This window comes from Mus caroli, unplaced genomic scaffold (genome assembly GCF_978045245.1).
Source record: "Mus caroli unplaced genomic scaffold, Mus_caroli_1 scaffold_1, whole genome shotgun sequence".
Taxonomy (NCBI): domain Eukaryota; kingdom Metazoa; phylum Chordata; class Mammalia; order Rodentia; family Muridae; genus Mus; species Mus caroli.
In genome coordinates this window covers 169,860,431-169,923,107 of record NW_028227256.1, presented here as the reverse complement: position 1 = coordinate 169,923,107, position 62,677 = coordinate 169,860,431, and the positions used below count along the sequence as shown (strand labels likewise).

At 41.7% G+C, this 62,677-nt stretch overlaps 1 protein-coding gene across 2 annotated transcripts; it reads right to left on the bottom strand.

Annotated features, from left to right (window-relative positions):
- Positions 1-23,344: 23,344 nt before the first annotated feature.
- Cd84 (CD84 molecule) lies at positions 23,345-58,704 on the bottom strand. Of its 2 annotated transcripts, none has more exons than XM_021167596.3 (8): positions 58,647-58,704; positions 57,734-57,857; positions 46,936-47,268; positions 33,293-33,544; positions 32,802-32,936; positions 27,920-28,014; positions 25,532-25,594; positions 23,345-25,036 (listed from the first exon to the last, which is right to left on the bottom strand). In XM_021167596.3, the coding sequence occupies exons 2-8, from the start codon at positions 57,777-57,779 to the stop codon at positions 24,971-24,973; spliced, it is 990 nt and encodes a 329-aa protein (XP_021023255.1). In that variant the 5' UTR covers positions 57,780-57,857; positions 58,647-58,704; the 3' UTR covers positions 23,345-24,970. The 2 variants fall into 2 exon arrangements, with proteins under 2 accessions (XP_021023255.1, XP_021023261.1); XM_021167602.3 differs by having other exon boundaries at positions 27,920-28,011.
- Positions 58,705-62,677: the final 3,973 nt, after the last annotated feature.

Here is a 62,677-nt window from a genome sequence, read left to right as displayed (position 1 = left end):
CACAAAACCTTCTACTTATGATTTGTCTTGCCAGCAAGATGTGCTGGGGTAAAGGTGACACAGAAATTGTGGGAGTGGCCAATCAGTGACTGGTCCATCTTAAGACCTATGCCAGGATGGGGAGCCCACCCCTGATAATGTGTGGAGAGCCATGAAGCAGAGGCTGGATAGCCCAGAGACACAACACAACAAACAAACAAACAAACAAACAAACAAACCATAGCAAAACAAATCTGCTATACTTGCAGAGAGGAGCCTAGTCCAGTTGTCATCAGAGAGGCTTTACCCAGCAACTGATGGAAACAGATGCAGAGATCCAGAGTCAAACATCCCGTGGAGCTTGGGGAATCTTGCAGAAGAGGTGGAGGAAGGATTGTTGGAGCCAAAGGGGTTAAGGATACCTCAAGAAAACCTACAGAATCAATTAGCCTGGGTTCATGGGGTGCTCACAGAGACTGAAGTGGCAACCAGGGACCCTGCACTGTTCTGACCTAGGTGCCCTGTATATATATTATGATTACGTAGCTTGATCTTCTAGTAGGACTTCCAACAGTGGGAGAAGGGGCTGTCTCTGACTCTTGCCTGATTTTGGGAACTCTTCCTCCTACTGGGTTGCCTAGTCCTTATAAGGGGAGGTACCTAGTTTTATTGCAACTGGATATGCCTTGTTTGGTTAATATCCCTGAGATATTTGCTCTTTTCTGGAGCGAAAAGGAAGAGAACTGGATGGAGGGGGCTGTGTGTGGGGGTGTTGGGGAAAGTAAGGGGGGAGGGGAAAGACTGGGAGGGAGGAGAGAGGGAAACTGCTGTCAGGGATGTAATATATGAGAGAAGAATAGATTGAAAAAGAAAGGAAATACCTTGAATAATTTTAACTTAGAAATTTTTAGAGAGACTTAAATTGTGTCCTATCTATGCACTTGAGAAAATGTTCACCTCGTCTGTGCCATCTTCTGTAATGCCTGTCAGATCTTACTCGTTTATAATGTGGCTCAGTTGTTTTTTTTTCCCCCACTCCCTGTGGTTCTGACCTCAGAAGATTCAGAATGCTGGAGGCTTGGTCTCCAGTATGTTGATGCAGATGTGGTGGCAACTTTGAGAAGGTCTAAGTAGAAAACTATTAGGTCATTGATGGTGCTCTGAGCGTGGGCTGTCAGGTATGCAAATGCCTTTGAACCAACCCCACGCCTACAGAAAACCCCTCATCCGTGCACCTGTCAGTAACCCCAAAGAACTAATCCGGACTTGTGAGGGCTGTTTCTTTGTTTTGTTCTCAGTCCTATCTGAGGTGATTAGAGATACGTGCTCAAATCTCCCCAGGGGGAAAAAAAAAGTCACAATTGGTGCCTGAACTGGGAGAAACAAAACAAAGTTGAGTCTGAGAGGAGGGGTCACATGACCCTCTGCTATATGTGAGACACAGGCTACAGTGCATGATCCAACCGAAGGTGGAACATCCATTCGGCAATCCGTATATGATTACTCTTCTTTGGTTATATGGGAACTTGTGCCTCCTTGCTGTAGTGCCAGTTGTGTGTCTGATATGAGTAAGACATGCAACGGAAGCCGACGGACATCTTGCAGGGGAAACCCAGGATGGCTGTCTTCCTCTATGGTATATGGTTGCATATCCCCTTTATGAATGTGGCCTGTGAATCAAGTACAGGAAAGCCCCGAAGGAGGCTGATGAACTAGAGAATATGTTGTAATTTCTGAAAGTGGCAATATGGCATGTGATTATAAGCAGGTCACAGAAATGGTCTCTGCTGGATGCCATAAGAGATGTAACCGAGGCTGAGATTTCTGCCCAGAATGAATTGCCAGCAAGAGGGAGGAATTGTAATAGAATAGACACACAGATGCTATCCTCCATATTATCTTCTGATTTGGCAGAAAACGGAGGGAAAAGGAGGATGGTGGCTTCCCTTCCCCCTCTCCCTTCCCTCCCCCCATCCTTCCCCTCCCCCTCCCTCTCCTCCCCTTTTCTTTTAGTCCTCTGCTAGGGAGCCCTTCCTAGAACTCAAAAATCTTCGCCCTTGAGGAGAATCAGACAGGGAGGAGTGAGGAGACAGGAAAATGTTAGAAGATATGGAAATGTTAGAAGACAGCCCTCAGGTCTGACATTTAGTACATAAAAAGAAAAAAAAAAGTGATTCGGTATGGAGAGAAAAGCCTTAGTAATTTCTCAGTACAGGAAACTATGCTAGTCAGGGGATATTTTGCCCCTAAATTGCCTCAATTGGGAGAGACTTTTAAATAAGCAACAGAAGAACTTCTCAAAACCTGGCTTAGGAGGCCATGGGACCTGAGTGGAGGCAGATAGGATCAGCTTGACCTTGTGGAAGGGGAGAAATTGAGCGATATCACTGATTTTTTTTCTCTCTCTCTCTCAGACAGGCTGCATAGCTTGAGGCAATGTAAGGGAGACCATTCCCAATGAACTGGCTTCTATGAATGATTAGAGATGCCTTACTACCACTGGCTGTAATCGATGACTTCTATGAACAATTAGCGATGTACTATCACCATGTCCTTGACTAAAAGAGCCTCCGGGAATTAGAAGACAATAAAGGAATGGCAGACATTGTCAAGAGAACTGTGTGTGCAAGACAAGGCGTTTGATGCCCAGGTTAGCAGGCCAGATGGGACTCTGTTCACAGGAGAGATAAAAACATTGACTCAGCTGGCATTCTGGGATGGTATAGGGCAAGTGGTTTTGGTAAGCCTGACATTGCATCATGATCTTCACAAAATTTGATATGTCATAATGGACCTGACTACAAATTGTGTCTATATGGTGCTAAGAAATTTAGGAGGAGATTAGAAAAAGGGAAACCTGGGCTGGTGAGATGGTCCAGTGGGTAACGATGCAAGCCTGAGGACCTGAGTCCCATTCCTGGTACCCACACGGTAGAAGGGCAGAAATGACTGCTGGCTTACACATGGACACACTGTCACAGCATGCACCCACCCCCAAAGAAAGAAAGAAAGAAAGAAAGAAAGAAAGAAAGATAAATTAAATGAGAGAGAGAGGAAAACAGATAATAGGGCCTATTGTCCCAAAGCAAATTTGGACAAATTCTGTGCTTAAAGCCTGAGTGACAGTTCACAGAAAGGGTGAAAGGAGGAGTGATTGACAGGTCAGTAAAAGTGGAAAAGTTTGTGCTAGGACTGGGCAGTTATTCTCCAGTATCCTGTGTCCATTTCTCTCCTGCAGGAAAGGGTACTGGGACTAGAGATTGTTCAGGACAGAGTTCTTTTAGAAATCAGGGGTGATTATGGAGGTGGTGGCCAAGGAAGCAGTCTGAAACCTGTCTGGTAGAGGGAACTGGCTCAGGTCAGCTTGGGCCTGCTTTCCCTTGTCCAGGGCAGGGCATCACAGACCAGCCCCATGGAGCTATCAGGGTTGGGGATGGTGGATGAGGGTACTGAATGACGTATGGATTATAATGATCATTGATTGTAAAGATACCAATAAGGTCTTAACCCCATCCTCATAGCTAAGTTGCATTCTGGAAAAACAGTTGCCACAAGTGATGGGTTATGTTTCATGCTTTATCACTAACGTTAAAAATATCCCTTTAGATTGAATCCCAAGACCAATTAGCATTTGCTTAGAGGAGACAGCAATGGACCTTCAGAGGCCCTGCCCTCTCTCTGTAAAAGGTTGTATTATGTAACGGTAAACTTTGTGTGTTGTACAGATTTGGAAAAGCGTCTGGAAGAACAGTAAAAATAGAAGTTGAAAAGCTCGAAGGAGTGGGTGGGAAGAGGCACCCCGAGGAACACAAAGCTGTTGAGTTAAACAAATACGAGTGTCAGGAGTAGATTGCCTCTCAAACAATTCCTGGCCAGGGAGGCCCATGAAGACCCTATACAATCTAAGTGATTGCCATTGCTACATGTCAGAACTAAATGCCAAGTTTCTCCAACTGAAAACACAGTATGCTTTGGTTGCAAGAGGCTAAGAAATCAAATTCAGATTAAGCGGAAAGCTAATTTTTCATGGGCTAGCTTTTGCAGTGCTTGAAGGAATTATGTAGGATTGTGGAGGAGAATTGGGACCAATGATGCTGCTTGGCTATGGACCTTATGTGGTATACTATTGACATGCCAGTCAAAAATGTGCCATCGCTCAATAGTGGCATGGCTGTTGTAGGCACAACCAACTGCTTTCTGCTTGGATTTGAGGCCCACTTCACAGGATAGAACTCTTATTTGGTACTGTAAACCAGGGTAAAATCTGTGTCTGGGAGATTATAGGATTGAGGGGGGTTACTGTTTCTGTTTTTCCTTCTAAATATGCGTATACCCACATATTACTGCAGACTTTTTCCCCCTGTAGATAGTGATTCCTGCAGAAGTTGATAATCAGTCAAAATACTGAGAGTAAGTAACTTTTGCTGTGGAACAGTGCCACAGTACTGAGCCTTAAGTAGAAGAGAATATTCAGAAATCATTATCACCCCCTCAAGAAACTCTGTAGAAGAGAGGATAGAAAGAATGTAACAGCTGGAGGAAGGGGCAGAGTTGTTGCACATCTGTAAGGAAACTCATCAAGATCACTTAACTTACAAGGGTTAGGAAGCCCATGAAACCTTGTAAGACCCAGGAAACTCATCACCATGTTGATAGAAGCAGCAAACACGTGAGGTAGGAGAGGAGACTTTTCAGAGGAGCTTCCTGCAACTTGTTCAGGGCACTGCAATGATGCAGCTTTTGTGAGTTATCGACCATGTCTGGGTGGGCTTTCCAGTGACACAGCCATCTTCCTCTGAGTCACCTATGTTACTGTAAGCAATCCATCACTTGTGTGAAGTGGAAACGTAAGGGTTCTTTGGAAAATAATTGTGCCGGATGGTGTTTTGTTGGGGCAAACACATGAAGGAGTGTTTTCCTGAGGAAGATATACATGAAAGGACTGTTTGCTAAAGCAGACACGTGAAGGAATGTTTCACCGAAGCAGACACAGGTGATAGGATATTCTGCTAAAGCAAGCACATGAAAGGACATGTGATGAAGGATTCTTTGCTAATGACATGCATGTATTGGTCCACCTTACATTGTGTAGTTGAGTTCTGCTTGTTGGAACTCCACAGAGAGAAACGCACCAAAACATTTCTGGTGGCGATGTGGCTTCTTGCCACCCAGACCTGGGCTGATTGGCAGAGTGCTGACAAGACAAGACCCATGAATTACCTGTGATGAGAGAGTATAAACAGAACTCAACAGATTGTGACAGAAGCTGAGTTTGGCTTGTTTATAGAGCTAGCTGTGCAATACTTGTAGGTCTCGAGTCTTCTCTGATCTTCTCTTTGCTGAGAGAGGTACGGCTGAAAACTTTTCCTGGTTTCCCTCCTGGTCCCTCCTGCTGACTCATGACAATGTGGCAGAGGCCTGGCTGTCTCTGCTAGGCAGTGCCACCACTGCTACTTCATGTTTGCTGCCCTGAATTTATAGAACTGGACTACTGGTGTATCTGTGAAGTGTCTGCAAGTGGATCGAGCTGCTGCTGCTGACCTGTGAACCGAACTGCTGATTTCCAGACAACACAGACATGAGTTGCTCCAAAGAACCTTTTTAAAACAGATCCACTTTCCCCATATCCTTTCTTTTCCATGAGCTCTGGTGGGTGGTGGGCTAGAAAGGAGGTTAAAATGTTTAAGAATCATCATTGAAAATAGGCTTTGAAAAAAATTCAAGTTACACTTGTACACCTGAAAGTAATTCCAAGAATTCATTGTCTCACAAGATAAACTTGGATGAGGAGGTTTTTGTTGTTGTTTTTGTTGTGTGTATGTGTGTGTGTGTGTGTGTGTTTGGCTTATTTATCATTATCTTATTCATTATCTGGTAGAAATGGATGTTTTTACATATCTCCTCAAGAAGTCACACTACCATTGGATAGTGTATAAGTATACTCACTGAGTTGATCTATTTCAGTGAATGAATGTTGTAGCTGGCCTTTGCTACTTTGTGGGTTTTTCTTTTTCCCACCCTATATCCCCCTGGTTTCACCCCCTATCATTAGATAGGAGAGATAAAAGGATAGAGAAGAGAGAGAGAGGGAGAGGGGAGAGGGGAGAGGGGAGAGGGGAGAGGGGAGAGGGGAGAGGGGAGAGGGGAGAGGGGAGAGGGGAGAGGGGAGAGGGGAGAGGGGAGAGGGGAGAGGGGAGAGGGAATTTGTGAATCTAATTTCTTTCCTCTTGCTTCTTCTTTGCTTCTAGCTGGTCTTTGCTACTTTGTGTGTTCTTTTTGTCCCAACCCGAATCTAACTTGTTTCTTCTTTGAGCATTTTGTTTCTAGCAAACCACAACCTTCCCCCTGAATGATCAATAGTCACCAAACCCGCCTCTTGGGGCCCTAGTACTTAACATACCTTCTGAAAAGTTTTGCAGCTGGTAAAATCACACCTTAGCTAGAGCATGAGGCAAATCATAGTTAGATACTGCAAAGAAGCCCCATATCCCCACACTTAAGATTAAAATGAAGACATATTCTTATAACATTTCTGTGTTTTTAAAACAGAAATCAAAATTCCAGAATTGTCTCTACAGTATGTAGAGCAAAATCAGCCCAGGCAAATAGATACAAGTGCTAAGTGCTGACAAGAGGGCTCAGCTGGGAAAGGCATTTGTTATCAGCCTGAGGACTTAAGCTTGATCCCTGGGGGTGCATAAGGTGAAGGGAGAGAACTGACCCCCATGATTTCCATATGCACTGTGGCATTTGTGTGCCTCCCTTATACAATAAATAAAATGTAATAAATACAAAAGCAAAAAGAGAGGGACAGGGACAAAGCCACTTCCTGCTCAGAGCTCACAACACATCCTCAGGTCCTGAAGTTATTGTGGATATTACAGCCCCATTATCTTTGTCTAAAATCTTAGTACCTTAGTTTCTTTCTTTCAAGTGGTATTATGGATTGCAATTGCCCCGTTCCCTAGTCTCAGATTCTAAGTGTTTTGGGGATTCAGGCAGCACAGGGTTTGTACTATGTTGACAGCCTTTTGCTCTTTCAGCTAGTTCATTTCTTTTTTCCCTGGGTTTAAAAAAAAAAAAGACAGACAAATGAAAAGATGTGTAGTGTGTAGTTTCTTTTTTCTTATTTATTTATTTTTATTTATTTACATGTCAAGTGTTATCCCCCTACTTGGTTTCATACTCTCCCAGAAATTCCCTATCCCATCCCTCTCTACTTTTATGAGGGTGTTCCTCTACCAAACTACCCACTCCTGCCTTCTTGCCCTTGATTCTCTTACACTGGAGAATCTATGGAGCCTTCATAGGACCAAGGACCTCTCCTCCCATTGATAAGGCCCTCCTCTGCTACATATATAGCTGGAGCCTTGGGTCCCTCCATGTGTACTCCTTGGTTGGTGGCTTAGTCTCTGGCAGCTCTGGGAGGGTCTGGTTGGTGATATTGTTGTTCTTCCTATGGGGCTGCAAACCCCTTCAACTCCTTCAGTCTTTTCTCTGACTCCTCCATTGGGGACCCCACACTCAGTGCAATGGTTGGCTGTGAGGACCTGACTCTGCATTCACAAGGCTCTGGCAGGGCATCTCAGGAGACAGCCATATCAGGCTCCTGTCAGCAAGCATTTCTTAGCATCCACAATAATGTTGGAGTTTGGTGACTGTATATGGGATGAATCCCCAGGTGGGACAGTCCGGATGGCCTTTCCTTCAGTCTCTGCTCTGCACTTTGTCTCCATCTTTACTCCCGTGAGTATTTTGTTCCCCTTTCTAAGAAGGACTGAAGCACTCACACTTTGGTCTTCCTTTTTATTGAACTTCATGTGGTCTGTGAATTGTATCTTGGGTATTCTGAGCTTTTGGGTTTATATCCACTTATCAGTGAGTGCATACAATGTGTGTTCTTTTGTGGTGATTGGGTTACCACACTCAGGATGATATTTTTTAGGTCCATCCATTTGCCTAAGAATTTCATGAATTCATCGTTTTTAATAGCTGAGTAGTATACCATTGTGTAAATGTACCACATTTTCTGTATCCATTACTCTGTTGAAGGATATCTGGGTTCTTTCCAGCTTCTGGCTATTAGAAATAAGGCTGCTATGAACTTAGCAGAACATGTGTCCTTGTTATGTGTTGGAGAATCTTTTGTGGATATGCCCAGGAGTAGTATATCTGGGTCCTCATGTAATACTATGTCCAATTTTCTGAGGAACTGCCAGACTGATTTCCAGAGTCGTTGTACCAGCTTGCAATCCCACAAACAATGGAAGAGTGTTCCTCTTTCTCCACATCCTCGCCAGCATCTGCTGCCACCTGAGTTTTTGATCTTAGCCATTCTGACTGGTGTGAGGTGGAATCTCAGGGTTGTTTTCATTTGCATTTCCCTGATGACTAAGGATGTTGAACATTTCTTTAGGTGCTTCTCAGCCCATCTGTGGATTAAAATGGTGTCTGGCATCCTGTCCACTACAGGGCTAGGGGCACTCATGGAGGTGGGATGTGGGAAGTTTGACTGTGTGCACATCATACCACTGACGGCTGGCAGGCTGTGAGAAGCCACAGGGCCCCATTCCAGGGATGGGGAGGTGCAGTCTTGATTCCCAGTAGAACTGCCAGGAGCTGACTCTGGCCCAGGGCAGAAGGGAAAAGGGCAGGAGGAAAGCTCCGGCTGGTTCTGATGGGGACAAAAGAGTCCTTAGCTTGCTCAGTGGGCAGCTTGGCTTGGTGAAAACCATAGCTGGGAATGCAGAGACTTCCCAAGGGAGATCAGGCTCTTTAGAGGATAACCTGCTCCATTGCACCAGCATGGCAGATCCTGATGAGAAGAGGCAGTCCATGGTTTTAAGGTGTTTCTTGGAGAGTTGTGATGAATGAAACCTTACATCCTTTCTCAGGGCAGACCTGAGGTTAAATACATTTTGCAGGAAGGAGTGTCTGGGAAGGGGAGCTAAGAGGGTAGTAGAGGCAGAGAAAGGCAGAGAGAGGGAGAGAGTAGAGCAGTAGAGGCTGGTCTTGGCCACATGGGGAGAGGGGGAAGGGAATGCAGGGGGGGGGAGCAAGAGGGCAAGAGAGAGAGAGAGAGAGAGAGAGAGAGAGAGAGAGAGAGAGAGAGAGAGAAGACTAAGAGAGTATAAGAGGGAGGAGGGGGCAAGTAGCCCCTTTTATAGTGGGTCAAGCTTACCTGGTTATTGCCAGGTAACTGTGAGGGTGGAGTCCAGACAGAATACCAGGGGCTTGGGGTGTTGCCCTATATGACTGATGGCCGTAGAATTATGGAGCTGAGGTCTCATGTCAGGAGCCTTGTGTTGGGGGCATGGCACACACTTTCCATACCTTGCAGGAACACCTGCTGGGTCTCCAGGGTTTAAACCTAGCTCAACCAAAAAACAGGCTGCTTTTTTACAGTCCCATACCCTTCGAGTTTCCTTAGTTGAGAATTCCCTGTTTAGCTATGTTCACCATTTTTAGGGTTATTTGGTTCTCTGGAGTCTAACTTATTGAGTTCTTTGTATATGTTGGATATTAGCCCTCTATTGGATGTAGAATTGGTGAAGATCTTTCCCCAGTCTGTTGGTTGGCGTTTTGTCCTATTGACAGTATCCTTTGCCTTACAGAAGCTTTTCAATTTTATGAGGTCCCATTTGTCAATTCTTGATCTTAGAGCATAAGCCATTGGTGTTCTGTTCAGGAACTTTTCTCCTGTGTCCATGTGTTCGAAACTTTCCTCCACTTTCTCTTCTATTAGATTCAGTGTATCTGGTTTAATATGGAGGTCCTTGATCCACTTGGACTTGAGCTTTGTACAGGGAGATAAGAATGGATCAATTTGCATTCTTCTACATGTTAACTGCAAGTTGAACCAGCACCATTTGTTGACAATGCTGTCTTTTTTCCACTGAATGGTTTTAGCTTCTTTGTCAGAGATCAAGTGACTGTAGCTGTGTGGGTTCATTTCTGGGTTTTCAATTATATTCCATTGATCTACCTGCCTGTAATGTAAAAATATCACTATTTCCATATGATATGATAGTATACTTAACTGACCCCAAAAACTCCACCAGAGAACTCCTACAACTGATAAACAACTTCAGTAAAGTGGCTGAATATAAAATAACTCAAACAAATCAGTAGCCTTCCTATACTCAAAGGATAAACAGGCTATGAAAGAAATTAGGGAAATGATACCCGTTACAATAGCCACAAACAAATATAAAATATCTTGGTCTGACTCTAACCAAACAAGTGAAAGAGCTGCATGACCAGAACTTCCTGAATTTCTCCGGGTGGATTATTCTATCAGTCACTGTTCTGGTTCCCTTTGATCCACGGATGAAAGACACACACACACACACACACACACACACACACACACACACACACACACATACACACACACACACACACACAGACATTATCTTATTTTTAATATGCTTTTTAGCTTAGTGACCAGGTACTTCTAAGCCTCCTGACGCTAACGTGGCCTTACTTTCACTCCCAGCTCAGCACCTCTAAGTCTTCCCTCAACTTAGTTGCCCGGTTACCTTCTCCTTGCTCAGCATCCTACATCTGCACTGAGCTTATTTGCATTTCTAATCTTCAGTCTGCCACCCCAGGCCCAGGGCAAGCAGCCAATGGTCATTCTACCTGAGATCTCACATGGCTGGTGGATCTCTCTTCCCCTGAAGTATGTCAAATCTCCTAGCTTGACTGTGGGAACCTGGAAATCCCACCTCTTCTTCCCATCCATTGGCTGCTAGCATCTTTATTGATTGATCAAGAACCAATTGGGGAACAGGACCTTCAGCGTTCACACACAGATTCCCAATCAGAACCACTCCCTACAAAGATGCATTATAAAACAATATTTATTATGTTTACCTGATAAAGTGAAGCCTGTATCCCAATGTCTTAAATACTTACAAAATAAAATTTATAGATAAGGAAATTTGCAAATGTGTAAAATAAAGGATGACATGAGAGAAGATAAGACTGTGTTACTAACTTCTGAGACGGGTTTAGTAGCATTGCTTATTATCCTTAAGTATAATCTTGTTCATAACGAACTAATCTCATGAAAATCATTTTGAGAATTTAATAATTAAGCCTGGAGAACTGAAAAATTGGGTAAGATAAGTTCCTGACCATAAGCAATTCACTCAATAGTCAGAGACTATTGAGAAAATATAACTGCTATATAATCACCACAGGATGTGGTGATTGCTGCCACTATGCACGTAGGTATGAAATGCTGTACAAGTGAAAATACAATGATATATAATTAGTTTTGGTTGGAGAATTTGTAAGAGATAACAAAGATATTTAGTTTGACTCTGAACACAGACATGATATGGGCAAAAGTATGTGTGTATGTGGGGTGAATGTGCACGTGTAGGCACACATTGCAGGGAGGTTATGGGAATGATTTGGCAGTTCATGGATCCATGATAATTACGTGTGACTGTGTAAGCTGCCAGCGGCAATGGGTTACTGTGTTCCTGAAAGGAAAAATGGGGTTTGGATGGGAGAGGCAGAGAGAGAAATAATGAAACCAAGACAAGTTTCTGATCAAGGCCTGATGTTTACTTATGAGTCTGAGCTTATAAAGGGGGGGTGGAGGGCCCATCCCCCACCATGCCAGGATGTTGTTGCTTTGTCAGGATCATGTCAGGAAAACAGGTTCAGCCTCTGGGAAGGTAGTGGTATCATGGAGGAAACAGCAGGTGTGGCAGGACAATAGACTTTACCTAGGTTGGAAGACCTAGGTGAGCTAGCAACTGTGGCAAACAGGTCTGAGCTAGTCTGCTCTAAGGCTGAGGGGAGGGCACAGGTCCTCCCTTTTTATTTATTAAAAAATAGCTGGGCTGGGGCATAAAATTCACTTAGGTTCCATGGTCCTGCTTGGGAATTATGGTGGCTGGCGGCTGCACCTGGCTTGAGTTTGAATGTCTATACTCCAGACCCATCCCAGAGAACACAGCATTTTAGTGTTTATTATGAGCAAACACAGCCTTTTGGCACATGCCTCTGTCTTAGGTTGATAAAAGTCATAGAATCATCCATGGCCTGTCTTTGGCTGCCAGCCCTCATTGTACACCTTTTTTTCCATTCAGACCAAAGCTACAATATGCACTCAATGAATCTCTTCATAGTGATGAATTACTGCCATATCTGAGCTTTGCTGAGGGCAAGCCTGTATGGAGGTTACAGACCTGCTTGAAATACAAAGTCAAAAGTTGAAAGGAACAGGATTAAGGTTGTCTGTGGGGATGTCCCAGGCACTCAATCCAGTTGCAAATTAGCAGCGATCAGACCCAAGTCTGACCTTCCAGAGTAGGGGAGGTGTCTTTGAGAATCAACAGAAAAACTGTTACTTCTCATGTAAAGAGTGGAGGTTGTGCTCCAAGTTAACTCTGCTGGCTGATGAAGATTTTTAGCTATCTTCATAATAGGAATCTCCAATATTGGATTTATTTCTAGATCAGTCCATGATAGAGTCAGAATAACGGTCACAATAAACACAATAAAGGAAAGAGAAGAGTCATTATAAGTCCTCTTGATTAATTTTTCTAAATCAGTTTCCACAGTCTCTATGTTCTCTGTCCCACAAGGTTTAAAAGCTTGAAGCAAGGAGTTTAGCTTGTCTAATCTGGGACATAGGCAACCAAAGGTGGGCCAAGAACACATACCCAATACAGCTTTCCTGTCACCACCGTCAGGGCACTCAGCAAGCCTACGGGTCAGAATGTCACACAAATCATTCTGGCAGCTGGCATGCTCCTGCAGCATTCTGTTGAAAAAATACAAACATGTCCTCTTCCCCGTATTAAATACCTGATCAGGATCATACCATATGCCAATAAGTGGATCCTTCCATCTCACCTAGACATGAGTATGCCTAATTGTAGAATGCTATAGACACTCAGCAAAGAGTTCTTTGGCATCCAAATTAAAAAAATTTAAAAATAAAAAGTGTAATTTAAATAACGTGCATGGGAAGTTAATCCCCCCTTTTTTTTTTTTTAAGAAAATATTGTTTTAAAGTTCCACAATACTTTGTCCTTGGGAATTATAAAAAATCTCAGTAGCATGGGTAACATTAAATTGTTGGCAAAACATCTCAAATGCTTGACTATAATAGCCCGTTCCAATAGCTGTTTTAATCTGACTTGGAACACCAAGCATAAAAAAAAATTAACATAGGCAATGATTAATTACATTTTTAGTTGCTTCTCTTGTTAGAGCAGTTACAACTAGAAAGCCTGAAAAGGTATCAATAGTCACATATGCGTATTTTATTTTTCTAAAATCAGAAATATGAGTATCCATTTGCAATAATTGATTAAGTATAAGTCCTTGAGGATTAACACCATTATGTGGAACAGGTAGACCCTGAGGACACTGAGAACAAGTCTTTACAATTTGACATGCACATTCTCTAAAAATACCAAATTATCATCTCAAGCCATTACTATTTTGATGATGTAAAGAATGAGATTATGTGGCCAATTGTTCTTGTGTATACATCTCGGGTGGCACCACCTTAAGAGGCCTTGTCCAGGCAATCCAGGATGAGTTCTTAACTGTCTAAAGACTGTCTCCAGGCAATCCAGGATGAGTTCTTAACTGTCTAAAGACGGTCCTTTAAAGGAACAGTACTTTCTCTTAACTTGAGTTGTGTGTGCATAAACAATTGCAAAATTTGAGGATTAGCAGTATCTAAAAAGGGAACAATTTCAAGCAATTGTAAGCCTTTGTGTATATGTTAATTAGCCTCTCCCTTCCAGAGGGGCATGACCTTCCCAAAGTTCCTTCTCACAGTCAATGGAACACCAACAATTTTAACCGTAATTTTCAAGTTTCTTTTGCAATATTAGAATATATCCATAACTTTTGGAAAGTAAAACCCAATTTTAAACAATCTATTCTCTTTAAAATCAATAACAAAATCATCACTTTCACGTTACAAAGCTTGTCTGCCAATTCTTATATATGAATGCATGACAGTGCAACTTTTAATGCTTCGTTAAAGAGGCATTGTTTTAAATCTTATCCTTTATAAGTCTAGTTTCCAGGATAAGAATTATACAAAATATTATCCAAATTTAGAAGTATCTTTAGAGGCCTGGTTTCCTGAGCTGGTTCATGCCACGTGCTGTTTAAAATGACTCCAACCCTGAGTTACCCGTTTTAAGCTAACTTTCTTGTTACCAGTGTTACACCTTTTTAATCATGCCCAATAACTTATAATCTAATACTCTATGACCAAGACATGCAGAGCATATTTATACCTTTAAGACCAAGTCAGAAACCAAATGAAGCGGTTACATGAATCTTATAAATTTAGACCAAAGAATTTTTATTTTTTCTAGCTATAATTTCAAGAGGAAAAAATATTTTGTCATTTGCTGAACCCAATAATCATAACTGCAGAGATTTTTCTAGGGAAAAAAAACCCTATCATCTTATTTGCCTTAGAACTAAGAAGTTGCAGACCCCCTTTAAAAGCAGCTTTTCAGCAGGGCCTCTCCTGCTGTGCTTGACTCCTGTGCTGGGCAACTTTAATCAGCCTCTGCTGTGCAAACTGAGACTGAATCAAGAGATGGATAGCCAGCAGATAAAGTTTTAACCATTTTTTTCTTTTCAACATGAAACATAGAACAACAGTCATTCAGACAACAAAACAAAAACAGACACAAACTGACACGTGGGTAGATTGGTGCACCAAACACAGACAATACAGAGAGGATAGAGAACTTGATGTAACCAGAACTAAGAGTGTCTCCTGTAGGGGCCAGAGAGAAAGCAGGAAGTCTCCCTATTTCCTTCTGTCCCTGGGAGAGCTCAGAAATCCATTTTCCTTCTCTCTCTCTCTCTCTCTCTCTCTCTCTCTCTCTCTCTCTCTCTCTCTCTCTCTCTCTCATGTCATTTCTATATCTAGCACCTTCCCCTTTTTTGTTGTTGCTTTTTGCTTTTTACTATTTTATTTTATTTTATTATTATTTTAAGCCCTACTCCTCCTGCCTGATGCAGTTCTTGACTGTGGACAAATGCCTGTTTAGAACTCTCCAGGCCCATTTTCCACTGTCAATCCCTAGCTGATATCAGTGTTGGGCCAACGCTGACTCAGTCTAGCCTGTATCCTTTTTGTAACCTTGCAATCAACAGCCTTCAAAAGATGAAATTTGTAGCGCGAACATTAATGTTGTATGTTGCTTACCATGCAGGGATACATCTTCTTCTGTTTTCTGTGGAGCCCCACCAAGACAGTGTACCCCCAGTTCTTTTTTCTGCTTTCAGGCCACTTGTCGGGCGCTACCTGTAGCTACCAGTGGCCACGGGTTACTGGGTTCCTAAAAGGAAAGATGGGGTTTGGATGGGAAAGGCGACGATAGAAATAATGACACCAAGACAAGTTTCTTTCTTTTTTTTTTTTTTTAATTAGGTAATTTCCTCAATTACATTTCCAAGGCTATCCAAAAAGTCCCCAATACACTCCCCACCCCCAGTCCCCCACCCCCCCACCCCCACCCCTTGGCCCTGGCATTCCCCTGTACTGTGGCATATAAAGTTGGCAAGTCCAATGGGCCTCTCTTTCCAGTGATGGCCTACTAGGCCATCTTTTGATACAAATGCAGCTAGAGACAAGAGCTCTGGGGTACTGGTTAGTTCGTAATAATGATCCACCTATGGGGTTGCAGTTCCCTTTAGCTCCTTGGGTACTTTCTCTAGCTCCTCCATTGGGGGCCCTGTGATCCATCCAATAGCTGACTGTGAGCATCCACTTCTGTGTTTGCTAGGCCCCGGCATTGTCTCACAAGAGACAGCTATATCTGGGTCCTTTCAGCAAAATCTTGCTAGTGTATGCAATGGTGTCAGCGTTTGGAAGCTGATTATGGGATGGATCCCTGGATATGGCAGTCTTTAGATGGTCCATCCTTTCTTCACAGCTCCAAACTCTTTTTTTTTTTCCAAGACAAGTTTCTGATGAAGGCTGGATGTTTACTTATGAGTCTGAGCTGCTAAAGGAGGGGAACCCATCCCCCACCACTCCAGGATCTCCTTGCATTGTCAGGATCACTGCTTTGTCAGGAAAACAGGCTCAGCCTCTCAGCAGATAGTGGTGTCTTGGAGGAAACCACAGATGTGGCAGGACAATAGACTTTACCTAGGTTGGAAGACTCCACCCTAGGTGAGTAGCAACTGTGGCAAACCAGGTCTGAGCCAGCCTGCTCTCAGGCTGCGGGGAGGGCACATGATTGGAACCAGGAAGCAATAGAACTCTACTCTTTTGGGGAGAAAATTCCAGAAAGAAAAGAGGAAATTAAGTTATAGCTTTTAATGTGTGACAGTTCTGGTAGCATATGACAAGGCCAGCAGGCATGTAGAGGAGCTATGCCTGAGAATTAGGTATATTAAGAGGGTGAGTTTGAGAGGAGCCACATGGAGGAATTGGGATTGACAAAGAAGGGATCAGACAAGAAGGGAAACTGTGGTGGTAGGAAGAAGGAAGGGTGGAGATTTTGCATATTCTGTTACGTGGGCATTTAGACAGTGAACCTCAGCTTCTTAACCCATGACACAGGATGATCTTTCTCCTTCAGAAAACAGATGGGTGTTGTTGTTTCTTAAGAGCTTTAAGTGGGTTATGTGCAAAAAATCACAGGGAGTGGCACATGACATGCACTGAATCAAGGTTAGTTTTTATGCTAAGTGCACCATTACCTAATTCAGGGGAAGCAGGAGAGAAAGGTGGGGTAGTTGTGAAGGACTCAGTTCAATTTGGGGCATAGTAAGTTAGAGATGACTTGACATCTACAATAAGATCACACATGGAGATAAACAAAAATGGAAGGGTGGCAACTGGCACATGCTTAAGAAATAGTCTAGACAATGACTTATAAGAAAAAGGTATCTCAATTTCTCATTTTCAAAGACATGGCCATGGTTAGGTCAGAGAGTTGACCCACCTACACCCAGAGAGTCATCCAAGGCTGTCCAGAATGGATGGGACCATCAGCCAGTCAAAGTTCACTACCATTATGAATTGTTTCATGTATTCTTGAAGTAGACATCTCAAGGTCTGAAGTCTCTAGATGATATTCTGATCTTTATTTTGCTTTCTTGGGTTAGAGGTCAAGACTTCTAATATCTATTATTTGTTAAAACATCTTAACACTTTAATATATTTTGAAAAATTGCAATGGTGTCTTATATTAGCAAGCATTAAGAACTTCAGTACAAACCTCCAAATCTGTACCTCTTCTGTTCCTGTTATTTTTATGATGCTAATGTTGGGAACACACACTGTTCCCCGCATTTTGGAAAAGCTTACCAGAAACATACATGACAATGATCCCTTGTGTGATCTGAAAGTATCTAGCTGCAACCAGAGCTATCCAAGTTTCTTTAGTTTGATGGCCATTGCCAACAGAGAAGTTGTGCTTTGAAATAATAGGTCTATGCCAGTATCCATTTAATAGATGTTTGGTGATGTATCTGTTATGTAAAATTGTCAGGTGGGTGCTGTGTCTGAGGCCAAGTGTCAGGTGTTGGGGATCTGCAGCAGGTAAGTGGAGGTTGTGTGTGTCAGGGTGCAACTATACACAGTCTCACATTCAACTCCTGTCTTCCTCGCTTCCTGATTTTGCCAACATTTTTATCCTCTTAATCTTAATGCAAACTAGAAGAATTAATTTCTACTTTTACAGGACTGTTATATTGACAACAATATACATTCACGAAAAATGAGCTCTCTGTGAATTGTTACAAAATTCTTGCCTTCCAAGATCTCTCCATTTTATTTTAATTATTATTTAGATATAGCCCCTGCCCTGTCTATTTGAGGTTACAGGTATAGTAGCGAATATGTAGACTGTATATGCAGATGACAGAAGGAAAAGATGGGGTCTGTAACAAAACAGCCTTAGTTACAAGGACTGAGTTAAAAGTGTTCAGGATTTTACTGTTCTCCGGCATATTCTTGTAGACACACCTCACTTAATGGTCACAGCAACCCTTTGGGGTAGGTACTATTAACTATTTCCATTTTACAGATGAGCAACCCAAGGAACAGGAGGTTCAAGTTACTCCCTCTAAGGCACTAAAAGTAGGTTTTAGATTTAGGTATTCCGGTGTCAGAGCCCACATTTCTTTTTCTTTCTTTCTTCCTTTCTTTCTTTCTTTCTTTCTCTCTCTCTCTCTCTCTCTCTCTCTCTCTCTCTCTCTCTCTTTCTTTCCTTCCTTCCTTCCTTCTTTCCTTCCTTCCTTCCTTCCTTCCTAGATATTTTCTTTATTTGCATTTCAAATGTTATCCCTTTTCCTAGTTTTCCCTCCAAAAATCCCCTATCCTCTCCCCTCTCCCCCTGCTCCCCAACCCACCCACTCCCATTCTTGGTCCTGGCATTCCCCTATACTGGGGCATAGAACCTTCACAGGACCTAGGGCCTCTCCTCCCATTGATGACCAACTAGGTCATCCTCTGCTACATATATAGTTAGAGCCACAAGTTCCACCATGTGTTTTCTTTGATTGGTAGTATAGTTCCAAGGAGCTCTAGGGGTACTGGTTAGTACATATTGATGTTCCTCCTATGGGGCTTCAGTCCCCTCCAGCTCCTTGGGTATTTCTCTAGCTCCTTCACTGGGGACCTTGTGCTCCATCCAATGGATGACTCTGAGCATCCACTTCTGTATTTGACAGGCACTGGCAGAGCCTCACAGGAGACAGCTATATCAGGCTCCTGTCAGCAGACTCTAGTTGGCATCTGCCTAGTGACTGGGTTTGGTGGTTGTTTATGGGGTGGATCCCCAAGTGGGGCAGTCTCTGGATGGCCATTCCTTCAGGTGGAGTCCACATTTCTAATCACTCATAGTTTCTTCTGTTTGATTTTGTTTTCAAAGCTTCATTTATACCAGGTAGACACTATCACCATTCTTGAGAAAATTATACAAGTCAAGGGAAATTCAGGAAAAAGTCAAACAGAGGAATAGGTATAAAATTTGGAAGAAACTCTAGCTCCATCATTTCTGCTCACCAAGATTTAGGTAGACTGCTTTCTGTTGTCCTAGGCCAGACCACATGGGCAGAATCTTCATGTCTGTAGCCATTTCCCAAGGAGGTTCAGCCAAGCTCTTCTCTTGTGGGCTGTTTAGTTTATGGAATTTCTTCTAGGTTAAAATATCTTAAATAAGTTCAATTTCCCCATTCTTTGGGGAGCATAAGTTGCAACTTTTCATTCACTTGGTTGAGTCTCTGATGAACCTTGAATTTGTAGAGGGATCATCCTGCATCACCAGCACTTTCCACTAGAGGGCACTGTGTTAGACGTCTTTGTAGGCTAGTAAGAGATACTGTTCTATTGAAAGTATACTTTGGAACTTCACATAAAACCAGAGACACTGAAACTTATAGAGGAGAAAGTGGGGGAAAGCCTCGAAGATATGGGCACAGGGGAAAAATTCCTGAATAGAACAGCAATGGTTTGTGCTGTAAGATCGAGGATTGACAAATGGGACCTCATGAAACTGCAAAGCTTCTGCAAGGCTAAAGACACCATCAATAAGACAAAAAAACCACCAACAGATTGGGAAAGGATCTTCACCTATCTTAAATCAGATAGGGGACTAATATCCAATATATATAAAGAACTCAAGAGGGTGGACTCCAGAAAATCAAATAACCCCATTAAAAAATGGGGCTCAGAGCTAAACAAAGAATTCTCACCTGAGGAATACCGAATGGCTGAGAAACACCTGAGAAAATGTTCAACATCCTTAATCATCAGAGAAATGCAAATCAAAACAACCCTAAGATTCCATCTCACACCAGTCAGAATGGCTAAGATAAAAAATTCAGGTGACAGCAGATGCTGGCGAGGAGATGTGGAGAAAGAGGAACACTCCTCCATTGTTGGTGGGATTGCAAGCTTGTACAACCACTCTGGAAATCAGTCTGGTGGTTCCTCAGAAAATTGGACATAGTACTACCGGAGGATTCCACAATACCTCTCCTGGGCATATATCCAGAAGATGTCCCAACCGGTAAGAAGGACACATGCTCCACTATGTTCATAGCAGCCTTATTTATAATAGCCAGAAGCTGGAAAGAACCCAGATGCCCCTCAACAGAGGAATGGATACAAAAAATGTGGTACATTTACACAATGGAGTACTACTCAGCTATTAAAAGGAACAAATTTATGAAATTCCTAGGCAAATGGTTGGACCTGGAGGGCATCACCCTGAGTGAGGTAACACAATCACAAAAGAACTCAAATGATATGTACTCACTAATAAGTGGATATTAGCCCAGAAACTTAGTATACCCGAGATATAAGAGACAATTTGTAAAACACATGAAACTGAAGAAGAACGAAGACCAAAGTGTGGACACTTTGCCCCTTCTTAGAATTGGAAACAATCACCCATGGAAGGAGTTACAGAGACAAAGTTTGGAGCTGAGATAAAAGGATGGACCATCTAGAGACTGCCATATCCAGGGATCCATCCCATAATTAGCCTCCAAACGATGACACCATTGCATACACTAGCAAGCGTTTGCTGAAAGAACCCTGATATAGCTGTCTCTTGTGAGACTAGGCCGGGGCCTAGAAAACACAGAAGTGGATGCTCACAGTCAGCTATTAGATGGATCACAGGGCCCCTAATGGAGGAGCTAGAGAAAGTATCCAAGGAGCTAAAGAGATCTGCAACCCTGTAGGTGCAACAACATTATGAACTAACCAGTACCCCGGAGCTCTTGACTCTAGCTGCATATGTATCAAAAGATGGCCTAGTTGGCCATCAGTGGAAAGAGAGGCCCATTGGACACGCAAACTTTATATGCCAGGGCCAAAAAATGGGAATGGGTGGGTAGGGAAGTAGGGGGGAGGGTATGGAGGACTTTTGGGATAGCATTGGAAATGTAATTGAGGAAAATACGTAATAAAAATGTTTATAAAAAAAAAAGAAAGTATACTTTGGTACTGGACTCAGCAGGTAAGAGCACTGACTGCTCTTCCTTAGGTCCTGAGTTCAATTCCCAGCAACCACATGGTGGCTCACAATCATCTGTACAGCTAGAGTGCACTCATATACATAAAACTAAATAAATACATCTTTAAAAAAGGAGTGAGCCAACTGTGTTTGTTTCCTTTGAAAGAGAGAAAGAAAGAGAGAAGGAAAGAGAGAAAGAAAGAGAGAAAAAAGAGAGAAAGAAAGAGAGAAAGAGAGAAAGAAAGAAAGAAAGAGAGAAAGAAAGAAAGAGAGAAAGAAAGAGAGAAAGAAAGAGAGAAAGAAAGAAAGAAAGAGAGAAGGAAAGAGAGAAAGAAAGAGAGAAAGAAAGAGAGAAAGAAAGAGAGAAAGAAAGAGAAAGAAAGAAAGAGAAAGAAAGAGAGAAAGAAAGAGAGAAGGAAAGAGAGAAGGAAAGAGAGAAGGAAAGAGAGAAGGAAAGAGAGAAGGAAAGAGAGAAGGAAAGAGAGAAAGAAAGAGAGAAAGAAAGAGAGAAAGAGAAAGAGAGAAAGAGAGAAAGAAAGAGAGAAAGAAAGAGAGAAAGAAAGAGAGAAAGAAAGAAAGAAAGAGAGAAAGAAAGAGAGAGAGAGAGAAAGAAAGAAAGAAAGAAAGAAAGAAAGAAAGAAAGAAAGAGAGAAAGAAAGAAAGAAGTATACTTTGATTTTTATGGACCTATTGGTCACAATTTAGATAATTTAGAAAGACTAAAATGGGGAAATTGTTGGGATGCAGACAAATGGCTGAGGTTCATATTTTACATACCAAAGTGGACCTGGCCTTCAGGTTCTCACAGCATCCTCAGTTATCAGGCATGACTAGCACACTTCCCTCTCTGCCCTGGACTTTCAGCCCACTCAAGAAGCTCTCCTTTTATAATCCAGCCATTTTGGTCTCCCTCTCTCTTGCTCTCTCCCCTTCTGCATCTTCTCCCACTTCTCCCCCACCCCCATGAATGCATACTTTCATTCTCTTCCCTCTCCCCATGGCACTTTTCCTGGCCTTGCTCTTTGGGTTCAGTGAACCTGCTCGAGTGGAGCTTCCCAATAAACCTGCCTTTATATACTTTAGTTTGGCTTGAATTGAATCATTCACTAGTGGAGAATAACTTATCCAAAACAGTATAACTATAATTTTTTTTCCCAAAAGAATCTGAGAACTGAGTCCTAAAAAGGGTGAATAGCATATATCTTCATATATCATAAGGTTCCTAGAAAAGAATGTAGGCTGCTCCTGAGCCTATAGACCAACTTAAGAATTCCCCCCCCAAAACCAACCAACCAAAAAATCAAAACAAACAAACAAACAAAAAACCCCAAAAGCCGGCAGTGGTGGCACATGCCTTTAATCCCAGCAGTGGGAGGCAGAGGCAGGTGGATTTCTGAGTTCGAGGCCAGCCTGCTCTACAAAGTGAGTTCCAGGACAGCCAGGGCTATACAGAGAAACCCTGTCTCAAAAAAACAAAACAAAACAAAACAAAACAAAACAAAACAAAACAAAAAAAGAGATATTAAAGAAAAAACAAAGAAACAAACAAACAAAACAAAAAAAAGAGATAGGAGTCTCATGTAACCCAGGCTGGCTTTGAACTGGTTGTGTAGTGGAAGCTGGCCTTGAACCTTCTTCCTTCTTCTTGCCTTTGCCTCTTTGGTGCTGCAATTATAAGCATATATCACCATGCCTGGCTACAGCTGGCCACTTAGTTGATCTGTTGGAAAGTCTTCCCCTGCAAATACCATTACATTAAGCCTATAGCTAATCTTTACATCTATATGATTAACGTTTACTGTGATGTGGTTCTCCTATGTCCATTGGTTTCTATGTATCTTTACTTTCAATGCATGCCTTCTTTTAAGCTGGCTGGTCACTTTGAATTCTAGTCAACAGCACTTATTACTCTCGCATAGGCTACAATGTATTATGTTGGGTGGCAGCAAATACAATTGGAAATTACTAAATAATTGCTTCTTCTGTAAGTCAAAATGAAATGAGTTAAAGTGAAAGAAGGACCAACATGTATTGGGAATTGGTTCTAATGCTTCATCTTTTTTGGTTCCCAAAAGCCTTGCATTCAGATGCTGGACCCCTGCATCGAGTGGCAATGAAGAATTGCTATACAGCTAATGGCTGGGCAGGGAGACAGAGGTGGGACTTTTAGGTTGCACAGGCAAGGGGGAGGAGAGAGAGAGAGAGAGAGAGAGAGAGAGAGAGAGAGAGAGAGAGAGAGAGAGAGAGAGAGAGAGAGAGAGAGAGAGAGAGAGAGAGAGAGAGAAGAAGAAGAAGAAGAAGAAGAAGAAGAAGAAGAAGAAGAAGAAGAAGAAGAAGAAGAAGAAGAAGAAGGAAGAAGAAGAAGGAGGAGGAGGAGGAGGACGACGACGACGACGACGACGACGACGAAGACGAGAGAATCGCCATGACTCAGAGGGAGAGGGATCAGATAAGAGCTGCATGAGAAAAATCATCCTGCACTATAGGTGGAAAGGGAAAGTAGTCCTATTGGGGTGTGTGTGTGTGTGTGTATGTCTTTCATTCATGGGGTGGGGTTTGAGCAAGAGAGGAAGAGAAGGGAAGGCTAAGAGGACCAAGAGAGTGAGAGGAACCAAGATAGGGCATGGACAAAATGGCTGGGTTAATAGGAATCAGAAGCTGAGGGAAGGGAAATTCTTGGTATGAGAGGGTTAGAAGAGGGTGCTGGGGTGAGGAGAGCAGACAGGAGCTGCATGTGCTAAGTGAGCCTGTGCTATTTGATATGATAGTAGATGTCCCAGTTAGCCCTTTGCCCCTGGTTTCTTTGGGACCTGACAGGTATCAATAGATTATGAAAACAGAATGAATACAGTTCTGGGCATGATCTGTATTCATGTTCATGGGCATTTAGGATTTCCCTGGTGAGGACTGTTAACATAAAAGACAAACATGTCCTTGAATGATCACATGCTGCCCTGTCCAGCTAGAGGATTCTTCTTCATGGCTTGCCAACTGATATTGACTTTGTGAGGATGTCGGAGTGAAGGAACTCAACCTTAGATTGAACCCTATGCTTCTCAGATCTAAAACACAGGAACTGGAATGAACCTGGTTACACCATCTGCACCGTCAGCTCCCAAGTTCCCTCTTAGGAATGCAAATGACTCTGCATTCTTCAAGATCTCTTATTTTGATGGCTCAGTCCCAACCACTTCCCTCAAAGTGTCAAAAATGGAGCTGGCCAATTCTCTTTTGGAGAGTGAGGCTCTTGGGCAATGTGTGTCTTCCTGCTGACTAAAGTAAAACATAGGGACAGAAAGCTTGGCCAGAAAGGAAATCCTGTGAGGCTGCTCAAGATCTCTAGCACTGTAGTCTGCTCAGAAAGAGCATATTTTCGTGCCACAGTAAGAGAATGTATCTACCTGGCTTAGGGCCACAGCCCACAGCTTTCCAAGTAGCATGGCCATCTATATTTGGGCTAAGAGTGGCAGTTGTGTCCTCCTTGGTGGTTCCTGAACTGAGGAATGGGTAGGGGTTGCCATGTAGCCTACACTTGGCTAGCCATGCCATGCATTCAAGTCAGGGATAACATATACCCTAAAGATGCCACTTCCTGCCATTCCTAAGTTGCTTAAGGTACTGTAGCGACTGGTGGTGGAGGCCTTGCATCAGGGTTCCTTACACAAGCTGAATCTGCACAGAACATCTAGCTGGTATGTCATGGCGTGTTACAGGTATTCACAATATTGATTGATTTCTTCCCACAACTCTTGGACAGTGATGTTACATATTGACATGAGAATCTTCCATCTATCGTCAGTCTTCTATAGACACGAACAGCCTTCATGATTTCATCCTTTGTGTCAAAGCTCAATGTTTGGACAAAAAGTATTCGAAAGGATTTGATGACTTAGGGAGTGTGTTCATAAGCCCACATGGGTACAAGGAATGTCCAGCAACAGATGGTCTCCTGCTCTGCTTGTAACTCAGTTTCCAGAGGGAGAGTGCTGCATGCTCACCTAGACAACAATTTCATTACCCAAAGCCTTAGGCAGACTTCTGTCCTTCATGTTGGTTTCCCTCATCTGTGTAAGAGAGGGAAATACGAAGATATGTTAGCTGAAATGTGCAGCTGGGGAATGCTGTACAAGGAGCGTCAGGAAAATGGCACATGGTGATGTACATGTGAGTTAGAAAGGCCATTTCTTTTGATGAGTTCTTTACCTTTGCTCCAGCAACCTCATTTGGGAGCCCCAGGGTACTTCTTAGCTCAGAAGATACATAGAAAGGAATAAGGGTGTTTGACATTGGTTTTGATTGTTAGACTTCAATCAACATCCAGGATGCAGTATTTGTTTCTACTTCACCCTTAGCTCTTTCTCATCTCCACATTGAGTCAAATGACTGCTGGGGACTAGTCACTACTAGTGTCTCACATAATCTAGTACTTAGGATGCTGTGAACAACTTTCCCATTGGCTCGAGGAGACTTGGGCTTTTAATTAAATACTGATGGATGGGATAGAGCAGGTGGATAGAACACAAGGGAAAGGAGAGATTAAAAGGCCACACAGGATTTACCTTCTCAGAAAGCTGTACTGAGGAATAAATGGTGGTCACCGGATCTTCCTTACAGGACAGCATCTGGAAAAGAGATTCTTTCTCCTCAGCCAGAGTGCAGAAGAGGAAACCCTGAGAGTCACTCTTCCTAATTCCAGTGTCTCCATCACACATTCCTGATATAACTTTACTGTGCAGCCTTCTTTTCAGGCATCAGCTCTTGTTCCGTCCAACTTTGGATTAGGCTAAGGTGATGATAAAGACAAATGGGTGGTAGTTGGACATAGCTTTGTAGCAAAAGGCCTCTAGGAGCTAAGAGAACTTGGGTGTTTAGTTTTCTATGAGTCAAGTGAATCTCTAACTCATCCCCATCAGTTCCAGTGCAGTGTCAGAGTAAAACCTGAGTGTCTCCCTTCAGTCCTTGCACTCCAAGGAAGCAGGCTTGTGTAGACACAGAAGATGATCTTTGGTGGATATGACCCAGAGGAAAGCAGATGAAAGGCAGAAGGTGTGGGACAGAGTGGTTAAGAATCTGAGAAAACGAGGTGCTGCTAGACCACCTGGTGTAGTTCAGGGCTGTCCATCTTTCATTCTGTGTCTTTGGGACAATGTTAGCAATGATGTTGCCCTGTTGGTGACCCCATAGCGTTTCTTATCTCACAATAAGGGCTCTTTCATTGTTCCATCTCTCGAGGGAGTTCTTCTTAGACACAAACCATTTCTAACCCACAGCTCGGCCTGCATGTGAAGCTCAGGTTCTTGTACCCTGGGCACTGTTATAAGGAGACAGTATACTATGCTTTGTTTTCATGGGGATCAATTCCTTAGCATGGTGTTTCTTTGTTGGTCTATCCAAATTCTCGGCTGTACACTCTTTCTTTTTTTTTTTTTTTTTTTTTTTTTTTTTTTTTAATATTTTTATTACATAATTTCCTCAATTACATTTCCAATACTATCCCAAAAGTCCCCCATAGCGCCCCCCACTTCCCTACCCACCCATTCCCATTCTTTTGGCCCTGGCATTCCCCTATATTGGGGCATATAAAGTTTGCAAGTCCAATGGGCCTCTCTTTCCATTGATGGCCGACTAGGCCATCTTTCGATACATATGCAGCTAGAGACAAGAGCTCCAGGGTTCCGGTTAGTACATCATGTTGTTCCAACAATAGGGTTGCAGATCCCTTTAGCTCCTTGGGTACTTTCTCTAGCTTCTCCATTGGGAGCCCTGTGATACATCCAATAGCTGACTGTGAACATCCACTCCTGTGTTTGCTAGGCCCCGGCATCGTCTCACAAGAGACAGCTATATTTGGGTCCTTTCAGCAAGATCTTGCTAGTGTATGCAATGGTGTCAGCGTTTAGAAGCTGATTATGGGACGGATCCCTGGATACAGCAGTCTCTAAATGGTCCATCCTTTCATCACAGCTACGAACTTTGTCTCTGTAGCTCCTTCCCTGGGTGTTTTGTTCCCAATTCTAAGAAGGTGCACAGTGTCCACACTTTGGTCTTCATTCTTCTTGAGTTTCATGCGTTTAGCAAATTGTATCTTATATCTTGGGTATCCTAAGTTTTGGGCTAATATCCACTTATCAATGAATACATATTGTGTGAGTTCTTTTGTGATTGTGTTACTTCACTCAGGATGATGCCCTCCAGGTCCATCCATTTGGCTAGGAATTTCATAAATTCATTCTTTTTAATAGCTGAGTAGTACTCCATTGTGTAAATGTACCATAATTTCTGTATCCATTCCTCTGTTGAGGGACATCTGGGTTCTTTCCAGCTTCTGGCTATTATAAATAGGGCTGCTATGAACATAGTGGAGCATGTGTCCTTTTTACCGGTTGGGACATCTTCTGGATATATGCCCAGGAGAGGTATTGCTGGATCCTCCGGTAGTACTATGTCCAATTTTCTGAGGAACCGCCAGACTGATTTCCAGAGTGGTTGTACAAGCTTGCAATCCCACCAACAATGGAGGAGTGTTCCTCTTTCTCCACATCCTCGCCAGCATCTGCTGTCACCTGAATTTTTGATCTTAGCCATTCTGACTGGTGTGAGGTGGAATCTCAGGGTTGTTTTGATTTGCATTTCCCTGATGATTAAGGATGTTGAACATTTTTTCAGGTGCTTCTCTGCCATTCGGTATTCCTCAGGTGAGAATTCTTTGTTCAGTTCTGAGCCCCATTTTTTAATGGGGTTATTTGACTTTCTGGAGTCCACCTTCTTGAGTTCTTTATATATATTGGATATTAGTCCCTTATCTGATTTAGGATAGGTGAAGATCCTTTCCCAATCTGTTGGTGGCACTCTTTCTATACAATGGCCATCAGAGGGTAATTGTTGCCCAAGCCTCCTATTCTAGTGGTCTGAGTGGTAGGGTGTATGTATGAATAGCATCAGCTTACCTTGGACTGAGGGATTTCATCATAGATTCTGGACTCTGTGGGTTGAGCATTTCTTGAAACTACAGCATATACTGTTTTCTTTGAGACATCATCTGCTACAAATAAACATAGAACCACAGTCTGTGAAAGGTAGATGGGTTTTTAGAGACTGCCTAGTCATATTTTATCTTTCTGTGATAAAGAAATAAAATCCACAGGTTAAATGGCCCCTACCCTGTGGAAAAGGATGTTTGTATACTCAGGTGCTCCTTCCATCCGAAGGATTACAGGTGTGATAGGGCACATCTTATTCAAATCTCACCTGAAGCACATTGGGAATTCTTTTTTATTCCTGAGGCCCAGTTTAACATAAAGAGAATCTTCCTAGACCCTGTATGAAATTCAAAGATATCTCTGGAGTTGATGACCTTGCATGGTTAGATTTTCCCTGTCAGGGTTTTAGTTTAATTTGATTGATTCTAGTTATACTTGGTACTTTATCATCCTGGTACATACCTGACTATAACCACAAACATTCACGTAGCTGTTAAGTATTTGTTAAGCGCCTACTTTGTGCCAGGTTCCATACGAGGTCCCAGAAAAACAAAGAAAGGATATATAGATCTTTGCTTTAAATTTTTTTGAGCTAAATGAGGTATTAATCTTAAAACATGCTTTTACTATAGTATTAACACAAGATTTTAGGGTCAAGTTGCAAAGTGATAGCCAGAATTTTGTGCCTTTTTTGGGGGGGGGTTGAGACAGGGTTTTTCTGTGTAGCCCTGACTGTCCTGAAACTTACTCTGTAGACCAGGCTGGCCTGGAACTCAGAAATCCACCTATTTCTGCGTCCCAAGTGCTGGGATTAAAGGCGTGCACACCACTGCCCGGCTTGTGCCTTCTTATAGGACACAAAACCATCTACAAATAATGGATCTAAACCAAGATCATCATAGACTTCAGCAATTCAGAGCTAGTCTTGTCTAAGTCTTTGCCCAGATTTGGGCACCCACTTAGGAACCCAAAGTGCTCTCAATTTTATTTGTGGTTGCAAAGACTAGTGTGTCTCCATCTCTCAGTCTCTCTCTCTCTCTCTCTCTCTCTCTCTCTCTCTCTCTCTCTCTCTCTCTCTTTCTTTCATTCTCACTCTATCTCTATTTCTCTATCTTGTTTGCTCATGAGAGGAAGACAGATGTTTCCTTGAATGAACTTGGAGATCACACCTGAAGGACTATAATATTTTCCATTTGTGAGTGTTCTTGACTTATGATGCATGTCACAAGCCCTGTCCCATAGAATGCAACTCTCAATAGATACTCAGCCCTGCCAATTACACAAAGGAGTTAACATTTACCTAGTACTGTGTACCAGGCTGGCTACTGCATCTGTATAATCTACTTAATAACTATATGCAGTAAGCCTTAATATTATAGATATCTTATAGCTGAGAGAAACGAAATCTTACAGTGCTAAAATAACTGGCCAAATAACAGTCAAAATGGAACTTCATCTCTACATACATGTATTGTGTCACAACAATGAGAAAAGTAATGAATACACCAAGGGTATATTTTGTAGGATATGAGGAGAGTGGAAGAGAACAGGCCACCCTATAGTTTGTAAGAATGAAGGACTGCCTCAGTATTAAAGTGTAGTGCAGTTGGCGGCAGCAGCTCGTCCAGGGTGAATCTGCAAATATAGTGAGGTCATTCTCTTTCCTCTCCTCTCTCATGCCTGTTCCCCCTCCACCCAATCATTGCTGCTGCTCTCTCTCCAGAGCAGCTGAGAGCAGAGTGAGTGGTCAATGGTGGCTTTGCCTATGATTTTTCTGGCTCCTGGCAATACTTTCTGATCCAAGAGAACCATAAGTTACCTAGTTTTATCCTGGGTGGTGAGTCCTTTCCTTTCTCTTGTGACCAATCCACAGTAAGTATGAGATTGTAAAATTGACTTTCAATGTTGGTTTGGCTTCACCAGCTGCATAGGTTTGACTCCTGAGTAAAACTGGATTTAACCTCCATGCATCTGGAGAGTCTCTGTGCTCTTATGCTTTTGGTTGTAAGCCTAGACATTATAAGGTTGAGCCACCATCTCTCTAGCTTGAGAGTCTCTATTCTTAAGCAACACCTTTTCTTACAAGCATATCTCCATTGAGCCAGTGTAGTGTGATCAGGTCTTGCCTTTGATACACGAGTTCTGATGCTTCCCCAAGTGGTGCATTGTAGGTAAAAACTTCACCTCTTGTAGGACCTACTTGATGGGTCTCATGTCCATTATTCCCTTTGACCTAGTCCTGGGATGCATTCTGAAGAAGTGGTTCAAATTTGAAGTCCAAATTATCAAAAGAAAACCTCCTAGTTTTACTTTGTGGTAAAACTTGACCCCTATATCTAGTCCTAGATCAAGAACATTAATCATCTCAGGGCTCATTGAACGATAAAACTGGGTCTTAAAACTAGGTCTCTTTTGTCATAATTTAGATAAGGACATCGGTCTTTTATATTTATGCCTTTATGGCCTCATCACAGTGCCTCATGCTACAACAGGGATGTTGTATGTGCATTTCTAGTTTATCTCAAACTGGCCCATCTCCTCTAATCTCAACCATTTACCATTTTAGAGGTGGTGGGACCTGGAAGAATGGAGCCTTAATATCAGGCAGACTTATGAAATAGCCAACTTTATTCAGAGCATCAGACAATTTATACTCTGAGAATTAAGTAGATTCTCTTGAGTAAAGTGTACAGTGATAAGGACAAGCCACATGTAGCAAAACATGTTTTTTTCCCCCTCGAGGAGACATATAAACAAGTAACAATATGCAGTTGTAATGAATAAGATGAAGTAAACTCAGTCCCATCTGATCACCTGGGAGGAGCACAAAAGCACATTCCAAGGACAATTCCATGTTTGAAGAAACTGAGGTCACAATCGATTGTTTTGTTTTCTTGGAATTTTCTCACAAACACTGAGAATTCTTCTTGCATAACTCCATTCTTGGACTGTGTTCCAAAGCTCAACCTTAGACAACATCGATCACCCTTCCTTTGCTGCACTCAAGCCCTTGCTCCCCAACCATCCCTAGCAACTCTGCTTCTTCCTCTGCTTTAAGTTTTAATCCCCCCCTTTTCCCTCCCTACACATGGAGCTCTCTCCAACCACAGCCTTTCCTTACCCAGGTCTGCTCTCTCACACATGAGAGTACTTAAGAACTTCAGGTAGGAACTCAAAGATCAACAAAAATCCTTTCTCCTTTAGAGAACATCCTTCCCCTTCACAAAGTGGCTAGGAGGGAGACCTTTGCACCAGTTGGATACACATGTACATCAAGCCTCTCTAGATATTATTCAAAATTATTAAAAAGCAGAGCAGAGATCCTAGAGAATGAGATTCCTCACTTTGTGAGACACAGTTCTCCTGGTTCTTAATAACCAGGATTGATAGACAGATATAGATAGATAGGCAGACACACAGATAGTGTATATGTATATGTATATGTATATGTATATGTATATGTATATGTATATGTATATACACACACACATATATACCTACATACATATACATATAGATACATAACCTTGTATATAAAACAGATAGTAGATAGACACATACATACATATGTACGTACATACATACATACATACATAAGTACATAACTAGATTAGTTAAATAGAGCAAGGCAGCCTCTGAGAGATGATTCCTTTGGTAGAGCACATGGGCCTGAGTTTCCCAGCTAATGCCTCTCCTGGAAGAGCTCACCAACATAACTCTCATTCTCCCTGGCTCTTATTTATTTAGTCTCCTGGTATAATTATTTTTCAGATTAGAAGTCAGTAAACTTCATAAGGTATTGTCTGTCTCAAGAGTATCAGCCATTACCATTAAGGTTGGCATCTGACTTCACCATGAGAACTTCTCAGCCAATGAGTGATGAATTTGTCCTTAAACTTTTTGCCATTTCCTTCTCTAAAATACTACATTAGCCCCCGCCGCTTTTTTACCTTATGACATATGGATCTATGACCATATGACTGATCAGAAATTCCACCCAGTGCCCCTTATCTGAAGAAGCTCTGAAGAAGCTCCAGGAGAATGAGAGAGAGAGAGAGAGAGAGAGAGAGAGAGAGAGAGAGAGAGAGAGAGAGAGAGAGAGAGAGGAATTTCTTTCCTTGTCAATGATTTGAGCTTGTTGATTTATGTGGTGAGGGGTAAACCAGAGCTGGAGAGACAGTGCAGCTGTTTAAGACCCTCCTGAGGAGGACATGAGTGTGGTCCTCAGTCCCCACAACACTGGGTGACTCACAACTGCCTGAAACTCTAGCTTCAGGGGAACTGAAGCCTTTTTTTCTGGTCATTCCAGGCATATGGGTGTGCATATGTGCATATTTTTATTAAAAAAGTAAATATTTAAAAGTAAAAATGTAGAGATAAAAAAGTTGCCTCCCTCAAATACAGAAATTCTTACCCTTAAATAATTAGATCCTGATCACTTGGGGCTTGACCCCAGTGACTTATGATATCATATTATTAGTTCAAATGTCTAGTATCAAGAAAGATAGCTTACACTGTTGAATTTACTACTTAACAAGATAGTGAAATGCCCAGATATGACCTTATACAAATGTTATGCAAGAAAAGACCAAATAATTTCCTTTAATTGTTAGAAAAGAATCTTATTTTTCATGGGGTATTCTCTCTCTGAGAGTACCTGCTGCATCTTTATATTGCAACATTTTTTCTTTATTAATTTTTTTTTGCATTTATTCTAGACTGGTAAATACTTTTACCTTGGCTCCTTTGGCTTGCTACCACAGTTCCCAAAATGATCCTCTCCACTCCACTCTGGGGAAATAAATAACCTCACTTCTTAGAAGAAAGAAGACACATTCTCACATTTTACCTTCCAGGACAATCCTGTCTCGCCTTCTCTTGTACAAATGGAACAGGAATGCCAACATCGGAATGAGAATAAGCAGAAAGAGCATGGCCAATCCTCCTGGCAACACAGCATGGCGAGGATGGAAGCTTGGAGTGTCTGGAAACAGAAACTGTAGTGAGTATTGGCTATCAGGAGACAGGCCCAAGATTCTGTGCACATTTGTCCACACTCAGGTCAAAATGGGTTGCCTTTTGGAGAGTGCCAAAGCTCTTCAATTTACTACCTGAATCCAAGAGTCAAACAGGGGATCCACAAAAATACCAGGGAATGCTTACCCTTCATAGAGAAAGCTTTGGTCTTTCCCCCAGGAGGCTGCCTGGGTGAAGATACACCCAGTGTTAGTCTCACCATAAAGGAAGCACATACATGTGAAGATTAGCCAGAGGTTAAGCCTTGGAGCGTCCCAAAGTGATTTCTGAGACTTTCCAGAAGGGAGCGAAGGAGCTGGTTACCTGTACATGGCTGCTGGACAGTGACAGAGTCAGAATTGTTGCTGACAGGGTTCTGGGCTGTACATGTGTAGGTTAGTTTTTGGTCCATGGGGGAGTGGACGATTTGAAGGACATTGCTTTTCTCTCCAGAGGGACTCCAGCTATATGTGACATCCTTTTCTTCCTTTTCCACAGAACATGTCAGTGTGATATTACAGGTATTGTTCAAAGATGATATCAAACTCTGTGTAATTTTTGGTGTTTTAAGTCGACCTATAAGGGGAAAACATATGAGCCTACAGTGAGCTGAAACCAGCAACTAAAAGCTTGTGACAATCAGTTGTTAGCGTTTCAGAAGTTTGTATAATAGATGTTAAACACAACATTAATTAAGTCATGAAAACAAATAAATTATATTAAAATTATTTTTGATATTTTATTATACTATATGGTACTGGTAGTGATACACACACATACACACATAATCATCCATGTAATGGTGAGTGATTGCATACTTTCAACCTTATGGATCTTAAAATTAGCCACAGCAGAAGGTTGTCTTTTTTTTAAAGAGTCGTTTTCCTATATTGGTTTATTTTACCGTCATTCACATTAAGTAATCAAGGGCTTTTTTCTTTGCTGAGATTACAATAAGTCATGAAATTACATCATTTCTCCTTTTCCTCCCTCCAAACCTTTCCACACAGGCTTCCTTTTTCAAACTGATGGCCTTTTTCCCATTAATTGTTGTTGGACACACACACACACATTCTTATACACATATTTTTTCATTTTTCCATTTTATTGAAAATGGATTATTTTTTCATACAGTATATCCTGAGACAAAAAGGGAGTGAATCTAGAGGACAGGGGAGGGAAGGGGGAGGAAGGAGCTGAAAGGAGTAGAGAGAGGAACCTCATCATGGCAGAAATTCTTACACCACGTCCATTTGGAGATGTTGTAAGTTTGAGCTTGATTTATTCTTTTGGTCATTGAGGCTCTACACTTGTGCAAGCAATGGAGGGAAGGTTTCTGAAACAGATGAAACTGAAGAGTGTAGCCACGTTTGTAGCCACTACACTGTGAGTATAGAGCAAAATCTTGTACTGATCCAGAATCTGTAAAAAATGACTTTGCCTCAGTAAGGAAGCTGTTCATTCATGAGAGTGAATGCCAGGAATCCATGCATTCAGGAGAGTGATGCAGAAAGATTATGAATTTAAGGCCAGCCTGGGATACCTACTGAAAGCATTCAAAAACCAAAAGAGACTTCATCTATAAATTACAAGCATCAAAGGTGTGGTGGTTTGAATTAAAATGGCTCCTACAGGTCATAGGGTTTGAATGGTTAGTCACCAGGATGTAGAACCGTGGGAAATGATTAGCATTAGGAGGTGTGGCTGTGTTGGAGGAAATGTGACACTGGAGGTGGGCTTAGAGGTTTCAAAACGCCCAAAGTAAGCCCAGAATTTCTCTCTGATTCTTGGCCTGCAGAGCAGGATGTAGCACTCAGCTATTGCTCCAGTCAAAGAAACAACAGTCTGTAAGTCATTCTACTAAATCCTCTGCTACACAGAGAGATCCATTCTATAAACTTAGTTATTCTAGACTCTAGAGTCCAGAGAACCCTGACTAATAAAGATTTTGGTACCAGAAGTGGATCTTGAGCAACCAAAGTATAAGAATCAATCTTTTAAGTATCTGGAATTTTCTACTTAGCCAACATCTATAAGTACTTAAGCCTCTTTAGTTATTGAAGCCTCCTCTTGGAGCTTAGCATGTACTAAATGCCAATGGCATTAACTATGAATGTAAGGAGACAAATACATTAGATTATTCTAATTCTCCAATTGTGATTGGCAATGGATATGGTGACTCTCTCTATAAAAATTTGACAGTTTGTGGAAAATTGAGGAAACTGATGGTGCTGGTTGGGTTCTCTTAGCATCTCTGGATAAACTGACAAAGGAGAAGGAATGAGATCTGTGATAAAATTAACCAGCTTCCAGCATCTCAGAATATAGTGAAGGGCAACAATGAACTGAGTCATAAAGTTGACCAGCTTCAGATGAACATGAACAGTCTGAAGGTTGATAGTGTGCCCTGCAAGAGAATCTCCTCTCCAGCAGCCAAAGAGCTCAAGTTGTGGAAAATCGAACCAAAGGTGTCATTATAAGGTGGCTGAAGGTTAGCAAAAATTCAGGTTGCAGCCTTGAAGAGTGTACTCCGTCTTGTTCATTATTTGGAGACTGCAGTAGGATCATCTTCACATAGCTTAAGAAGTTTCCACTGCGGTCGGTTTCTACACCACTCCTCAAAGGCCCTGCAGCTCTAGCTGATTCTCCACTAATTCTTTCAACCACATCTCCCCTCCTCTGCCACGTCTCATTCCATTCGCCTCAACTCTCAGTCCACCCACAAAATTTATACTATTTCCTCCTCCTAGGGAGCTCTATTGTCCTCTCTAGTCCTTTTCTCCATACCTAACTTCTCCAACTCTTCTGATTGTAGCTTGGTTATCATTTTAAAACATTTACTAAGATTCACATATAAGCAAATATATAACATATTTATCTTTTTTGGATAAATCTCACTTAGGATAATTTGTTCTGGTTTCATCCATTTACTTGAAATTTCATGATGTGATATTTTAAACAGGTGGGGTGGGTAATACTTCATTCTATAAATTCACCAGTCTCTTCATCCATTCTACTATTGGGGGACATCTAAGTTATTTCCAGTTTCTGGCTGTTATGAATAGAGTAGCAATGAACAAGGTTGTGCAAGTGTCCTTCTGCTATATGAAGTCTCCTTTGGGTATATGCCCAAGAGTGGTATAGGTGGACCTTAAGGTAGATAGAGTCCCAACTTTGTGAGGAACCACCATATTGATTATCATAGTACCTGTACAAGTTTGCACTCCCATCAACAGTGGAGGAGTGTTCCCTTATTCCACATCCTTGCTAGGGGTGACCTTGTGTTCTTGATTTTAGCCATTCTGACAGGTGTAAGATGGATTCTCAGAATAATTTTGGCTTTCTTTTCCCTGATGGCTAAGGATGGTGAACATTTCTTTAAGTGTTTTTCAGCCATTTGGGTTTTTTTTCTATTGAAAATTCACTGTTTAGATCTGTGCCATGTTTTTTAATTGGATTATTTGGGTTTTTGATATCTGATTTTTTTGTGTCCTTTACATACTTTAGATATTAGTCTTCTATCAGATGTAGAGTTGGTAAAACAAAACAAAGCAAAACAAAACAAAACAAAACAAAACAAAACAAAACAAAACAAAACAAATCAAGAACTTTTCCCATTCTGTAGGCTGCCACTTTGTCTGAATGACAGTGTCCTTTCCCTTACAGAAACTTTTCAGTTTCGTGAGGTCCCATTTATTAATTGTTGGTCTTAGTGCCTATACTTTTGGTGTTCTGCTCAAGAAGTCTTCTACTGTGCCAATGAATGCAAGGCTATCCTCCCCTTTCTTTTCATTCAGTTCAGTGTATCTGATTTTATGTTAAGGTCTTTGATCTACTTGGGCTTGAGTTTTGTGCAGGGTGATAAGTATAGATCTATCTGTATGCCTCTACATGCAGACATCAGTTTGACCAGTACTTTTGTTGAAGATGCTGTCTTTTTTTCTAGTGTGTATTTCTAGCTTCTTTATCCACACTTCTGTGGATTTATGTGTGGGTCTTCACTTTGATTCCATTGATCAATATGTTTGTTTTTCATGCCAAGGCTGCGCTGTTTTACTCTGTGGTATGATGTGATATCAGGAATGGTGAGACCTCCAGCAGTTCTTTTATTGTTCAGGACTATTTTGGTTATCCTGGGGTTTTTGTTTTTCTACACGAAGCTGAGATCCTTTCAAGATCTGTGAAGAATTGTGTTGGTTTTTGGTAGGGACTGTATTGATTTTGTAGAATGCTTTTGGTAGGATGATCAGTTTTTACTATGTTCATCCTACAGGGTGGGAACAGGACTGAGGATGGTGATGAGAGTCGATGGAGTTATGTGACAAATCCCAGGAATCAGATTCCAGAGATCAGCATCAGAGTGCAAATCTGAATTTACTGCCCCGTGCATAAGCTTATACACAGTGTTGAACCAATCCCAAGCCCCTGAATCTTCAGCCAATCATATCTTGCCCCATCATCACCATGCCCCAGTGAAAATCTTGCCCCAATGAAAACCTTGCCTGATAAGGCAATTCAGAAGGAGTAGGTGAGTATCATCACCTTTTAGGACTTCCATGAAGATTGGAGATGGAGATAGCCACTGCCCTGGCCTCTTCTTTTTTGTTGTCTCACTGGTGTTCCGGGAGCCATCTTAGATCTAATGTCGCATATAGCAGATTCTCTGAGAACTCACAGGAGTCTGTGGTGCCTCACTCTCCATCCCACTTTTTCCTTCACAAGGTTGACGTCCACATCCCTCAAAGGTCTCCTTTCTGGTTTTATTTGAAGGCCAAAGACTTCCAAGAGGAGCAACTTGGCGCGCAACTGTTGAGCCTTGATATTTCGAGGGACAGCGAATGTTCCATTTGTTCCTGACACAGACCTGTTGCTAAGTGTCCGTTGAGGTTTCCCACTGGATGACAGTAGAAGCAAAGCATATTGACCACTACCTGCCGGATGAGCCTTGACCCAATTGGAGAAGTCCATGATAATGACCTGAGTCAGTATTATGAAATCCTCTAGGCATATAATTTGTTAGACAAAAGCCTACTATTCCTGGAACCAGGTTGAATGACCCATTAAATGGAAGTGCTAGGGTAGAGTTGGTGGGGAATTGATTCTCTCCTATTGCTGGATTGTTACTGTCTATGTTAGGCAACTGGGAATCCCAACTAACAGAAAGAAAATGGGCAGATTCCTAATGGCAGTCCACAAGAGTGGCTGGGCATGTGCCTCAGAATTAGCTGTTATGACAGCACACATCAGTAGAAGAAAAAGGGTAGATGGTCCTGCCTCTGGTCCTTCTGGAGACATTCTCTGTCCCTAGTTTATAAGAGTCTTGTGGATTGCTCAGGCCACTGAGGTGGTTGGCTGGAGTATCTTCCCTGCCAGTGTTGACAGTGTAGGGACTGGTAGTCATTTCTCCTCTTCCTTGTCTGACTCACTCAGTGAGAGGTTCTCCAAGCTCCATGTCCTCCATGGCTCTATTGGCTCCATCTGGACCATCAGTGGTGCAGGGCTTAATGGATCTATTAGAAACCCAAATAGGCTTATCTGTTCTTTCTGAAAAACACAAACAAACCCTCGCCCCATGGTTAGCAGAGGGGCTGGACTCTTTCAGGTGTTGTTTATAGGATCTCTCCAATAGACCAAGGGCAAAGGAGTTATTCTTGGCAGCATAGCCTCCCAACAGTGTTCATATGCTGGAGAGATACCCTATTTGTCAAAATTTTAAAAATTCATAGTAAATAATTATTCTATTAATTTATCCCTGGATCGGTTCCCCCATATCCCCCTCTCTAACTGTTTTTTGAGAGAGAGGAGTGGGTCCACTTAATGATAGCTTGGCTTTGAGGGTTATGGGGAATTCCAGTCCAGTGAGAGCTAGCTCAGTCACACAAAGGGCTGTAGAAATATTCTATCCACAAATGGGGTAATAGTGGCTGAAGACTAAGCCAGATGAATCCAATATATTGTTTTGTCAGGGGGCTGGAGGAGCATTCTGGTCCATGTGGGGATCCCATGTGGGGGAGACACTTCTAAAGATGGTCAAGTCAGTGAAGGAAAGCATCAGTAAAATACACGGCTCCTAAAGATGGTCAAGTCAGTGAAGGAAAGCATCAGTAAAATACGTGGCTCCTTGGAACCCTCTGCCAACAGCACTAGCTTTACCTCAGAGACAGTCCAGGGCCTTGCTGCGCTGTTCTGCTCCTTGGGGCTGAACCCAGTCTGGTTCGATTATGACCAATAGTAATGGTTCATAATATTTTAGGTGTTTGTCTCCCCTTTACTGGTAGGGCTGGGGGTTGCCCTGCTGGAACTTTTAAAGGTTGCCATCCCTGGTGGGTTTTGATTGGCAGTCCTTGGCCCAATGGGAAACTCTTTTTGCATTTAGGGCAAACTGAAGGACATCTTTTCTCTTTCTTTTCCTGCACTTTATTCAGGCATTGCCTGGCAAAATGTCCCTGACCCGCACAGCTCCAACAAACATTTTCCTCTTCCTCTTTTACCTTTAGGTGCAGAGCTAAAGTGGCTACTAGGCTTTCTGAATTTCTATAACGATTACTTATGTCTCAGGTCATGTTGATCCAGTCCTCTATTTCCCTACTTCAGACAGGGGCGATGGCCCCTCAGTAGTAACCCTCCCAGACAAACTCCTTAGCTAAAGCTTCCATGGTCACATGATGATTTAAGTGAAGGTCAACAGTCTTGTGGACCCGATATGCAAAATCTGCAAAATGTTCCTTGGATTTTTGCTTCAGACTGCTAAGTGGTGCTGTATGTAGCATCTTCTGTAACTTTCCTGACTGCCTGCCCAGCACACAGGCCAACATGATCAAAGTAATTTGGTGGTCCCTGCATTTGAGCAGTGGGAGAGATATAATTACCCTCTCCCTGCAGAGCTTCAGATAGGATGGCCACTTGTCTAGCTAAGTTATCCTGTTCAAGAGTCTCAGCCTCATCATAAAATCCCACCTTCTGTTATAGAAATTGACCCCCAGTAATCTAGATCTGATAATAGTCGCCCAGTCCCTTAGGGTATTCAGAGCTGTGGTCATGGATTCAAACATCTGCTCCTCAAAGCCGGAGTGTAGCCCATTTTTAGCAGCTGCCTTGCTACATTTTTTTCAGCATCTCCATAGAGTAAGGTTTCCAGGTTCTCTGTAGGGGATCATTTCCCACAGAAAGACGGAAGAACACGGGTTGAGGTGCCACTGCTGAGGGATTTAGCTTAGCTCCATGAAGAGGAAGCACTGGAGAGGAGCACCGAATGCTCATTCGCTGTCCTTCTCTCCCGCAGGGATTGGAGGCAGGTGGCAGAACTGGCGGAGCAGAGCCGTTGTTTCATGTGTATGAAACGTGTATTCCTATCAGTTGCATGAGAGGGTCTGGCGGTGGTGATCCACCCCTGCTTCCGCACTCCCTCCCACTTTCATTTTCAAGATTTATCAGATGAGGATAAAACAGAGCCGTTGCCTTTATCTACAGGGATGACAAGATCTGCTGGCTCAGCAGTCTTCTTATCTATGGAGGCAGCTGTGCCCTCTGAGCTTTTCTTAGGTGCTGTTGGGAGTCATCCCTGAAACTTGTCAACAAAGCAGACAGAGGTTGAAGATCTAGTGCAGAACCATAAAGGCAGCTTAAGATGGACGCGACTATTGGGAAGAAGTATGGAGGCAGCTCTTCTTCCAACTCCTTCATCCGTGCCAGTGCCACTACCCGTTCTCAGGTATGCTCATCTCAAATGTGGCCAGCTAATATCCATGTACATAAGTCCAGAATTTTCTCATAAAAGGTACTGAGTTTCTTTTCAGAACATCTCAGCTGCCTACTCTCCAAGATCCCTTTCAAAACCTTCAATTGACTATGCTTTCTCTGAGTATTGCCCATTTTGTTTGGAGAGATCTACTCAGCCACTCTTTGTTGCACAGGACATTTAGGGGTCCCTGTTCAGGCATCAGATGTAGAAACAGAACTGAGGATAGGGGTTGAGGCAACCGAGTCACATGATGAATCTCAGGAACCAGACTCTAGAGATCAGAATCAGGGTGCAGACCTGAGTTTATAGCTCAGTGAATAAGCTTATATACAGTGTTTGAGCAGATCCCAAGTCCCCAAATCCTTGGCCAATAGTAAGTATCTTGCCACACTGTCACCATGCCCTAATTAAAGCCCTGCCTGATGAGCTAATTCAGGAGAGGTGGGTTGGGGAGGGGTTAGGACTTCTGTGAAGATAGGGGAAGCAGCCACCATCCTGGTCTCAGTTCCTTTTTGCTGTCTTATGGTGTTCCGGGAGCCATTTTAGATCTACTGTGGTGTATGGCTGATCAGGACTCTTTTTTTTTTTTTTTTTTTTTTTATCACCAGCCAGTCATTTATTGTAGAGGTCAATAGAGGTCAATACATATGTCCTGAGCAACACAGTAAAATGATTCTGTTGATGGTCATAAAACATGATAATCTTTTACTAGTTTATTTTTACTTGGTTTTCTAAGGGAAAATAAAGATTATTACAAAATTATGAATTATGAACAAAAGTGCTAATAACACCTCAATATCTTAGAGGAGCTGCAGGAGCCTGTGGCACCTCGCTCTCCATCCCACTCTTTCCTTTACAAGGCTGACCTCCACATTCCCCACACTACAGATCCATGAGCATCTAACGAGATGATCGTGTGTGTGTGTGTGTGTTTATTTCAGTTTGTTAATATGGTGAATTTCATTGACTGATTTTTGTACATTGAACCATCCTTGCATCTCTGGGTTGAAGCCTTTTTTGATCATGGTGAATGATCTTTTTGATGTGTTCTTGGATTCTGTTTGTATTTTATTGAGTATTTTTGTGTCTATGTTCATGAGGGAAATTGATTTGTAATTCTCTTTCTTTGCTGAATCTTTGCATGATTTGATATCAGTGTGACTGTGGTCTCGTAAAATGAATTTGGCAGTGATCCTCCTATTTCTATTTTATAGGATAAATTGAGGATTATTGATTTTAACTCTTATTTGAAAATCTGGTAGATTTCTAGAACTGTTTTTTTTTTTTTGTTGTTGTTGTTTTTTTTTTTTTTTTTTGGTTGGGAGACTTTTAATGGCTACTTTTATTTCACTGCCAAGTTATAAATCTGTTTAAATTTTTTATCTGATCTTGATTTAACTTTGGTAATTAGTATCCATCAAGAAAATTACCCTTAAATTTTCCAGTTTAGTGAAGTATAGGTTTTTAAGTATGTTCTTTTGAGTCTCTGAATTTCCTTGGTATCTATCCTTATGTCCTCCATTTACTTTCTGATTTTGTTAATTTGGATATTCACTCTTTGCCTTTTAGTTAGTTTGGGTAAGTGCTTCTCTGTCTCGTTGATTTTCTCAAAGAACCAACTCTGTTTTATTGATTCGTTGTATTATTATTTTTGTTTTGATTTTATTGATTTCTGCCCGAGTTTGATCATTTATTGGCATCTACTCCTTTTGTGTGTGATTACTTCTTTATGTTCTAGTGCTTTCAGATGTGCTGTTAAGTTGCTAGTTGCTATTATGGGATCTCTCAAAACATTTTCTTTTTTCTTTTTTAATTTAAGCACTTAGTTCTATGAACTTGCCTCTTGGGAGACATTTTCTTTGTGTCCCATAAATTTGGGTATGTATTCATATTCACTGAATTCTAGGAAGTCTTTGATTTCTTTTTAAATTTCTGCCTCTACGTATTTTCTGTTCAGTTGAGAGTTCTTCAGTTTTTATGCGTGTATAAGCTTTCTGATGCTTCTGTTGGTGTTGCTATCCAGCTTTAATCCACGGCATACTGATAGGATGCAGGGAGGTATTTCAATGTTCTTGTATCTACTGAGCCTTGCTTTGTGTCTGAGTATGTGGACAATTTTGAAGAAAGTTTCCACGAAATGCAGAGAATGTGTATTCTTGTTGCTCTGCTAAGGTTGAAGTCTGATGTTACCGGAAAGCCCTGAGCTCAGTGCAAAAAGGCAGACTCCCTTTATCAGCAGGGCTTCTCCTTCTCCGACCTTGTCTGGAGAGTTTGAAACCCCCATACCTCTGGAATGTCATGTAGCCATGGTTAGATTACAGGTTCAGCTTCCTTTCTCTCAATAAGAACCTATTCAAGAAGCACCTGAGATGCCTGGAGTGCCTCCCCATGTTAATGAGGCATTTCAGTACCGCAACCTTCAGCCAATGACCTTTGCCCACCCTGGATATCCCTACCCCTATACCCCAAACTATATAACCATGTATTCACCCCAATAAAGTTGATCTGTCTTCCCCAAGCTGATCCTGGAATGGTATCATTTCCATTTGTATTCATGGAGGTGTCTGAAACTCTAATCTTTGACTCTGCTCTCTTTGTCCTTATGGGCCAGTGGCCAGTGACCCTAGGGAGAAGGGAGACCCATATATTGTTTTGTGTTTGAGTGAAATGCTGTATTAATATCTGTTAGGTCCAGTTGGTTTATAATGTTTGTTAGTTCTAGCATTTCTCCATTGGTTTTTGGCTGGCTGACAGTGGGGATTTGAAATCTCCCATTATCAATATTTGAGGGTCAGTATGTGATTTAAGTTGTAGTAGTGTTTCTTGTACAAACCTGGATGCCCTTGTGTCTTGGGCATAGATATTAACAATTGAAATATCCTCCTGGTGGATTTTTTCCTTTGATGAATATATGGTATCCTTCCCCATCTCTTTTGATTAGTTTTGGTTTGAAATCTGTCTTGTTAGATATTAAAATGGTTATACCAGTTTGTTAGTTAGATACATTTGCTTGGAATACCATTTTGCAATCCTTTACTCTGTAGTAATGTCTATCTTTGATGTTGAGGTGTATTTCTTGGATGCTCAGAAGGATGGATCCTATTATCATATCCATTCTGTTAGCTTGTGTCTTTTTATTGGGAGATTGAGACCATTGATATTGAGATAGGACAATGAGCAATGATTGTTAATTCCTGTTATTTTGTTGTTGTTGTTGGTTATATGTATGTGTGTTCTTTTTTCTTTTATTTTGCTGCTTTGAGATTGTTTATTCCTTTTGTTTTTATTTGGTATAGTTAAACTCGTTTGGTTGGAATTTTCCCCCCTATCATCTTCTATAGATGGATTTGTAGACAGATATTGTTTAAATTTGGCTTTATTATGGAATATCCTATTTTTTCCATTTATGATGTTGGATATTTTGGTGGGTATAGTAATCAGGGATGACCTCAGGGGTCTCTTAGAGTTTATAGCACATTTGTCCAGACTCTATTGGCTTTTAGAGTCTCCACTGAGAAATCAGGTATCATTCTAGGTCTGCATTTATATACTACTTGGCCTTTTCCCCTTGTAGCTTTTAATATTCTTTCTTTGTTCTGTATGTTTTGTGATTTGACTGTTATGTGCCAAGGAGAGTTTATTTTCTTGTTCAATCTATTTGTTGTTATATATGCTTCATATACCTTATAGGCATCTATCTTTTTGTTTAGGTGAGAAAATTTTTCTTCTATGATTTTTGTTGAAAATATTCTGGGCCTTGAGGTAGAATTCTTTTCCTTCCTATATTTCCATTAGTCTTAGGTTTTGTCTTTTCTTAGTGTCCTAAATTTTTTGTATTTTTTGTTAGGACTTTTTTTTTTGGTTTAACATTTTCTTTGACTGATATATTCATTTTCTCTATTGTATCTTCAATGCCTAATATTCTCTCTTCCATCTCTCATATTTTGTTGGTGAAGTTTGCCTCTGTAATTTCTGTTCAAATTCTTAAAATTTTCATTTCTAGAATTCTCTCGGTTTTAGTTTTCTTTATTGATTTTATTTTCATTTTCAAGTCTTATACAGTTTATTCACTTCTTTCCACTGTTTGTTTGGATTTTGTGGATTTATTAATTTTCTCTTTGAGGACCTCTATCTTCTACTCCAACCTTCCTTCCCCCAATTCATTCCAGTAAACAAGCCCCCAATACCAGTGTTCCTTGTGAACACACCACCAGAGCAGGCCAGGGAAACATGTAAGCTAACAGAAGGCTTCCTCTCCTCCAAATCTCAAGCTTCAGCTTCATCCCTAGCTCTGCAACAGAACACCTGCTGCAGCCTTCCTTCTAATGTCCCCACTCCTGCACATCCCCAATCCCACATCTATTGTGGTTCCACAGATCTTCCCTTTCTACCCACCTTCTCCCCACTTGTTGGTTTATCCCAGCCCTCATCTTCAGCAGGCACTCCCTGCTAACCCAGATCATTCCTGCCCAGAAGCAGATAGGAGCCTGTATATCTTCCTGTTTCCTTCTGTTCCTCTAGATCCAGCTCCCCAGTCTCATCCCCAGTATCTAGAGAAGACCCTCTGGGTTGACCTCACTTCACTGTCTCCCTGATTCCAAGGAGATGAAATAAACAGATCCTGGCTAACCACTCTTCTTCTCTCTCCTATGAACACTTTCATGCTCCTAACCTATCACAGGTCCTAAGTGTTAGCTCCCAATACCCAGAAACATCTTTTATTGAGAACCTCCAGTGGCTATAAATGTCAGATCCAAAGAAAATGTCCTACTAAAACATAGAGCTACCACACTCTCTGGAAATCCAGAGAGGAAACAGAAAACAAGGAACAAGCCACCCACCCAACAAAGACAAATCCAAACATCATCACCTAGATTTATAATCATTCCAGTCCCAGATGCCTAGATGCCAGCATAAAAGCACAGTCAATAACAGCTTGGGCAGGATGTCTCCATTGTAGCCCAGCTATTCTACAACAGTAGGCTCTGAATATTCCAAAATAGCTGAAACACAAGAAAAGTATCATTATTTACCTATTTTCGGAGACTTGTGTGTGTGTGTGTGTCTGTGTGTGTGTGTGTGCCACCCGTTGGGGTAGGTATTGGTATAGCCATAGTGATGAAAACTAAATCTCATTTCATTTTCTCAGCAGGGACAGAGATGCCACCTGCACAAAACTGTTAGGTAGAAAAAGCTGGAGTCAGGGCTAACAGTTCTCCACCCTGCAGAACTCCTACCTTGCTTATGATGTCCGGTACTATGTATGTGATTAATGATGTCCAGTGCTATATATGTGATTAATGATGTCCAGTGCTATATATGTGATTAATGATGTCCAGTGCCATATATGTGATTAAATTCTATAGGAATATAAGTGATTCCATTCCTAAATAAATGCTGGCACATTCCAAGAAAGTTCCAATTTTCTGTTTTTGACCTTGAACACTGTTCTGCATTTCTGAAAGTATTAATACTTATAGGAATAAGAGCTCCTCAGACACTGTTCATTCTGTGTCTTGGGATTTTTTTCTTTCATTCTAGTATTTTTTTGGGGGTGAGGATGGGGATGGGAGGTTGGTTTGAGAAAGGGTTTCTTTTTGTTAGTCTTGGCTGTTCTGGAACTTTCTCTGAAGACCAGGCTAGCCTTGAATTCATATTTATCCTTCTGTCTTTGCCTCCTGAGTGCTGGAATCAAAGGTGTGTGCCAGGATCTGCTTATTTTATCTCTTTGGAATCAGGAGAGACAATGAAGAAAGGCTACCCCAGAAGGTCTGTATAAGACTGGGGATGAGACTCAGAGTTTGGATCTAGTATAACAGAGGAGAGGGCAAGAGAAGGGCACAGAGCACATCCTTTCATAGTTCTTTGCATTTCCCTATGCATTCTGTAATTATCTTAAAATCAGAAGCCTTATAAAGACCACTCTGCATATAGTTTCTTACTAGAATGTCATAATAATGCTTACAAATTGATTAATATGATTCTTGACATTTTATAGGAAAGGAAAACAAAGAACAGAGGACAAATTCTGCTGCAAAACAGATTACAGCTAAAGTCTGTCAAGGCCAGAAGTAAAGTTAAACCTTTATAAGTACTGATGTGCTTATGTAATTATAAGGATAAAAAGAGTTAGGAAACTCTGTTATCAGAAATATGGGTGTGGTTTAGATCATAAATCTCGAAAGCAAAAGGAAATCCAGGAACCTGCCGTGCTGCCGTAACTTACGGTAGATATGAAGGTGGTAGATCTTGGTGATGGTTTCCTCATTCTCTTCATTGATGTCTGCTTTGTAAGTTCCTGCATCTTCCATCCTCAGGTCTCTAATGACCAGGTCATACTTCTGATCGATGACTTCTAGTCGTCCTTTATAAGTGACCTGGGTTATGGTAACTTCAGTTTTATTGACTCCTGGTTTTATAAAAGCAACGGATGAGTGAGATATCCAGGCAATGTTGTCAATTTTCTTTGGTTCTTGAATATTTAAGAGGAAAGTAACTGATTCCCCAAGAATCCCATTCACTACCATCGAGTCTGCATCTTTTGCTGCTGCTTCAGACCCTGAGGATATAAATAGAAGAGTCACCATCACACTGTTGAATTGTTTGTGTTCCTTCTCCTTTTGAGCATCTCTGAGGAACTTCCTCAGACACTGCTCATCTTCTGTCTTGGGATTTTTTTTTAAAGTTCAATCTAGGTATTTTTGGGGGGTGGGGGAATGGGAGTGGGGGGTTGGTTTTGAGACAGGGTTTCTTTTGTGTAGTCCTGGCTATCCTGGAACTTGCTCTGAAGACCAGGCTAGCCTTGAACTCACAGAGATCCTTCTGCCTTTGCCTCCCAAGTGCTGGGATCAAAGGTGTGTGCCACCACCACCTGGCTTACTCTAGGTATGTTTCATGTGCTATGACCACAAAAACTTAGTTGAAAACCTGTGACGTTCTTGTAAACAAAACTGAATAAATACATGTGTTCATTCATAAATTAGTGAACTTAGCCTATTTTGTAAGTTGCTTCAAGATAGTCTATATAGCACGGTACTTAACTCACTCAATAAATGCTTAAACACCCATTGTGTGCCAAATACTCTAGGCTATAAAGATAGACATGATCAGAAAAGATCCCAAACTCATCAATTTAGGGGATAATTTCACCAGAGCCTGGAAGAATTTTTGACTTTACCTTCTAAAGATAAAACCAAAAATGTAACATATTTCTTTGAAGATCACAGGAAAAACAAAAACAAACCCAAAAAGTAGTGTCCCAATACTTCATCAACCCATTAATCCAAAAACTTATCCCAAGTTCTTCCACTCCTGGCCAGAAGGACAGGAAAGGGACACACTTGATATCTTGGACCTAGTGAAGGTTAATGGTCTTTATTCCTTGAATACCTTCTAGTCTCCAGAGTTTAGGCATCTAGATAAACATATTTTAATATAAAAAATCCCTCACTGTGATTCTTTAATGATCAATAGTGTTTGAGATTGTCATAGATGATACATGATGTATTCAATAATGGATATGACTTGGAAATTGACCAATCAGAAAAGCTGTTAATCACAAACAACCAGCTGGCCTATTTTGATGTGAACTAGCTATGTGTAAGCTCCAAAGGTCAACCCATGTTTTCTGCATATGTGGGTTCAGGTTAAGCCTAAAGTCTGTACAGAGGGTCCATTGAGAATGCAAGTCCCTAAAATGAATGGATTTATTAGCCCAGTGTTGCTCGCATTTATATCTGCCTTTGCCCTTCAGCTCAGTAGCTGCTGCAGGATCCCAGGACTGCTAAGATGAATCTCTTTCCTTTCAAGTCAGTGGAAACTTTGCGCTCAGGAGGAACATACTGGTGATTTAGTTGGAATGGACAAGCCAAGTCAACATGTTTTAGGGCACTATAAGTGGGATAGGGGAAATTAGGGACTACCAATAGTTAGCACTTGTTAACTGCTAACTTAATACTATGCTATCTATGTTAGGACTATACATCAGATGCTATGTTAGGACCACAGGGATAGTAGGATACCAGGACAGCCCCAAGGAACCGCCGGAAAGCAAAAGGTGGCATAATGAGTGGCAAGTGGAAGGAAAACAAGAAGAAAACACAGAGAACATAAAGCTGTGCTAATGGTGCCACTGCAGCCACACTTTGCAAACATCTCCAGCACCAATTGTTACCCTATAAATTATCCTGCTGGGTTGATAGAGTTCACAAAGGGAACTTGCAGTATCTTAGCTTGCATCTCAGGGATAGCATGTGCATGGGCTAAGCTCAAAGGATCCTGAACTTGGTTTTCTGGGGCTGTGTGCTTTCCAAATACTTAAAGAATTTTGAACAGCAGACCCCAAACTTCTGTTTTGCACTGGATCCTTCAAGTTTCATAGCTAACCCCTACATCAGATCTTCTCCATGTCTTAAGGCTTCATAATTAATCCTATGGATTAATGGTCATTCTACTCTTTGGATTTAACTTAGGTAGGAGATATAAGACATTCAACTCTGGCTCTATTGTGTCACTAACTTCTCAAATGTGGAGGCCATTTGCTCAGGCTGAGAGCTTCTCGGTATGAGAGCAGTTGTGCAACCACAAGTGGTTGAATGTGGTGCCAGTGTCACAACTATGCCTGTAGCAAAGTCATTCAGGAAATGCTGGACAAAGCAATCTAGGAGGGTGGCTATGAGTAGGCGAGGATGCTGCAGGGGAAGTGTTGCACACAGCTCTTTGCACTGCTGATATTGTTGCATGTTGAACCATGACGTCTCTAAGAAAAAGCAGAACTTGATGTAGGTGTGAACTGGATTTTTCTGCTATGTTTAAAGACCTGACAGTGTTCCTAGAGAGATAGCTGTGCGACTGGGCATCTAGTTACACACCGTGCAAACTCAATAAAGTAACAAAACCTTTCTCAGTCTATGCCACCTCAAAAGTGGCTTCATCAACTCCTGGAGTCGCAAATGATGCAACATGAAGAGAGATGCTTTGTTAACTGGTAATGTAGTTAATGTGAATCATTTCTGGTATTGATCATGACCAATTGGTATATGTACTCTAAATATGGCATGGCCCTTCCCTATGACTAATCAGTGATGCTGAGGCCATGTTAGACCCCACTTAGAACCATGGGATAATTCAAATAAAGCACAGCTAGATGCTTTTAAGTCCTCTACTTGGTGGGTTTCCATCTGCTTCTAAAAGCACTTTGGTTGTGAAAGGAAGAATCTCTTTGTCAATGAACTCCAATATTTATTTTTCTACATGTTATAGAGACTCAAATGTTATATTATCACTGGAGGGAACTTCAGCAAAATCCAATTTTGGAGAGAGCTTATGGCACAAAGATATTTTGAAAGGGGATTAAGATTTGCATGTCATGTGTGAGGCTCCATGTTTGAGCCTCAGGGGAATTAATACGAAGTTGGGGAAATAAGACACATGTATAAAACTTTCCTTTGCAATATGAAACGAGAAAAAGGAGAAATGAGAAATCAGGCCCTTGGGTTCTGAATTCAAATTTCACAAGCTTTGATGTCAGTTGAGTCTAGATTTTCATTATGATGGAGGTGTGTGTGTGTGTGTGTGTGTGTGTGTGTGTGTGTGTGTGTGAGAGAGAGAGAGAGAGAGAGAGAGAGAGAGAGAGAGAGAGAGAGAGAGAGAAGATATTTGGAGCAGCCTTAAATTTGAGTTATCCTATATGTGGAGGGATCTACTCAAGTTTTATGGATTAAGATTAAAATAATTTCTTGGAGTAATTTTAATACAGCAATGCTGTATAGAAAGAAAAAGAAGCTTTGGTAATAGAGAAAACAGATATGCCATAAAGAAACAAGAGAGAACTTAATGAGGCTAATGTAGTCATCAGGCTATGAACCAAGCAGGATATGATAGGAATGAAAAGGAAGGGCTGAGTTTGAGAGATAGTGCAAGGAGGGGCAATGAGGAAATAGGCACCTAATAACCTTCACTTGTGTATCTATTTGATTTTAGCTTCTGCTCTGTACCAGTGGAAAATTAATAGTACAAAACAGATATGCAAGAAAGATGTCAAAGGGAAAAGACGAGGTTAGTGTTAGAATTGTTGAATCTGAGATGACGTTGGTCCACCTAAGTAAGCAGTTGGAAGGAAGCATTCTCCTTCCAAGGAGAAAGTATGTTCTAGGGGTATTGTCAGAAGGCAGAGAGTGGCAACAGAATCTGCTAGCTATTTTCCAATATTTGTTTTCGCCTTCATCATAGGGACAGAGCTCTTGATGGTTAAAAGGGCAGATGACCACCAGAATAGACTACACAGTCCCTCTCTGCTTGTAAAGTGTGATCATGCCAAGAAGTTCAGGTCAACAGAATATAAGTAACGGTAACATATATGCCTCTGATGTCTTTTAGAAGGGGAAAAATTGCTCTCTCCATCTCTTTTTCTTTACATTTTATTTTGCTATGGTAGCTGGACCTCTGAGAAATGTTAGGAATCATAACAAGAAAGCCAAGTACTGAGGTTGGTGATATAGAAAGATTCAAGTCAGGAACTGTAAGGCTTAGGTTCAGAGCTGAGCCTGTAAGCAAATCAGAAGCCAGATTGGGGGAGGTAGAATGGACGTGGATTTGAGCCAGGTGGGTCTGTGTTCATTTGATGAGCCTTTAATTTAAGTTTCCTACAAGATGGGCTGTGAAAACCTCTGTTTCATAGAACTGTTATCAGGGCACACAGAAGGTGCTTAAAACATATTAAACACACAGTGTAGAAAAACATAAAGTGAAAGATAATTACTCCTGATGGCCTTCACACCTTCAGTCATGTAGAAGATCAGACCAGCCTCTAACAATAAGCCTAGGATCAAACTTGGTAGAATGTATGCCAATGATGTATATACATGTTAGATTCAGGTGTATTTGAACCTACCAACTTAGTCTTGAAAAAAATTATTGAAATCCAATGACCCTTAACTCCTCATTTCTAAATATGGATAACAAATAGTGTGCAATGAAATAGCACTTATGGATATCTGGATAGTACATATGAATGGTGGTTTCAATTATTTTTGATGCAAAAAAGAATTTGAGACAGGGTCTTATAAGCTAACAAGAAATTGATGAAGCAGACCAAATAGTTGCAGAAACCTTAGGATCCAGGTAAAAAAGAAATGTCTCACAGAGACAACATCAGCTGACTAGCCTTATTTCCCAACTTCCATACAGTGGACCAGAAATGGGACGAGTAAGACGAGGCCATGCTTCTAAAGGAGAAACAAAGACTAGAAAAGGCTACCACCGATGCAGGATGAATGATGTATGTTCAGATTCCATTGCTGTGGCAGAAGCTGTAGCACAAGTCAAAGGAGGACTGATTTAGTGCAGAGTCTCTTGGCTCCACCGATGTAAGCCTTGGGAAAGATGGAACACAATTGCAAGGAGCATGTGACAGAGGCCAGCTTTTCTCCACATGGTACCCAGTAACCAGAGAAAGAACAGAAAAGTCTGGAAACAAGGTGTCCCTTTCTACAGCATATCTTCCAGTAATTGTTGTCTCCTGATTAGACGTGCATCTCCTAGCTTCTATCACTTCCTAATATGGTCATCCGATTTTGTATATATCAAAAGATTAACCCATTGGTGAAGTTAGAACCATTGTAATGGATCACTTCCCAAAGGCCATTAGGTAAAAAACTAAGACTTTATCATATGAAATCTATGGGTTGGAACAGATATGCCATATTCAAACTACAACTCATGGTAAAGTCTGTTTGCAGTGATCTTGATACAAGCTGGAGTTATCACAGAGAAAAGAGCCTCCCTTGAGGAAATGTCTCCATGAGATCCAGCTGTAAGGCATTTTCTCAATTAGTGATCAAGGATGGGAGGGCCCATGGTGGGTGACGGTGCCATCCCTGGGCTGGTGGTCCTGAGTTCTATAAGAGAGCAAGCTGAGAAAGTCAGGGGAAGCAAGCCAGAAGCAGCACCCCTCCATTGCTTTTGCATCAGCTCCTGCTTCCAGGTTCCTGCCCAGTGTGAGTTTCTGTCCTGACTTCCTTTGGTGATGAATAGCAATGTGGAAGTGTAAGCTGAATAACCCCGCCCCCCTCAACCTCCCAATCTGCTTCTTGGTCTTGATGTTTTGTGCAGGAATAGAAACCCTAAGACAACTGTTGTTATGTATATAAACCCAATGTTTTCTGGACTCAGAGTCGCTTATCAGCATTCATGCAGTGAGTGCTAGGTGGGCGAACCTGAGTTCAAGCTTGAAAATAAAAGACTCTTGTGAGTTGCAGCGGACTTCGAGATTCTTGGGCTTGTCTGGGTTTCCCGTGAACTCAGGGTACAACACAGGTAGTGTGTGTTACTATTTTGAAGGAGATTTCGAAGAACTATAGAACAGCACTGGTTGCCAAAGGACAGGGGAATAGCAGGTAAGTGCTATGGAAAGATACCATGACAGAAAATGTTCTGTCCCATCCCTTATGCAAATGTGGGGATGCATGTATTTTCCCTGAAGGTGTAAGATTGCCACTTTGGATACCTTCAAAATTGATGATGATCTATTGACTCAGTAAAGAGCCTGATTTCAGGTATGAAGGACTCTGGCTGAGCCCAGAGTCTACAGGGAGACTGAAATGGTGGCCCTTGAAGCCAATCAAGAGGTCTCAGGTTGATACCTTTTGTACAAACTACACTGAAAATGCCACCAGCAACACAGAGTCAGACAATAAGGCTGATATAAATGGTGGAGGAGAGAGTTGAGGCCTGGGTTTGGGAAGTAACCTGGAAGCTGTATTTTAAATATGTCTGATAATTATATTAATGCAGATACATCTAGTCAGGGGAGAAATTACTGGATCTATATTTTTCATTCAGTGGCTTGGTTATGTCTTTCTAGACTTGTTTATACAAATGACTACCTCCATTTTAGGGGCCATTTCTTTGACTACCTGATGCTTTGGTGGGCTCCATTCAACTATCTGGAGCTAGCAAGCTTACAACAAATTAATGACAAAGACAGAATTGCCATCCAAAGGGGAATAAAAACCTTGTCACTAACTGAGATCTGCCAAGGCGTAGAAGAATTGTTCCAGACTTTGTGGCCCAGGTTTTACAAACAGCCCAAAAGAGTCTTGTTGCAGGGGGAGGACCTTACCAGTTTTTAGTTTTTCTAGTTTTTTTTTGTTTTTAGCAGGATGAGCTAAATAACCCAGGCCTGAGGCTACATCTCTTCTCACTTGAGGCCATTGTAGATTTTTGCAGGACTAGAAGTCAAGATGCATCAGGAACACTGACGAAATAAACAGGAGATGTGTGAAATGGATGAAATCCTGAGTGAATGTGATCTTGGTAGTTCTGAGGAAGAGGGAATTTGGAGCAGATATCACAGGATGTCATTAATATGGATAGAACACAGTGGATAGACTCTCTGTAAGAGGCAGCCTTCATCCTTTTTTTCATTAAGCTGGGGTACTTGTGGAGCAACAGATCATTCCATGCATCAGATGTTGACCTGTGTTTCATCAGACAATATATTGTGTATCTATAGGTGGACTTTACAAACACACATTCCATGAATAAGTACTTGCCAAAAGCTGCTATTTAAGTCTCTCCATCTCTTTTTCTTTACATTTTATTTTGCTATGATAGCTGGACCTCTGAGAAATGTTAGGAATCATAACAAGAAAGCCAAGTACTGAGGTTGGTGATATAGAAAGATTCAAGTCAGGAACTGTAAGGCTTAGGTTCAGAGCTGAGCCTGTAAGTAAATCAGAAGCCAGATTGGGGGAGGTAGAATGGACGTGGATTTGAGCCAGGTGGGTCTGACAATAGAGATGGTTAGAAAAGAGAATTTAAAAGGATAAACAAATAGGAAGGTGTCAGGAAATCACCTGGATTTGAGAACTTGACGGGCTAGGAGGTCTCTAACTGGATAGAGGAAAATTTCCTGTGGCTCTTCTTAGAGTCTATGAAGAGCATATACCGTCTCCCTGGAGCTTATGAAGCCACACAGTCTCCTGTCACAGAGGTCACCATCATCCATGTCCCAGCAGATTAAACCTCAGTCATTGTCTTCTCATTCTTCCTCTTGCTCTGAATGCCATATAGGCCATGGGCACTTCACCTCAGAGCATCTGTGTGCTCTCTTCTCTTTTCTCACCAGATTCTCCACACTCCTTTACCTTATGTAGGTCTAGTCATCAACATTGTCCCATCAAAAAGAGTTATTCTGACTGTCACTGCTCTAGAGGCAGTGGGGCCTAGGAAAACAAGAGCCTCAAAATGAGGCAGACTAAAGCCTCATACAATAGCTAACTTCATTCAGGGCCTCAGATAATTTATATTCACAGCGTTAAGAAAGGTCCTCATATAAGCAATACTCACATGAGTTTAAACCATACACAGTCACAAAGACAAGCTGTGTTTGACTGAATGACAACAGCAAAGACAATGGGTTCCTCAGCTTTGCAGTAACTCTGGTGATAACACTGACCTCATGACTAAATAATCCAATATCTGTGGACTGGCATAAACTGTTTCTTAAGTACAAATTGAGGACGAGGCTGGAGGATGACTCAGTGTGTCAGGTAATTGCTTTGTACGCATCATGACCTGAATTCATATCTCTAGCACACACCTGTATCTCCAGCACCATGGGAGGCTTGGGGTGGGGAAGAGACAGGCAGATTCCTGAAAGCTCATTGGCCAGCCAACCTAGCTGAATCAGGGAACTCCAGGTTCAATGAGAGAACCCGTCTTAAGAAAATAAGGTGGAGAATAATTAAGGAAGACATTGAGTGTTGACTTCTGACCTCCTAATGCAGGTGCACACACATGCACCTGCATGCACATAGGCATACCCCTCTCCCCCATGCACACTTACTTATAAATACCCCCAAACAAACAAACATTGTTGAAGGAGCTAAAATAATACTATAGACCACTGGAAGGAAATAAAGAAGGGTTGGTACACTGTAGTGAGACAGGGTGGGGGTGGGGGGAGGATGCAACAGAGAGAGAGAGGAAGTAGGGAGGGTTGAACTGTTGCTTAACACCCACTGCTACCCTTTGTTTCTTCATGAGTCTTTAAATAACTATTTCTTGTTCTTGTTCATTTTTTGGGGGATGGGGCAGTAGCTGAATGACTTTGTTGTTGTTGTTCTCCATCCCTCAGTTAACAGTGTGGCTAGAAGCTCCCTCTGTATCTGAGATCTGGGAGGATGAACAGAGATAGCTTTAGTATGCAACACTGAAAGAAGAGATATAATTAGTCAAAATAAGCCAAGAGAGTTTTGAGAGCAACAAGGAAGGAAGGGGCTGGGCAATAAAAATCCTATGTCACTCTCCATCATTATAGAAACTCCTGGGTCACCCTTGTTTTGTTTTGTTTTGTTTTTTAGAAACCTACAACATTCTACAACCAGAGGTGTGGTGTAGCTTTATTAGTGTTTTTTTTTATATTAGCATATACTTTAATTTTGAATAAAACAAAACTCACTTGACCTCTGAGTGTCTATGTATCAATGTTTTCATCTGAAAATGTGTATTTTAATTCTATCCATCTTATAGCGCATCATGGGATGGAACAAAGTAATAATTGTGGTGGAGGGCTTAGAATTATGTCAGACAAATAGTGATTGCTTCATACATGGTTAATTCTTGCTGTTATGGGTGGGAGACAGGAGAAAAGATCAAAGGGCAAGGGTTGACTAGATAGACGCAGGAATGGGAGGAAAAAAGAAAATAATAATAGGAATACAGGAAAGACTTGTAGAGAGAACATGTAAGAAGCAATGTGATAGACGTCTCTGTCTTGTGTCCCTGGAATCTAACTGGCCCTAGGGCACATTAAAGGCAGTCAGAGTTCACAAGACCACGAGACAGTTGAATCAGATCATAAGACTATAAGTCTTGGTTTTGAAAAAGCTTTTCCAGCACAAAGAAGTCATGAGTTCATTGTTTCTAACTTCCCTGGTATCAGTGAGTTCAGGGAAATACAGAGAGTTCTATATACAGTTCTCCTCAACCCACTCTTCCGCTGCTCTGATGCTTGGGAGGGGTAGAAAAGCAGTATGGGACTCCATGTTCAGCATTGCATAGAAAGGACCACTCCACCAAGGATGTCAGCAGGAGAATCTAGAGCACATTGTACCCTTAGGAATTATCTGCAATAGTCCTTTAGAGGGGAAACATGGGTAAAATTAGGGTAATGGGCACTTATGATTTCTTTATCATTTTGAGGATCCCTGACAAAATGAGTATCTCATCCCTGGTTTCCTTTTAGAACCCTAACACCATGTACTCAGGCTCAAACTGCTACCATGTTTCTGCCTGTTTAGCTTACTTGGACCATTACACAAACAATAAAGTCCTGCCTAGGATCTCTGTACAACAGAGCCAGGACTCTTCCTAATAAAGCATGAAACACAAGTGTGAAACACAGCAATAGAAGTAGCTAAAATATACATGATTTTGAAACATGCTCTCACTACATATGGAGGGCTGGCCTGGAACTCCCTGTGTAGACCAGAATGGTCTGGAGTTCTTCTGTCTCTGTCTCCCAAGTAATAGGATTAAATGTGTATACCACTACACTAGTCTAATATTTTTTCAAAGACTTACTATATTTGAACACACACATGTCCCACCACCACCACCACCAAGAATACCAAATACAAAAACAAAATAACAGGAATCAACAATCATTGATTGTTGACATATCTCAATATCACTTCTCAGTCATATCTCAATATCAGTTCTCCCCATAAAAACACGTGGGCTAACAGAATGAATGTGAAAACTGGATCTATTCTTCTGCCGCATCCAAGAAATGAAGAAATGGTTCAGAAAGTGAAAGAAGACTGGTTTAATGTGATGAAGCACATTGCTTGGGTCTTAAGTTCTCACTCTAGTTCAGTAGGTTGAGTATAATTTGAACAGAAAGCCCAGGAAACTCTGCTGAAACGAGATCAAAGGGACACGTCCCTGCCCTCCTGTGTGTATTTTCTAAAAAGTTATGACATAGTAGGACTTGAATCCTAACAAGGTTCAGAACTCACAGGTTTGCAGGCAAAGGAACCAGATCCACAGATGGTGCTGGGCCATGTCCAGTCAGACTCCAGTCTTCTGAGGAAAAATAACTGGTGTGGTAGCTGCTTTCACTTCAGTGTGGTGTTTCCGGAGCTGGAGGGAGGAAGTGTGAGCTGATTAAGAAGTGTTACTTCTTAACCTACTTACTAGTGTTTTCCATTATACAACAGCAGTGCATATTCATTATTAATTATCCAACAAACATTTATTAAGTGCCTACTATGTGCCAGACATACCATGGATGTTGATCAGTAGCTAAAAGTAATGAGTTCCCCTTGTGGAGTTTATATTCTTTATAGAGGGATTGATAATTACACAGGAAATTTCAGTAAATGGGGATGATATGCTGCAGCAGGAAGAATTGCAGGAACCTCTGAGGGTGGAGGCATCTATTCCAGGCTAGGGTAAGTTAGGGAGATTTCTGAAAGGAATTGACAATGTAGCCGAGACAAATATGCAGAATGAATTAGTATTTTTAGGCAAAGGGTTAATTGTATTTTGAATCACAAGAATAAGCCATATTCTTTGAGTTCAGTGTCTCCATGTTTGCATCCATTGCCTCCTGCCCACTGGCCCTATAAAGTCAGCATCTGTGATGCTGGAGATTGCTGCTATCTCTCCCACTGACCCACCATCACCTAGTTAACTCCCCCACTCACGTCATGAATCAGCACCAATTGTCTCTACAACTGAACTGCATGGAGCCCTTAGTGAGACAAGAGCAGCTAAGCTGAGAACACCAAGACCCACTCTGAACTCTCAGTGCAAGCATGTCAGATTCCAAAAGGCAGACACACATTTCCAGATAGCAAGCCAAAGGTAGAGCCATCGATGGATCTGAAGTCAGAGCCAGAGCTAAACTAGATCCAGAGGAGACCTTACCAGAGCATAAATCAGATTCAAACACAGAGCTGGTCCAGAAAGGTGTTCACCATTAGACAGAAAAGGAAGAAGTGGTCAGTCACAGAGGAACTCCAAGCACCGAGACGGGTTTGTGGAACCAGACAAGGAACACGAGAGACGCCACAAACCATCCTGCAGTAAATGGGCCGATTCCTGGTCATGACTGGTGCTGAAGATGGTACCCTGCTCTCAGAGGAGGACTAGAGACACAGAGCTTAGTAGTCTAAGCACAGAGAGAAATGACACCTCAACTGTACCATAACCCTCTGGAACATTGCAAATACTCAAGGAAACAAGAAAACTGACTCAAGAGAAACTGACCTTGTCACCTGAGCTGAGAGCTCCACTGTAAAATCACATATTACACAGAGACACACACACAGACAGACACACAGACAGACACACATACCACACAGACAGACAGACACACACCACACACACACAGAGACACACACAGGCACACATATACAGACACACACACACAGACACACACAGACACACATACACAGACAGACACACACAACATACACAGAGACACACACACAGACACACAGAGACACACACAGACACACAGACAGACACACATACCACACAGACAGACAGACACACACCACACACACACAGAGACACATACACAGACAGACACACACAACATACACAGAGACACACACACAGACAGACACAGCACACACACAGACACACACACAGGACACACACAGAGACAGACACAGCACACACACAGACACACAGAGACACACAGAGACACACAGACAGACACACACCACACACACACAGAGACACACACAGGCACACATATACAGACACACACACACAGACACACACAGACAACACACACAACACACACACAGAGACACACACACACAGAGACACACACACAGACAGACACAGCACACACACAAACACACAGACAGACACACATACCACACAGACAGACAGACACACACCACACACACACAGAGACACACACAGGCACACATATATAGACACACACACACACACAGACACACACATACACAGACAACACACACAACACACACACAGAGACACACGCACACAGAGAGACACACAGACACAAAAATAAACCAAACCTGTCTCTTCCTTAAACTACACTCCCCCAAGTAGCAACTCTTAATCAAAGTGACTTAGAAATAAACTTCCATAGAGTGATTATGAATATATTCTCATTTCTTGACATGTTCAAAGATATGAAGGCCCGCTTAAAGAAATGAAAGTAGACATGAATAAAATCTTAATGATATAGGAAGCTAATTGTTAGATATGAGAGTGGAATTAAATAAAGAAATGGAAATACAAAAGAAAAATCAGACTGAATTGATGCTAAAAATGAAAAGCTTAAGAAAATTAAATGTGCAGTGTGACGCCTCTGCAACGAAATGTGTCATGAGGAGAAAGTAACAGGGATTGAAGACATAGTAAGGGACTGAGATATTAGGTCAAAGACAGTGACTGGTTTAATATAAGTATGTAAAATGTGTGATATACTTAGTACAACATGGAAAGAGAAAATTTATGAATTATGGAGAAGTTGAATTGCGTGCTAAAGGTGTAAAAAAATATTTTCCACAAAACCATAGTAAAAATAGTTCCACATTTAGGGAAATAGTACAAAAGGTACACAGAACACCAAATAAGCATGAATAGAAGAAATGTTTCCTCCATGTTAAATCACAGTTAAAACACTCAATACATACCTAAGAAGGTGTATTGGAGTTTGCAATATACTGAAGGAATTAATGAAGATACCAGAAGATGGTAAAAACTATTTTTAAAAAATTAATTTATTTTTAATTTATTTTTTACAGTGCATATTCCATTCCCTGACACCCCACCCCCTACCCACCCTCTGACTTGTCCCCATCCCACACCTCCTCCCTACCCTACCCAGTGTTTGAGAGATCTCGGGAGTCCAGATGAATTGAGACTGCTGGTCCTCCTACAGGATTACTCTTCTCCTCACCTTCTTTCAGCCTTCCCTTATTCAACAACATGGGTCAACTGCTTCTGTCCATTGCTTGGGTGCAAATATCTGCATCTGACTCTTTCAGCTGCGTGTTGGATCTTTCAGAGGGCAGTCATGACAGATTCCGTTTTGTGAGTGCTCCATAGCCTCAGTAATGGTTTCAGGCCTTTGGACTTCCTCTTGAGCTGGATGCCACCTTGGGCCTGTTGCTGGACCTTCTTTTCCTCAGGTTCCTCTCCATTTCCATCATCTTTCAGAGAGGAACAATTATGTGTCAGAGATGTGACTGTGGGATGGCAATCCCATCCTTCACTTGATGTTCTGTCTTCCTGCTGGAGATGGGCTCTATAAGTTCCCTCTCCCTACTGTCGGGCATTTCATCCAAGGTCCCTCCCTATGAGTCCAGGAAGTCTCTCACCTCCCAGGTCTCTGGTGCATTCTGGGGGGTACCCCATCCTCCTATTTCCTGAGGTTGCCTGTTTATATTTTCTGCTGGCCATCAGGGCTTCAGTCCTTTTCCCTCACCCAATACCAGATCAGGTTCCCCTCTCCCCCCCCCCCACTCCCTCCCCCACCCATTTTCCCTCCCAGGTCCCTCCCTTCCTCCCTACTTGTGATTGCTTTCTTCTCCCTCCCAAGTGGGACTGAGGCCTCCTCACTTGGGCACTTCAGCTTGTTGAGCTTATTGAGTTCTGTGGACTGTATCTTGGGTATTCTGTTCAGCTTTTTTTTTTTTTTTGCTAATATCCACTTATTAGTGATTAGTAAAACTTCTTAGGTTCATAAATTCAAAGAGCTACTCTTGTGAAAATGGTCATTTCCCTTAAACCAATCAACAGATTTTCAGTGCAATCCCCATCAAAATTCCAATAACATTTTTCACAGAAACAGAAAAAGCAATCTTAAAATTCACCTAGAGGCACAAAAGACTCTAGACAGGCAAAGCAATTTTGGATAAAAAGAACAATGGATGGAGGGTGGATGGGGGAGGGGCTCGTGAGCCCTCACTCCAAACTGAGGAGCCACTGACAGTTGATGACTGCTGCAGAAGGGACAGTTATGTTTCTTTGGTGTGGCCACTGGTAAGTTGTCCACGCTCAAGATAGTCCTACATTTGTGAATATCTGGTCCTAAGTGCATAATCCATGCTAATTTGGGCAGCACTAATTGGATTCAATATGTCTTCCACATAATCACGCATATACATATATATGCGTGATTATGTAGAATATATATATATGTGTGTGTGTGTGTTTGTATGTATATGTAGATGCATGTACATTACATAGACATGAAATTTATAGGTAAGGCAATCTGTCAAGGTTTTTGAGACAGTGATTCAGGAGCAGTTGGAAGGAGCAAATGGAGTGGGTAGATATGATCATAATATATTATATACGTGTATGACATTCTCAAAGAATAAATTTTAAAATACTTTTCAAAGAAGAAGAATGTAGGAGGTCTCATTGTACCTGATTTCAAGTTATATTGCAGAGGCATAGTAGTACAACCTGTGCAATAGCATTGACACAGATATACGGGATTCAACTGAAGGTCCAGATACATGCCTTCACGCGATCTTTGATAAAGATGCCAAAAATTACCAGAGGATAGACAGCCTCCAAGCAACAGAGCTGGGAAAATCCTTCATCTACACGGAGAAGGATGAAACTAGAACCATAGCTCTCACCCTCTGCAGAAATCAGCTCCAAACGGGTTGAAGTTCACATGTAGGACCTTAAACTCTGGTCCTGCCAGAAGAGAAGCTAGGGAAAACACTACAAGATATGGGCGTAGGCAAGGGCTTTTGGGACAGGACCCCAGCTTCTCAGGAAAAATAACCAACATTTGACTAAAGGGACTTCATGAAATTAAAAGTTTGTGTATAGCACAGGCAACAGTTTATCAAGTGAAGAGGCAGCCAAAAAAATGGGAAGAAATATTTGTAGGCTGAAAATCTGACAGGAGATTAATATTTGTAGTATAAATATAGCTCAAAAAGCAAAAT

Coding starts and splice junctions, on each gene's coding strand:
- Cd84 (XM_021167596.3), bottom strand. CDS start 57,779: ATGGCCCAGCACCATCTGTGGATCTGGTTCCTTTGCCTGCAAACCT. Junction 28,015..32,801: donor AGACAGGATTGTCCTGGAAG/GTAAAATGTGAG, acceptor GTTTATTTGTAG/CAGATGATGTCTCAAAGAAA. Junction 25,595..27,919: donor ATGAAATCCCTCAGTCCAAG/GTAAGCTGATGC, acceptor TCTCTTTTCCAG/ATGCTGTCCTGTAAGGAAGA.